The sequence below is a fragment of the Aegilops tauschii genome, chromosome 2 (assembly GCF_002575655.3).
Source record: "Aegilops tauschii subsp. strangulata cultivar AL8/78 chromosome 2, Aet v6.0, whole genome shotgun sequence".
Taxonomy (NCBI): Eukaryota; Viridiplantae; Streptophyta; class Magnoliopsida; order Poales; family Poaceae; genus Aegilops; species Aegilops tauschii.
In genome coordinates this window covers 461,988,040-462,060,128 of record NC_053036.3, presented here as the reverse complement: position 1 = coordinate 462,060,128, position 72,089 = coordinate 461,988,040, and the positions used below count along the sequence as shown (strand labels likewise).

The 72,089-nt window shown below is 45.9% G+C and overlaps 1 protein-coding gene across 3 annotated transcripts; it reads left to right on the top strand.

The window, feature by feature from the left end:
* The first annotated feature begins 17,211 nt into the window (after positions 1-17,211).
* LOC109755729 (uncharacterized) lies at positions 17,212-25,286 on the top strand. 3 transcript variants are annotated; one of them, XM_020314620.4, is made up of 17 exons: positions 17,212-17,733; positions 17,874-17,929; positions 18,491-18,864; positions 18,943-19,071; positions 19,746-19,953; positions 20,043-20,189; positions 20,392-20,466; positions 20,552-20,623; positions 20,748-20,819; positions 21,496-21,567; positions 21,875-21,946; positions 22,674-22,745; positions 23,113-23,184; positions 23,925-24,068; positions 24,466-24,537; positions 24,609-24,755; positions 24,838-25,286. In XM_020314620.4, exons 3-17 carry the CDS (start codon positions 18,661-18,663, stop codon positions 25,020-25,022), a joined length of 1,743 nt encoding a protein of 580 aa, XP_020170209.1. In that variant the 5' UTR covers positions 17,212-17,733; positions 17,874-17,929; positions 18,491-18,660; the 3' UTR covers positions 25,023-25,286. The 3 variants fall into 3 exon arrangements, with proteins under 3 accessions (XP_020170209.1, XP_040255343.1, XP_020170208.1); XM_040399409.3 differs by having other exon boundaries at positions 17,874-18,080; XM_020314619.4 differs by lacking the exon at positions 17,874-17,929 and having other exon boundaries at positions 17,509-17,733.
* The last annotated feature ends 46,803 nt before the right edge of the window (positions 25,287-72,089 follow it).

The following is a 72,089-nucleotide window of genomic DNA, read 5'->3' as shown; positions in this document are numbered from 1 at the left end:
CTTCCGGGTTCCGCCCATGAACCTATGCATAGGAGTTGGCACACGTTTTCGTCTTGACTCTCCGGTAGAAACTTTGGGGCACTCTTTGAGGTTCTATGTGTTGATTGAATAGATGAATCTGAGATTGTGTGATGCATATCGTATAATCATACCCACGGATACTTGAGGTGACATTGGAGTATCTAGGTGACATTAGGGTTTTGGTTGATGTGTGTCTTAAGGTGTTATTTTACTACGAACTCTAGGGCTGTTTGTGACACTTATAGGAATAGCCCAATGGATTGATCGGAAAGAACAACTTTGAGGTGGTTTCGTACCCTACCATAATCTCTTCGTTTGTTCTCCGCTATTAGTAACTTTGGAGTGACTTTTTGTTGCATGTTGAGGGATAGTTATATGATCCAATTATGTTATTATTGTTGAGAGAACTTGCACTAGTGAAAGTATGAACCCTAGGCCTTGTTTCCTAGCATTGCAATACCGTTTACGCTCACTTTTATCGCTTGCTACCTTGCTGTTTTTATATTTTCAGATTACAAAAACCTATATCTATCATCCATATTGCACTTGTATCACCATCTCTTCGCCGAACTAGTGCACCTATACAATTTACCATTGTATTGGGTGTGTTGGGGACACAAGAGACTCTTTGTTATTTGGTTGCAGGGTTGTTTGAGAGAGACCATCTTCATCCTACGCCTCCCACGGATTGATAAACCTTAGGTCATCCACTTGAGGGAAATTTGCTATTGTCCTACAAACCTCTGCACTTGGAGGCCCAACAACGTCTACAAGAAGAAGGTTTCGTAGTAGACATCAAGCTCTTTCTGGCGCCGTTACCGGGGAGGCTAGGTAAGCGGCACTCACACCCCGTCAACTAAGCAGTTTCTGGCGCCATTGCCGGGGAGGTGAGTGCTTGAAGGTATATCTTTAGATCTTGCATTCGAATCTTTTTGTTTCTTGTTTTAGCACTAGTTTAGTTTATAAAAGAAAACTACCAAAAAATGGAATTGAGTTTGTCTCATACGCTTCATCTTTTTAATATCTTTCGTGAGAATGATGGAAAGGAAAATTGTGCCAAAGTGTTACAAGAAGAATGCATTAAAATGTTTGGCACTAAATCTTTGAATGATGAGCATGATTGAAATGTTGTTAGTATGAACTCTTTGAATATCCATGGTACTAATGATGATTGCACTAGTCATGATGAAAATGTCTCCTATAAACATATCAATTTTTGTGGAGTGCATTGGGTTTGCAAGTACACACCAAATAGGGAAGATAGATATTGCAAGAGGCATAAGCATTTAGAAACTAAATTGTTGCAAGAAAGGCTAGATGTTTGTGCTGAAAATTTAAATTTTCTTGGCCATACTTGTGAACTTTGCAATGAACGGGGTCATTTAACTATCCGATGCAAATTGTTTCATGATCTAATCGTGTCCAAAATTTGTGATGACTTGATTTCCCTTGCACATTATAATGAACTTAGTTTGCTTATGGGTTACGAAGAAATGAAACGTATAACTAACTATCTTCCACTATTTGCCCGTGACAAACTTCTTGGTTTTGATCTAGAGGAAATTTATATGTATTGTGCGGTGAATTGCATTGAAAATCCTTATATTGCCAATTACATAAAGAAAAGAAAACAAATAGAAGATGAAGAGAATACTAATGAAAGGGAAGAGACTTCCCAATATCCTCCTATTATTTCTTATGATGAATCAGGTAACGAGGAGGAGCCTTCTATTCAACCAATTTCATTAATAAGGAGCTTCAGAAAGAGTATTGAACCCACACATGATGTGGTGAAGAAGAAGAAAAGGAAAAGGAAGAGAGGTAAAAAGATATCTCTCCCAAATAATGTTGCTCCTATTATTGTTGTGCCTCATGAAAATGAATCAAAAATAATTGTGGAAGATGATGCACTTGATGATGATCTCGTTATGCCTATTGCTTGTCGTGATGATTATGATTGGGAAGATAATGATACTTCTTATGATCTTGAAAATCTTTTTGGCACTTGCTTGGAAGAATATGATAATTGCTATACTATTGGTGTTATCCATACTATTAACGATGAGAGTGATTATGCTTATGATATGAAAAGGCCCAAGCTTGGGGATGCTATGTTTAATGAAGATGATGTTTTTGAGAATATATTTGCTGCAATTAATGTTTGTACCAAGCTTGGGGAGGCTACGTTTAATGAAGATGATATTTTTAGTCTCCCAAGTTTTGATATGCAAATTTATAATGATAATAGCATGCCTCCTACTTATGATGATTATATTGATGAAAGTGGGTTTGGATGAGTGTCAACTTTAGGAGGTAGTGATCCCACTATTTTGGAGGATGTTGAATCTTATAATATTTATGAAAGTGGATTTGGAGAGGTCATGACTTTATTTAGTGATGATTACACTATCTTGGAAGAGGTTTCAATCGATTATGATGAGAACAAAGTTGCTACTTATGATGATTATTGTGATGAAACTTATGCTATAAAAAGTAGTGATGATTATATTTATAAAACTTGTCATGATTATGATTACCCTTTTTCTGAACATTACTCATTTAATGTGGAAACAATTTATAGTATTCGAGTCTCTTATGATACTCCCACTATTCCGAATGAGAAATTTTTTGCTTATGTGGAGAGTAATAAAAATTCTAAGCTTGTAGATCATGAAAAGAATTTTTTAGGTGCTGGTTATATTGTTGAATTCATTCATGATGCTATTGAAAATTATTATGAGGGAGGAATATATGCTTGTAGGAATTGCAATAATATCAAGTTTCCTCTCTATGTGCTTAAAGTTTTGAAGTTATGCTTGTTTTGCCTTCCTATGCTAGTGGATTATTGTTCCCATAAGTTGTTTGCTCACAAAATCCCTATGCATAGTAAGTGAGTTAGACTTAAATATGCTAGTCATATTCTTCATGATGCTCTCTTTATGTTTCAATTCTTATGTCTTATGTGAGCATCATTGAAATCATCATGCCTAGCTACGGGCGTTAAACGTTAGCGTTTGTTGGGAGGCAACCCAATTTTATTTTAGTTTCTTGCTTTTTGGTTATGTTTAGGAATAAATAATCCATCTAGCTTCTTTTTAGATGTGGTATTATGTTTTAATTAGTGTTTGTGCCAAGTAGAACCTTTGGGAAGACTTGGGTGAAGTATTTATGATCATGCTGTAAAAAACAGAAACTTTAGTGCTCACGAGATTAGCTAATTTTTTTTACTGGAGAGTGATATTTAGTTGATTCTTTTTTCAGATGATTACTAGACAAATTTCTCAGGTCCACCAATTTATTTTAGAATTTTTTGAGTTCCAGAAGTGCGCGTTAGTTACAGATTACTACAGACTGTTCTGTTTTTGACAGATTCTGTTTTTCGTGTGTTGTTTGCTTATTTTGATGACTCTATGGCTAGTAAAATAGTTTATAAACCATAGAGAAGTTGGAATACAGTAGGTTTAACACCAATATAAATAAAGAATGAGTTCATTACAGTACCTTGAAGTAGTGTTTTGTTTTCTTTCGCTAACGGAGCTTACGAGTTTTCTGTTAAGTTTTGTGTTGTGAAGTTTTCAAGTTTTGGGTAAAGATTCGATGGACTATGGAATAAGGAGTGGCAAGAGCCTAAGCTTGAGGATTCCCAAGGCACCCCAAGGTAATAATCAAGGATAACCAAGATCCTAAGCTTGGGGATGCCCCGGAAGGCATCCCCTCTTTCGTCTTCGTTCATCGGTAACTTTACTTGGAGCTATATTTTTATTCACCACATAATATGTGTTTTGCTTGGAGCGTCAATTTATTTTGTTAGGATTTTCTTGCTGTTATTTAGAATAATGTTTTGCATCTCTATTTTCAATAAAAATGTCAAGGATAGCCTTTACCATGCTTATTTTGCAAGTATACATGTTGCTGTTTCAAAACAGAAAGTTTACCGTTGTTGCAAAAATTCCCTAGAAAAGTCAGAATGTGATAAAATGTTGAAACATTTTGCATAATAAGATCTGATAAATTTACTACAGTGGGAATTTTATTTAATAATTTTGGAGTTAGGGAAGTATGATGAATCTTGCATTCTTTACAGACTGTACTGTTTTGGCAGATTGCTGTTATGTTTGCATTGTTTGCATATGTTTGCTTGTTTAATGATTCTATTTGAGGATAGGAGTATTAAATATGTAGAGGCATTTAGTATGCAATGTTGAATAATAATTTTAGTGATTTGCTACAGTAGAAAATGATAAGGTTTTTGCATTGGTTTATACTAACTTATCTCACGAGTTCTTGTTGAGTTTGGTGTGGATGAAGCTTTCGAGATTTAGGAAACCGTGATATGAGAGGAATTAAGGAGACACAAAAGCTCAAGCTTGGGGATGCCCAAGGCACCCCAAGATAACATTTCAAGAAGTCTCAAGCATCTAAGCTCGGGGATGCCCCGGTAGGCATCCCACCTTTCTTCTTTAACAATTATCGGTTAGTATCGGTTGAGCCTAAGTTTTTGCTTCTTCACATGATGAGTGCTATCCTTGAAATGTCATTTTATTTTGTTTTGCTTGCTGTTTGAATAAAATACCAAGATCTGAAATTCTTAAATGAGAGAGAGAGTCTTCACATAGCTACATAATTATTTAACTACTCATTGATCTTCACTTATAACTTTTTGGAGTAGTTTGTCATTTACTCGTGTGCTTCACTTATATCCTATGAGTAAATGGATGAATGATTTGAATTTCATAAATCTGAAATTATATATGTTTCATATGCCTTTCCCATGGGGAGTAATGCCTTCACATATAAGAAGTAGAGGTGGTAAATTTATTGAAGGTTAGCAAACGTTGTATTGGTCACTTGAACAATTCATGAAAGAATATTGAAGTAAGAGAGATTTCACATATAAATATACTATCTTGGACATCTTCTATGATTGTGAGCTCCATTAATTATTTTCAAACCTGAGCAAATTAGTTGAAGTTGGACAGGGAAGACAACATAATGAGTTATGCTTGGGTATATTTGTATAGAAGTTATGTTGTTATGGATCCTCTAACATGTGGTGCTTGCTATTTAGAATCCTTTGCTAGCCAAAATATCTATACTAAGCGGGAATACTACTTGTGCATCCAAATTCCTTGAACCAAGTTTCTTCCATGAGTGTCCACCATATCTACCTATATGCGGTATTTACCTGCCGTTCCAAGTAAATTTGCATGTGCCAAACTCTAAACCTTCAAATAATAATCTGTTTTGTATGCCCGAATTGCTCATGTAGCGACTAGGGGCTGTCAGTATCTTCCATGCTAGGTGGGTTATTCTCACGATGAGTGGACTCCGCTCATCATTCACGAGAAAATGGCTGGTAACTGGGATGCCCAGTCCCATGATCAAAAGATCGAAATCAAATAAAAAATAATTGCAAACAAAACTCCCCCAGGATTGATGTTAGTTGGAGGCACCCGTTGTTTCGGGCAAGCCATGGATTGATGATTGTTGGTGGAGGGGAGTAAAAATCTTTACCTTTCTGTTTGGGAACCGCCTATAATGTATGTAGTATGGAAGATATTGGGAACTCTTGGTCGTTATGTTGACAATGAAAGCATACCTCTCAAAATTATTTTCATCTCTGTTTTTGCTCCGAGCTCTGGCACCTCTGCAAATCCCTGCTTCCCTCTGCGAAGGGCCTATCTTTTACTTTTATGCAAGAGTCAGTAGTATTCCTTCTCATTCCAACCCACTCTTTAGTTGGCAAGCATCATGGATGGAAAGATCTAAGCATATATGGCCATTCAAATATATTTGAGCATGAATTATTATTGTTGACATTACCCTTGAGGTAAAAGGTTGGGAGGCAAAATATTAAGCCCCTATCTTTCTCTGTGTTCGATAAATACTATTTGTTCTAAAAATATGCTTTGAGTGGTAGCAATCATGGAAGACTAAATGATAGTTGAGTATGTGAAGTTTGCTGAATCAAAGCTCTAACATAGACTCTTCCTAAAAATAAGATGAATTGCAATTGTTTGATGACTGAGAACATAGTTTGTTAGTTTTCAAGAAAGTTTATGATCTATACTTTAACATGTGAATAGCTTGTTACTTGTTCATGAAAAGTTCTATGAGTTGAACTACTGTTATGACATATAATGATGCTAGAAAAGGTGATTGAAATTATCATTGATCAAACTTATGCACCTGCTAGCATTCACACTTCATAAATTCTTTCTTTTATCATTTACCTACTCGAGGACGAGCAGGAATTAAGCTTGGGGATGCTGATACGTCTCCAACGTATCTATAATTTATGAAGTATTCATGCTATTATATTATCCGTCTTGGATGTTTACGGGCTTTATTATGCACTTTTATATTACTTTTGGGACTAACCTATTGACCCAGAGCCCAGTGCCAGTTTCTGTTTTTCCCCTTATTTCAGTGTTTCGAAGAAAAGGAATATCAAACGGAGTCCAAACGGAATGAAACCTTCGGGAAAGTTATTTTTGGAAATAAAGCAATCCGGGAGACTTGTAGTGCACGTCAGGGGATCAACGAGGAAGGCACGAGGCAGGGGGGCGCCCTCCACCCTCGTGGGCCCCTTGTGGCTCCCTAACGTATTTCTTCCTCCTATATATACCAATATACCCTAAAACCATCGGGGGACAGAATAGATCGGGAGTTCCGCCGCCGCAAGCCTCTGTAGCCACCAAAAACCAATCGGGACCCTGTTCCGGCACCCTGCCGGAGGGGGGAACCCTCACCGGTGGCCATCTTCATCATCCCGACGCTCTCCATGACGAGGAGGGAGTAGTTCACCCTCGGGGCTGAGGGTATGTACCAGTAGCTATGTGTTTGATCTCTCTCTCTCTCTCTCGTGTTCTTGATTTGGCACGATCTTGATGTATCGCGAGCTTTGCTATTGTAGTTGGATCTTATGATGTTTCTCCCCCTCTACTCTCTTGTAATGGATTGAGTTTTCCCTTTGAAGTTATCTTATCGGATTGAGTCTTTAATGATTTGAGAACACTTGATGTATGTCTTGCGTGGGATAACCGTGGTGACAATGGGTTATTCTATTGATCCACTTGATGTATGTTTTGGTGATCAACTTCCGGGTTCCGCCCATGAACCTATGCATAGGGGTTGGCACACGTTTTCGTCTTGACTCTCCGGTAGAAACTTTGGGGCACTCTTTGAGGTTCTATGTGTTGATTGAATAGATGAATCTGAGATTGTGTGATGCATATCGTATAATCATACCCACGGATACTTGAGGTGACATTGGAGTATCTAGGTGACATTAGGGTTTTGGTTGATGTGTGTCTTAAGGTGTTATTTTACTACGAACTCTAGGGCTGTTTGTGACACTTATAGGAATAGCCCAATGGATTGATCGGAAAGAATAACTTTGAGGTGGTTTCGTACCCTACCATAATCTCTTCGTTTGTTCTCCGCTATTAGTAACTTTGGAGTGACTCTTTGTTGCATGTTGAGGGATAGTTATATGATCCAATTATGTTATTATTGTTGAGAGAACTTGCACTAGTGAAAGTATGAACCCTAGGCCTTGTTTCCTAGCATTGCAATACCGTTTACGCTCACTTTTATCGCTTGCTACCTTGCTGTTTTTATATTTTCAGATTACAAAAACCTATATCTACCATCCATATTGCACTTGTATCACCATCTCTTCGCCGAACTAGTGCACCTATACAATTTACCATTGTATTGGGTGTGTTGGGGACACAAGAGACTCTTTGTTATTTGGTTGCAGGGTTGTTTGAGAGAGACCATCTTCATCCTACGCCTCCCACGGATTGATAAACCTTAGGTCATCCACTTGAGGGAAATTTGCTACTGTCCTACAAACCTCTGCACTTGGAGGCCCAACAACTTCTACAAGAAGAAGGTTGCGTAGTAGACATCACTAGGCTTTTCCCTAGTAGTGTTGGTGTTATTTTTGTGCAGATATAAAAGTTCTCGAAATGACCTGGAACTTCACGGAGAGTATTTTTGTAATCAATAAAAAATATTGGCGAAAGAATCAACAGAAGGGGACCCACCGGCTGTCCACAAGGGTGGAGGGCGCGCCCCCTATCTTGTGGGTCACTCGAAGCTCCACCGACCTCAACTCCAACTCCATATATTCACGTTCGAGGAGAGAGAAAATCAAATTGAAGGATTCATCGCGTTTTACGATACGGAGCCACCTCCGCCTCCTGTTCTTCCTTGGGAGGGCAGATCTGGAGTCCGTTTTGGGCTTCGAAGAGGGGAAATCGTCGCCATCGTCATCATCAACCATCCTCCGTCACCAATTTCATGATGCTCACCGCCATGCGTGAGTAATCCCATCGTAGGCTTGCTGGACGGTGATGGGTTGGATGAGATTTACCATGTAATCGAGTTAGTTAGTTTAGGGTTTGATCCCTAGTATCCACTATGTTCTAAGATTGATGTTGCTATGACTTTGCTATGCTTAATGCTTGTCACTAGGGCCCGAGGGCCATGATTTCAGATCTGAACCTATTATGTTTCCATGAATATATTTGTGTTCTTGATGCTATCTTGCAAGTTATAGTCACCTACTACGTGTTATGATCCAGCAACCCCGGAGTGACAATAGTCGGGACACTTCCCGGTGATGACTGTAGTTTGAGGAGTTCATGTATTCACTAAGTGCTAATGCTTTGGTCTGGTTCTCTATTAAAAGGAGGCCTTAATATCCCTTAGTTTCCAATACGACCCCGCTGCCACGGGAGGGTAGGACAAAAGATGTCATGCAAATTCTTTTTCATAAGCACGTATGACTATATTCGGAATACATGCCTACGTTATATTGATGAATTCGAGCTAGTTCTGTGTCACCCTATGTTATAACTGTTACATGATGAATGCCATCCGACATAATTATCCATCATTGATCCATTGCCTACGAGCTCGTTTCATATTGATCTTTGCTAAGTTACTTTTCCATCACCACGGTTACGATTGCTACAAAACTGCTACTATTACTTTTGCTACCGTTACTTGCATACTACTTTGCTGCAGATATTAAGTCTTTCAGGTGTGGTTGAATTGACAACTCAGCTGCTAATACTTGAGAATATTCTTTGGCTTTCCTTGTGTCGAATCAATAAATTTGGGTTGAATACTCTACCCTCGAAAACTGTTGCGATCCCCTATACTTGTGGGTTATCATGGCCCTTCTCTCTTTTCTCTCATTTTTTTGGTGGGCTTCTTTGGCCTCTTTTATTTTTTGTAAAGTCCGGAGACTAATCCCAATTTGTGAGGGCGTCATAGCTTCCTTCATCCTTTCCTCACATGGGACAATGCTCTAATAATGATGATCACCACACTTTTATTTACTTACAACTCAAGAGTTACAACTCGATACTTAGAACAAAATATGACTCTATATGAGTGCCTCCGGCGGTGTATTAGGATGTGTAATGATCTAGCGTAGAAAATGACATCAAAAAATGAACAAACCATGAAAACATCATGCTAGCTATCTTACGATCATGCAAAGCAATATGACAATGATGGTGTGTGTCATAATAAACGGAACGGTGGAAGTTGCATGGCAATATATCTCGAAATGACTATGGAAATGCCATATAGGTAGGTATGGTGGCTGTTTTGAGGAAGGGTAAATGGTGGGTTTAATGCACCGGCGAAAGTTGCGCGGTACTAAATGGTGGGATCTCACGGGTACAGAAAGTTACGGCTGCGGAAAAGTATTTTGGTGGACGCTTCTGGTCGTTTGGGAATATTTCTGAATTTATATGCCAAGAATTAGGGTTGGAGGACTCTCGGGGGCCCCACAAGCCAGTCCCCCCCTAGGGCGCACCCTGAGGGCTTGTGGAGTCCTCGGGACTCTTCTGACTTCCTCCTCAAGTCCTACGTGTGTCTTCTGGTCCAAGAAAAATCATCGTAAAGTTGTATTCCGTTTGGACTCCATTTGATATTTCTTTTCTGTAGAACTCAAAAACAAGGGGAAAACAGAAACTGGTACTGGGCTCTGGGTTAATAAGTTAGTCTTAAAAATAATATAAAATAGCATATTAATGCATATAAAACATCCAAAACAGATAATATAATAGCATGGAACAATCAAAAATTATAGATACGTTGAAGATGTATCAGTGCCCACAACAATGACGTCTGGATGTTTTCTTCTGCCAAGGCTGTTTGGATCAATTGTTGCCTTCTTAGGGAGAGCAAGAGGTTGATCCTTGGCGACGGGATCACCGACGTGATGCCGACGGCTGTGCACCTGCACGGCTTCCTCCTTCAAGGATTCGTTGGGCAGACTGTCTTCTTGCCATTCAAGCCGAAGGTAGTAGTCGTGCGGGAGACGAGGTGCGCATGCATGTAAATGGCATGATGGTTCTTTCCGAAAGCTGCACGGGGGCACAGAGTAAACCTACATGTGGAAAGCACGCAGACTACTACCAGGTGGGGGGGCACGGCCCCCTCAGACTTGTACATAGCTATGTCGTTGTTATTTAGGAATGATGCACACACTTCTTTTCATATCTCACGAGCCGCCGCTGCATGCAGGGGCCACCCTGATGCTGTCCTCTATACAACTTACTATCATGCTTGCGTCTTTGGTATTCTATTGCCCTTGGGCATCATGTTGTAGATCCGAGTTCAGCGTCACCGCTACTTTCCTTATGTCAACTCTCCCGGCTCTTCTGGCCTTATTATCTCGGAGGTTAAAAACTATTCTAAGGCTCGGTGCGCTGTGTTAGTATCTTTCTCGCACCTCGTGGCTCGTACTAACAATTTTTCCTGCCAGCTCGTAGCACCCACAACAATGAGCATTTGGATGTTTTCTTTCGCCATGGTTGTTTGGATCAATTCTTGTCTGCTTAGGGACAGCAAGAGGGTGATCCTCGGCGACGGGATCACCAACGCGATGCCGGCAGCTGTGCACCTGCACGGCTTCGTCCTGCAGCGCTTTCTAGGGCAGGTGCTCTTCTTGCTATTCAAGCCGAAGGAAGACTTAGTGGAGATCTTTACAAATAAATGAGACAACAGCAGTGCTAGAGTTTGTAGTAGTCTGCTAGATGGCAAATGCTAAAAAAGCGGAAATATTCATATGCAAGATTATGATTACAACAAAGTATGGTAATTAGCAAATTATTAACCCCCTTTTGATTGTTGCCCTAGTTCTCCACCATCTCCTCGTCGTCCTCACCGACCTCCGATTCGTCCTCTTCATTGCGCCTGTCCTTGTAGTGGTCGATGAGGGCCTGATTCTAGGCCAACATCTTTTGAGTCAGATCCTTTTTCTCGGCATAGATTTTGCGGAATTCCTCATCATACGTGGCCAGCACGTCATCGGGGAGCTCTGTGATGATCTTGCAGGGATGGGCCATCAATGGTGGATGAGTGCCGGCGGCAACCTCGTCTTGACCACCTTCTTCCTCTTCTCCCTGGCCCCTGTTGGGCGGGCGTCCTCTGCCGTGGGCCTCCTGCCCGACCGGCGACGCGACGCTGCTACCGCCACTGCCAACTCCTTCTTCCTCTTTAGGACTTCACCCCCCTCCGACACGCTCACCGACTTCATCTCCAGGAAGTGGATTTTATTTTCACCCCCATTGCCCGCGATCGAGTCCACCATAACCCAACTCATTTCCAGGTGTGGGCTTGAGCCTTGAAATAAGGCTTCGCTCAGCGTTTCTGCACTTTTGCCACTTTCGTGTGTCGTTGCGCGTGGGCGTGTGATGTGCTCGTGCATTGACTGGATCGGCGTGTCCCTGGCAACAAACGATACCATAGGAACGAACAATAGATAGCTATTCTTAAGAGGGGGCAGGGCAGGGAAGATAGCTACTTTAAAAAATATTCACGAACTAAAAAATTACTCCTACATGCATTTAAAAAATATTCTTGAATTTCTCAAATATGAGTGCATTTAAAATGATTTCAAATAATAAGAATATGTTCAAATCTTAAAAAATATTCATGATTTTTAAAATAGGACTTTTCGTTTTTGCCACTCTAAAATTCAGACATCTCAGATTTGTCACTCTTAACTTTTGATAACATATTACAAATGCCATTCTGAGTGGCAAAAGCAAAAAATTTAGAGGGCAAATTAATTTTTTGTGCCACTCTGACATGGCTAGAGTAGGAAAAAAGAAATGTCAAGGGTTAGAGTGGCATAACAAAAAAAGGCCATAAGCTAGATTGCAAAAAAATATAAAAACATTCTTTTAAAAATGTTCAGGGATATAAAGATGCTAAACAATCTAAAAATGTTATGAATTTTAAAAAAATGTGTTATCCGAAAAATATTCACACTTAAAAGTCTTTAAGTAGTTTTTTAACATGAAATTTGAAAATGTAGAAAGATAAAAAAAAGAAAAGAATCAAAAAGCAGAAAAGGAATAAAACAAAAGAAAGGAAAGGAAAAAAATAAAAACCAGAAGACAAGAAAAAACCCATAAAACCAACAAAATCGGTTAAGGAAATTGTAAGAGAAGAAGAAACTAAAGTAAATAAGTCGGTAGCAGCAACACTTACGCTAATTGGATCGTGCCCAAATGCCACCGCCATGCACGACAAGCCGAACTTCACTCATAACGAGCGACGAATACAGTTTCTTTTTTGCTTCCTCTTTCCCCTTCCTTCAGAAAGAACGAAGCCAAACCGTCGGCTGTAGTCGCCTCGTTTGCCCACTGCCTTCTGTCACTCTCTTCCCGTGACAACCTTTGGTTGTTGGTGGGAGGGAAGTCACTGGATCCCATGTGTGGTTTGTTTAGCAATAGTTTAGGACTAGCTTGCTTATGTTTTTAGCTGGCCATGGTGTCTACCTCGGTGGTGGCTATGGCGGCAGTGAACAAATTTCCTTAGGATTCTTCGTCGATGTGTTGCTCTTTGTCGTCAGCAGTGGATCTGGTAGGTCTGGTGGTCAAGCCTGGTTGGTGCAGCGGTGATAGCAACTTGGTGGAGGCCCTATGTGCTTCAATCCCGTCCCCGAGATGGTGTTTGTTCTGGCACTTTGGTGGGGATTGGAGGCGTCGTTTCGGATGCAGCGGGGTGTTATCTCCTTCGAGAAAGGCGGTGGGGACCTGATCTGAAAGGCAACTGGTTCAACACGAGAAAGGAGGGTGTAGGATGACGGCTTCGAGTCTTCTCTCCTACATTGTTGGATGATGTTGCAGAGCCGTGTATACAAGAGCGTGGGGATGATTCTGGCCGACGAGCCACAAGGTCTCGAGCTACACGGCAGCCTACTTCATCGGCTCACGATGCAACTTTGTCTACTATGGCGCTACTTCTTTCATGTGCAAGTTGGTGTCTCCCCTCTGTCTGGCCAAGCTTTAGCGACGATGGCGTACGGCGGCGAGAGATGGTTGTTTTTCTTTTAGGGTCCCAAGAGTTTCTTTGTATTTTTTTCGTGGGGTTACTCTTGCATAGTGTTGTACCGTCTATGTTTTGGATGCCTCTTGGTCATGGCTACATGTGGGTATGTATTTTTTTGAAAACCCCTATATATGAATTAATTAAACAAAAGGTTATTACAATCATTCATTACAGCATATGGCACACAGGGCGGGACAGAGTTAACAAGCAACGCGTCAGACCTATTATTAAAACCAAACTTAGGAATCTCATGAGCCACCTCATTGGCACGCCGATTTATTTTCGAAAAACTCAAATTTGGAACGTCTTGGCAATACTCGGAGCCGTTTTCTTCAGGTCAACGAGAGGGGATCTGTCAAGCTTCTCATTAATAAAATTTTCCGAGTTAGTAATGGATTCCTTACCCTTTCCGAAAATTAAATTATTTCTAGATGCCAAGCTCGCCAGAAAAGGAATAAGATTTGCTCCAGCAGCTGCAAGCTCAACGAATAGGTTTACCTAAAAAAATAGCGACGAATAGATTTTCCCATTTCCTCTATGACATTTGTGAAAATTCCTATTCGGCGCTTGTTGTGCCAGTTACAATAGTAATCGTACAGGACGCCTGTGTCTCCTGCGCTTCAGTTTTAGGCTGCTCCCAATGAACCGGTGCTTATATGGGGTGCTAAGCATATTAAATAGCTTAGCAACCAAACTCCCCAATGCATAGGTGCTTAGCTTCTTGTAGCTAAGCTCCCTTCATTTAATGATTTAGCTACTAAACTCTCTCATGCATTGGTGAGTTTGCTTTATTTAAATGTTTTGGCTAGGTTTACGCGCTTGGCGTTGGTTCTTCCTGGGGTCACCAAACCCATCTCTCTCCTCTTAATTGCCTTGCCACATCAGATTTTTCGTCTACATGGCATGCTTAGCACCCGTACAAGGTGGAGCATTGGGAGGGGCCTTAAGTGGACCCGCCCATATTAGCATCTCTTCTCGCATCGGTTTAGGTTCCCACCGGTTTCTTTTGGGTTGGGTTCTTTTTGGTTTGTTCTATACTAATTGTTTTTCCAGTTTTTTTGTTCTTTTTTCCCCCTTTTTTTTATCTTTTCTATTCCAAATTCTTTATTTTTTCAAATTTGTGTTTTTTAACTTGTGAACTTTTTTTCTCAAATTCATGAATATTTCTTTTCAAATCCATGACCTTTTTCCAAATTTGTGACTTTTTAATAAAATTTGTGAACCTCTTTATCAATTTGTAAATGTTTTTGATTTTTTTTAAAAAAATTGGCTAACATTTTTCGTGTTTGTGAATTTTTGAATTCGTGTTTTTTTATTTTGCGAATTTTTTCACTTTTATGATTTTTTTTATAAATGCCAACTAGTCAACGGTCAACCATCAATCGATCGAAAGAAGTGCGAGGGAGGGGGCAAACGACCGAGCTTTCCACGTAGACTGAAGCCAATACTTTTTACCGGGCCAAGGCCCACACGAGGGAGCTTGTGCGCCATTGCGCCAACTAGCGCCGAATAAGCGCTCTCAACCCTTGCTATGAGTCTCTCTATTTATCATGTTCGAAGTAAAGTCCACATAATGTGCAAAGCGTTCCTTAGCCGACATTGTCCGGCGTTACGTGGAGGGATCTTCTCAACGTTTACATTTGCTTATTTTTCTTCTTCGGTTTCTAGTTGGTTTTCCTCAACAAAAAAAACTGGTTCCTGTAATTTGTTTAAAGGACTTTATGATTGTGATTCATCTCTCCCTTGTTAATAGCAGTAGCTAGATTGCAATATGTACCTTGTTCTTCAATACAATGATCATATCAGATGCCCTACGTGATTGTGATTCATCAGATGTAATCGTTATGGTGTGTTTGTTGCAGTGTGATGAATTGTCACTTTATGATCAGATTTGCATATGTCTTATTCATTGATTCATATGAGTTCTTTTATGCGACATATATGCTCTTTGATATATCAGTATTGCACTAGCCGTGTTTAGATGAATGATCTTCTAGAGGAAGTTGCGTATTTTAGTTGAGTTTTGCAATTACTCTACCACAGAGATATAATGTGAAAAAAGGTTGTATTGTGTTGTTGCCACCAAGAGGAAGTTATGTAGTTGTCCTTTAAACACAGGGTGAAGACAATATATTATCTTTACCATGTCACTATACTTAGTGCAATACTCTATTTTACTTAATATTCTGAGATGCATACTAGATAGCGTTTTTGCGGTGGGGGTATAAAGTATAGGTGTTGTTGGATTAATGGTGTATAGATGTCCGGGCGTGATGCCTATATCCAGTTATGCCATGTATAATTACAGTCATAAAAACTGTAATTTAATCAATACACAATTGTAATTTGTTCACCATGTCATGTTATCTTGTATGGAGAGATGTCACTAGTGAAACTATGGGTCCCAATCCATTCATCTTTTTTGCTTTCAACCCGGTCAACTTTCTCTTAATCCTGTTTAGAATCTGGATTTTCTTTTCTTTTGTTTCAATCAATACTTTCAAACACAAATTACATTGATCTTTGTAACTAGAAAGGCTAGTAAGACTCACAATCTTACAAGTTTCGTTGGGGGCGATGCAAAGCTCTGCATTTGTCGCCGCTTTCACGCTTCCCTCACGGATGGTGTAGATGTTCTCTTGTGCTTGCACTCCTCCTCATCATGTGTGAAGCTCCTCTCAAACCTATACATGCGCGATGAAGAGTCAAGTAGTATACCATTGTCGAAGATGACAAGACACGTGTAAAAGAGAAGATTCACCTTTATATGTTTGAAGTAGATGTTGCACGTGTCTCTTGACAAAGGAACTCTTACAGGTGATGTCTATAGGAGGCTCCGTATCACAAGGCGTGGATTTTCTGCGGCGAACCTTGCCATAGCCGCCTCATCGTTTTCATCGGCGGAGGCTGCTGCATGACGAGCTGGTCCTTCTTCTCCTCCTTGCGCGACAGAATCCGTATTTGGGAGCGAGGAACTCCACCACCTCCTACCTCGTGACGTCCAAAAAGTTTAGCTCGGATTTCGACTCCAGGTACCTCCAAGCCTCAGTGTCATAAGCGCGCGCCGCGAGCTCTAGTGCCTCGAATATCCCGATCCGGTGCCAATATCCCAATGCACAAGATCTCCGTGGCATAGCGGCCGGACGACCGGAGCTGAATGCCGGGGAAACCCATGCCGCTCCTCAGCTTGGCGTTGCCGCGTGACATCCTCAAATCGGCGGTGGCAGTGGAGCGACGACGGACTAATTCGGTGGTTCAGCGGCCTGCCAGACGCAGAGACTATGGATCTGCGATGGGGCAGTGAAGTGGCTACCGAATGGGGTGGAGCGGTGGCTGATAGGGCGGAAGGGGGCGTTGACGATGGTGCCCATATTCGGCAGCAGCGATGATGTAGGGGAAGCCGCGGCAGGATGAAGTTTGACGTGCGCGGGCTTCGCGCGACCACGATATTTGTTTTGCGGCAACCGACTACTGCCATATATTTACAGCATGCGAGGCCAAAATAGATGCCGTAAAAATTTACAGCACGGTTTAGAGATAGGGCAGCTCCTAGAGCATCGTTTTTGATACGAATGCCTAAAACCGGTTGTTCAGGCGAAAGTCATCTTCATGCTGATATGGTCTGTTGAGATGCTCTAGTGCCCGATGTCACGTGTTTTCTCACCGCAACAAAAAGCAACATCAAACGTGTTCGTTTTGTCCCGTCGCACCAAAAAACTGACACATGCGGCTGCTGACTCGCACGCGATAGCAGTACTTCTGGACGACGAGTGTACCAGCGAGAGGCGATAAATAGCAAAACTGCGGTCGTAAAGCCGCGGGGCCCACGTGCACCCCCGCACAACGAACATCCCTCTTCGGGGTCACAAAACCGGGGTGCCGTGCGCCCGCCCGCCACGGTGGTGCCCCACCCCCTTTGCCCTTATCCCTTCCGCTTCCTGGTGGCCCCCGCCCCCTCGCTCACCACCCACCATCATCCGTTTCCTCCGTGTCACCGGCTGTGGGTCCAGAAGGTCCGCGGCCCCCGCGTGTCAGTGACGCAACCTTCCGTAGCCCCGCGTACCGTTCCAGCGCCCCGCGACACGTGGAGCTCGCACGCTGCTCCCCGGCGCTCGCTATAAGCCATTTTTCCTCCATCCCCACCTTTCCTCCTCCCTCCCCACTCGTGGCCGGACCTGACCTGACCTCGCGTCGTCACTGTCGCTCGCGAGACTTCGCCGGATTGGAATCAGATACGGCACGACGGCGACGATTTCAGCCGCCGGCTCCGTCGAGCTCCGCTAATCCGTGGCTCAGCCCAGCATCAGGTGGCTCCGGTGGCCTGATCCGACGCCCGATCAGGTAATTTCACCTCCTATGCAATAATAACTAACTTTAGGCGCGAGTGCGATTCTCTCGGCTGCTGCTGATTTCGTCCAGCCTCCGACGTGCTCTCCTCCGTCTCTGCTCTGATCCTCTCTTCTTCGGCTATCCCAATCCAGAGATTTGGGCATTTTTGCAGTTCGCTCTGCCTGCCGTCCGCGATTTGCAGAGCTTGGTGCGGACGGAATCTTCGATACTGTTGCATATTTGCAGGGTTCTGTGTTCTGTTCGGCATAATCATCCGCAGGGGCTGGTTGCTCTGTTCGTGGGGCTCAATTGCGTGTAGGATTGGTTGGCGGTGTGTGGTGATTGGACGCCCAGGCTCAGTTGCGTGAGAGATGAACACTTCACTCGAAACCGACCACTTGCATTAGAATCGATTGCGTGGGGGTTTGGTTTTGTCTGACTGCGTCTGCATACAATCTTCATCTTCTGATAGTAATTTCCTTACTGCGGTGCAAGTCAAGTTTATTGATTATATTAGCAATCTTCTGATAGTAACTTCCTTACTGCAGTGCAACTCAAGCTTATTGATTATATTGACAATCTTCTGATAGTAATTTCCTTACTGCGGTGCAAGTCAAGTTTGTTGATTATATTGGCAATCTTCTGATAGCAACTTCCTTACTGCAGTGCAACTCAAGCTTATTGATTATATTGACAATCTTCTGATAGTAATTTCCTTGCTGCAGTGCAAGTCAAGCTTACTGATTATATTAATTTATTGATGATGCAGGATGGCGTTGAAGAAGGCCAAGTCGTAGTCACGCCTGGAATGGATGCTAGGGAATCGAGCCGTGGCCAGGAAGAACACGCACCTCTGAGTCTATCCATGGTCCGTGACACTGTACGTCGATCCATAGACTTGAGGCAGTGATCAGGTTTTGTTCAGTGCAAGAACTCGCCATGGGCAGTGCCTGCTCAAGGAACAGAGGCCAGGTGGTCCATGAGGATCAACTGTACAGCGTCAAGTTCTCCAAGAGCGGCAGCTTCAAGTGGCTGCTCCACACGCTGTCACGCAGCAGCTCTGATGTGCTCCGGAAGGCGCAGGGACCGGGCCCAGGTCGCCGCCCGTCGCTGGTTGAACTTTGCGTGGCCAGAGTCCGTGAGGTAATCCTGTGACCTCATATCTTCAGAGTTTGGCCATGCGATGCCTCTTCTTGGCTGAGTTGATGTGGGTGATTGCAGGACATAAGTAGGTATTCAGATTTCTCCATGCTGCCTAGGGATCTTAGCCAGCAGATATTCAACGAATTGGTGCGGTGTAGCTACATCAATGAGGAGTTGCTGGGAGCTTTTCGCGACTGTGCTTTGCAGGTGAAATTTTGGTGCCTGTTTGGTAAACTGTTTCGAATGAAATAGACAGTGATGTTTTGTCTTAAATACAATTTTTAAGGCGAAACAATGGGAAAATTCCCCACTGAATTTTTTATTAATATGGGTTATGTACAAAAGAATGATGAATAAAATAATAGTACAAGTCTAGCTTATCCCTGTTAACTATGAACAATTACTTGATGTAAAATTAAAGTTCCCGTACCATCAATCAGGCCTTTATATGTAAATGTATTTTATTTTTCTCGACAAACTCTTATGTGTATTATCAGGGAGTGAAGAAAGGCATCTTATCAGACATTCATTGTTGGTTTTTCAAGGTTCACACAGTAATTTAGAATGCAATTCTTTGTCAAGCTTGTCTTGAGCTTGTTCCTAGAAAGTAAAAATTACTTTGGTAAATTTATCCGGTAAGAATGAAAAAGTCCCTATTCCTTAGGGAAGCCCATTTAATAGACCATTTGAGATCACTTGGGTAGCTAGCTACCTTATTCCTAGTCAGATGGCACTTCTTGCTTAAGGTAAATTGCAAGCCAAGCCACCAGTTTGCTTGGTGAGCTAGACCAGAAAAGAAAAACTTGAAGGCTTCTATCGCGCTCTGGGACGAGTTAGCCTTATATGTCAACCAATTAATCTTCCACACTATTCGGTATCAGGATATTTGTCTGGATGAGTACCCTGGAGTGAAGGATGCTTGGATGGAAGTAATCGCTTCTCAAGGGCAGTCCTTGCTATCTGTTGACATCTCTTGCTCTGATGTGACTGATAGTGGATTGAATCTTCTCAAAGATTGCTCAAATATGCAAAGTCTGGCATGCAATTACTGTGATCGAATTTCTGAACATGGACTTAAAACAGTGTCAGGTAAGTGATGACAATAGTCCAGTAGCTGTGCGAGTCTGGGGGGTGAATGTTCATTTTTATGATGTATGATGTGTGTCTTCATTTTGCAGGCCTCTCAAACTTGACATCGCTCAGCCTTAAGAAATGTGCTGCTGTTACAGCTGAAGGAGCAAAAGCCTTTGCCAAGTTAGTTAACTTGGTAAATTTGGACCTTGAGCGATGCCCAAAAATTCATGGTGGCCTTGTTCATTTAAAAGGTGGCCTTTTGTTTCCTGAACCAATTGTTTGTAAAGCATGCCCAATCACCTAATTTATTCCAACTTATACATTTCCATTTCCTGACATGTGATACATACATTTGTTTGTAGTCACTATAAGAACTGGCATGCGGCCGCTCAATAGCAAGTAACTCCGAAAAACTACTTGCCTCTGTTGCAATAACATAACATTCTTTTACAGGCTTGAGAAAACTGGAAACACTGAATATGAGATATTGTAACGGCATCACTGATTCAGATATGAAGTATTTATCAGGTTATAACTCTTCTATGGCTAGTCTAAACCAATCTATGTTTTCATACATATTGATCTACAATGCAATGCCCTTCTCCTTGTGTAGATTTTACGAGCTTGAGAGAGTTGCAACTGTCTTGCTGCAAAATAAGCGATTGTGGTGTTTCTTATCTGAGAGGTAACCCCCAAACACATGCTCTTGAATTGTTTTTTTTTGTTGACTAACTCTTCGTTTTTATTTACATAGTAACCTGAGGGTTTATAAATTTAGCCGTGTTTAAGTTGTTGGTTTGATCTCTTAGGTCTATCCAAACTATCCCACCTAAATCTGGAGGGCTGTGCAGTGACTGCTGCTTGTTTGGAAGCTATATCAGGTTTTACATCCTTTCCTTATACAGCACCCTGCTGTTGATGCTACTTCCGTGAAAGTTTCTTTGGCTTAGTCTTGCACGTTGAAGGGTGCTGACAATTGTGTATAGTTTGATCTATTATGTATGTTGCAGCAGGAGGACGATTGGGCCTTAGAACTCTGTAGAAGTATGTGTGTCATGAACTTATTCACAAGTTACTGCAGCAGTCTTATATTTTTATTCTATCTCTAGAATTCATGCCCCAGAGAGATGCCCTTTTGGTAGAAAGATAACATGATATCTTTATAAGTTTGCTTCAGAAGTTTAAAGAGAATGAGTCAAAGTAACATATTAGTTAGCCAGATAGTTCTTCTGTGCATTTATGGGGACACCGTGCTGTTCTATGTAAAAATGATGAGAGATGTTTTTACCTCTTCTGTTTCCGAGAGTCAGTGTATGGAGTTTAACTCCATTATTTTGAAAGGAAGCTTGTGTTGTTGACCGGAGGAGTTAAATGTTCCTTTTACAAGGACATTGTTAGTTACGAGGCCTGAACTTACTATTTCACTGTTGCATGGTTACTCTGTTGTAATACTCATTTATGTTGTAGCATTCGGTTAGCATTTCATGCATAATTATGCAAATAGTTGCAAGCTCACTATCTGGGTGCCAAACTTCATTAATAGTCATGCTATTTCAGGATTGGCTTCATTGGTTTTGTTAAATCTCAATAGGTGTGGCATATGTGATGAAGGCTGTGAGAAATTGGAAGGTAAATACGGCACCAATTGCTGACCATATGGTGAACACAACTCTTTTTACTTTCTGAGATCATTTGTGTGTGATGGCATGCGTTATGGGATACATGTTTCCTTGTTTGAGATGTAGGTGTCTAGCTCAGTAGTTACATTGATGGATCCGCAATGCATCTCTGTTTCCTTCACCCACATTTTTTTCAAGCATGCATATTTTTACCCTTTTGTGACCTGAATCTGTCCAAGTGTGTTCCTTTGTCCTGCACAGCTACACCCTTTTATAGCTCACTGTCTGGCAGCTCATGGTCTGGTGCTGCCTTGCAGGTCTTGTCAAATTGAAGGTTCTTAATTTAGGGTTCAACCACATTACAGATGCCTGCTTGGTTCATCTACGAGGTGAGTATTAATCACTGTTTAACTTTGTATTAATTTGTTATATAGCAACATTTGAACATGCTAATATCGAAATCCTTGAGACACCCATCTACGCAAGCAACAAGTGTTTCACATCTTTAATGGTTACTTGGTTGATTTGGTCATCCTATATTAAAATGTTTTGAGACACTCCTCTCTTATTTTATCAGTTTTGTACTAAAATTAACAAAGTCATTGTTGTGCATGATTTCATAAAACCAGATTTTTTTTTTGTTTCTCAAACACGCACGTGAATGCACGTCATTTTGTAGTAGAAGAAAGTACCGAGAAGGCGCGGATCTTACAAACCAACTAGAAAACCCAAACGAAAATGAAAGAAACAAGAAACTAAGAACAGCCCCGAAGGAATTTATGCAAATGAAGCAACAGCATAAAACATGATTATTATCCTTCAAGAAAGATGGCTGGTATTTTATCTTTTTGCCTATGCACAAAGATGCTTGTAAGATGAAAGCAGAGGCATGTTTAAGAACATGCAGAGGATCTTGCACTTCTTGCGTGCATGTTATTCATTTTCTAGATCAAAATGGAGTGTCAATTGGGAGCACTTGTCTCTTGTATTAAATCTTGTATAAAAATATATTTAAAAAAATATAACCATGGAGACGGGCATTTGAATCGTGGATCCGGTATGCTAAACAACACAATGTGGGGACAATTTGTATATGATGTTCTTTGCTCCTTCCAGAATTGATCAATTTGGAGTGTTTGAACTTGGACTCATGCAAGATTGGTGATGAGGGGCTATTGCACCTGAAAGGTGAGTTCCTTCAGCATGTCTTAATTTCTCTTTTCTTTTTTTTACAACTGTAGTAGCATGTCTCACTTCATCTCCTATTACATCTTGTTTTATAAAATGTTGAATAGAACAATCATCGAGTTAACCAGCTCGTGCAGTTTACTGTTGTGGAATGGCATACGATTTTTATTTACCAGACTTTTCTGCAGTTAGCAGTATAGCATTGATGGGGCATTCTTGTTTGCGTGCAGAAATTTGTATTGAGCGTTTGTGGTTAGCCTAGTTTAGCGCTTTCTGTCTAGAAAAATCAAATTTTGGCTCTCCTTTTTTTTTGAATAATAGCTGTCCTGTTGTAAAGCACTAATTGATACATTTGGCTGTTCTGTAGGCCTTTTGCAGTTGAGAAGTTTGGAACTTTCGGACACTGCAGTTGGAAGCAATGGACTTCGTCATCTCTCTGGTTTGTTTACGCTTTGCCAAATTCTGTTTCACGAACTGTTGATTCTCCGTCTCCCCCCTCTTTAATTTGCCTTCGTTTTAGTAGTCCAGTTGAAAAGTTAGTTTGTCACATTATTCTTGCTGCTAATTTGTGAGAAAATTGAACTTGCTTCTGCTGTAACCAATGTAAGCTAGGTGATCACCATAACACTGGAATACATGTAATTATGTCTTGTCGGCTTCTGGTCTAATGATTGGTTACTAGATGTAGATTACTTCTAGTAATGTGTTTATAGAAATATTGTTTTCATCTTGGTGGCCAATGCATTATCTTAGATTATATTGTCATTTTCTGGGCTGCCTACCTGTATTGTGGTCAGGTGGCTTGTGTCAAGGCATAAACCACTGGTTCACACAATTCTAGAAATACCACTCAAAGTTTCATGATAGAGGGGCCAATGGTGATAATGTACAGTGGTATGTTTGGCAATTTTCCATATCTGAAACTGATCAGTTATGTCAGGAAATGACTCCATGTTTAATGGTACATTGCATGCACACATTTCATTGACAGTGACCCCTGACTTTTATCTTGCTACATAAACAATGCCTAGCTTAATGTGCTCTCAACAATTGATAGTTGAGACATAATATTCATCTTAATCACAATGCTGAAGTGTTATTATGAGGTTTATGTGTCTGAACTCTTACGGTCGATATTATTTTATTTTTCACTATAGTTATGCAACGGTTCTTTTGCAGGTCTTCGGAATTTGCATAGCATGAATCTCTCTTTTACAGTGATTACGGACATTGGTCTGAAGAAAATTGCTGGCATGAATTCACTGAGGTCACTGAATCTTGATAATCGCCAAATCACAGACAATGGCTTGGCAGCTCTTACAAGTATGTCTCTCATACGCCCAGGTCTTGTGATGATGTATAGCTCAGCCAAATTTTGTCGTTTGTTGCGTTAGTTATTGGGTTTCTAGTTTTAAACCAAGTGTTTACATCTTTAAGCAGTTTCATTGGTAATATAAGGGTTACAGTTGTGTTAATAACTGGATCATGAAGAGTGTCTCTTCGGGGCACTTCCATAACCTTGCCCCTGAGATTCCGTATTTCCACTGTTTACCTATCTAGATGCTAAATTTCTGTCGTTTAGAGAACTTGTGAACTGTAATATGGGCAAGATAGCCCTTTATGACAGTGGTTCGCCCGGTGTTGCAATAATTTGTAGTCTTTCGGATGTGTTTGGACATAACATCAAGTTGGCTAAAGTCTACTTATTTGGTCAATGCAGCTCTCACCGGATTAACGCACCTTGATCTCTTTGGAGCTCGTATAACTGATGCTGGGACAAACTGCCTCAGATGTAAGGGTGCATGATTAAATCAAAAGATCAATTCAATCATACGACACCTAACATGGTTGTCACTATTTCAGGTTTCAAGGGTCTGCGGTCTCTGGAGCTCTGCGGTGGGCTAATCACCGACGCCGGAGTGAAGAACATCAAGGACCTCAAAGACCTGACGTTGCTTAACCTATCCCAAAACGGCAACCTCACAGACAAGACCTTGGAGATAATCTCGGGTACGTGCATCTTTCACATTTCTTTCTTTCATCTCCCCAGAACTTCCGATATGATCATCACAGTTACATATCCTTGTCGCAGGCCTGACCGCTTTGGTCTCGCTGAACCTGTCGAGCTCCCGGGTGTCCAACGCCGGTCTCCACCATCTGAGGCCGCTGCAGAACCTGCGCTCGCTGTCGCTCGACTCGTGCAAGGTGACGGCCTGCGAGATCAAGAAGCTTCAGCTGGCCGCCCTCCCCAACCTGGTAAGCGTGCGGCCGGAGTAGTCCGGTAATCGGCACCTCCGTCCATCTGTAGATAGCCACTACGAGTAGAGCAGCAGAACGTGCCTGCGCGTCTGTACATACATAGTCTTGTGAGTTACGGGAGGGATTGTTGATCTGATGATAGACTGAACTGTTTATGTCGTCTACGGTGTGCCCATTAAAGCTGATGCGAAGAAACAACTGTAAATGCGTCGTGCTTCCTCCGCATTTGGGATGGTATGTAAAATGTAATGGCTCCTGTACATAACAGTTGGTGTTTGCGAAGTTTTGTTGCATGGTGCCACGATCCTGGTTACGATTCTCAGCGTGGATCGTTTCCCTTGGCGTGTGATATGGTGGTGTGATGAGGGGCACCGCTGTGGTACTAAACAACTCACAAACAGCAGCAGCCAACTCTTTCAAAGTGGCAAACTCTCAAATATATTTCATGGTATTAAACAACTCACAAGTAGCGACAACTAAATCATAAGATGAAATCACAAGGATCCTGTATGGATATATATATTTCATGGTACCAAACAACCAACAAGAAGCAACAACTAAATCATAAGATGAAATCATAAGGATCCTATATTAACGACATGCCCTTCAATCCATACACGAGAGCTAAGAACAGGCCTTTCAGTTCAACTAAACTAATGCGCATAGCACAACACATCAACTTCATCAGATGCTCCCTTCGCATGGAACAGCTGAAGAGAACTTAGACTAGAAGCACCTATGAGTTAGATGTGAACACAACTAAAAATGAAGGATTTATACTAGAAGCACCTACAATTTAGATGGGAACACAACTAAAAATGAAGTATAAATTTGTAAGTCTCAACCTGTGTATCAGGAGCAAACTTGTGGAGCCTCGTGTTGTAATTAAATCTTGAACTGCTTGCATAACTTTTGACTCAAGACCTTAAATCACTCACCGTTCGTTGTGCACAAAAGATGACTTGAAATGTCATCTTATACAGCCCGAAATTTCTCCACACACGACAGCGTGTGGCCGACAAAAAATCCAGCGGGCAGAGTGTGGGTTGTGGACGAGATTCCGTAGCTGGGATTCATCGTCGTGCCTGGTCGTCTAAATTCAGTCGTCCCCCTAGCAGTGCTCTAGACCCTTGTAGAATTAATTCAGTTTATATGGAAGGTTGCAGCTTGAAATCTGATGTGTCATTTCTCCCGAAATAGGCATCGGAACCTTTCCAATATAGATAATGGTTTCACATGTGTCTTTCTTTGTCTTCTCCACCGGTTTAACTTATGTATGAGGCTTGACCTCACACGTTGATGCATTGGTCATGGACTAGTCCAGATCATCCTACCTTCCTCAAGCAAAACAATCCTTGGTTTTGAGGTATTTTGTATTGACTTCTTCACATGAGGGAATTGCTCAACCTTGATTGCTTGTTCCACCGTAGGCTCGAGTACATGGTTTACTCCTTGATGTGTAAAGGAATACTTTAGAACTTTCCCGGTGAGTAGCACTGTGATGGAACTACTACAGCCTTCCCAAAAGAAGATGACAGGATCACATTGACATCACATCGCATACCACCTTGTCCACATAACTTCCCGCTGAAAATGCCACCCTCACACAATGTGTAATCTTTACCTTACTAACGCCATTCAATCATTTCACATAACTAGTCAATGTGTACGTGCAATGCACGCAAATTTGAAAGTATATTAAGTGCATGCGGATATTAAGTAAGATATTATTTGCGTGTTATTAGTGATTAGCACTACATTTGGCATGAAATTAACTGCACGCTAAACGTGTTGAACACTCGACATTGAAGCAGTCTAGGTCGTCGGATTGACATGATTTGATGGTCGAGATTAATTGGATCTGCCCCTTTGGGTCTTTTTATATTGGTATAGATATGGCTGGGGTTACCTCCATGTTGATATCCAAGAGCAAGCACAAGATAACTACTAATGATGTTGTTGTAGTTGCCAACATCAATGAGATTATCGCCATCTCCTTCATATGAACTCAGAGGTGCCCCGGTCTCAAAAGTATAATACTTTGCATCTTTCTTCTCAGATTCACATTTATCACTTGAGTCATCGGACATGTGTCCATCCTTTGTGAGCAACACCTTCTTTAAATTAGAACAACCCTTCATGAAATGACCTCTACCCTTGCATGTGAAGTAGCTTCTTCTGCGGTTGTCTTTGCGTGAGGACAAATCTGCAACAATACTTCCATCAGCTTCCCGGTGAGTTGAACTTATCCAAGTGCTTGATGTGTAGGTGTGGCTGCAGGCTTGGCGACGCTTCAGCTATTGACTAGAACAAACAACTTGATGCACAAGTTCTTGCAAGTCTTAATATGGAACCATCTCTATTCTTTCTTGCAAATCTTCATTGGCCATGAAAGAAACTTAAGATTGTGGCCTCCTGTTGCTCATTCACCCATGTACTAATCATTAGAATCTCCGTTTCTTTATAGTACTCATCAACACTACAATTCCTTGTGTGAATCATTGCATTCGATTGTACAAGGTTCTTGTGAAGTGTTCGGGAATAAAGCATCTCCGAATCAGATTCTTCAATTGCGCCCATGCATCTGGATGACCTCCAACACGACATAGTTGGTTCCACCAAATCATATCGTACCTTCTTCTGCTCTGTGTAGTGGTGGCTATCAAAGATCTGACCCACACGGATCTCCCACTCCAAATAGTCATCGGGCTCAGTTTCCCATTGAATGATGGTATGATAAATTTTGAACTTACCAATCTCATCATCTTCATAGTCATGATGAGAATGCCCATGACCTCTTCCTCCCATGTAGAAGCCTTCTTGGGTTTCACCTCGGCGATCGTGATGAGCACGTCGTTGTCGCAACTCGCAGTATTCTTGAGCATCATCGTAGTGGTCACTCCAGCACTCTCCGTGGTGATCCATTGTATGGGGGAATTGTCGTTGTCAACCCCATGCATCAAGTCCATCTCGTGGTGGAGATGGTGGCTCCCAAACAACATCTTGTTGGTCGTGGTGAGCATGTTGTTGTGGTGTAGCGTTGTAGCTATGGGCATCATCGGAGGAGTATACATGCATGTGCTCTCCATTTCCCTCCTCCGGGCGGCGTTGGCGCTGCAGTTCAGGGAGTTGTCGATGTCGATCCCATGTAGAAGCCTATTTCAACAAAGTTTCTTTCTGAGGAAGTTGATTCTCTGGATGAGGTTGGCATCCATGGTCGTGGTGCGCTTCTCCACCTAAAAGTGCATTGTTGCACTAAATAGTTTTTGACATCGATGACAACTTCATTTGTGTTTCTAACCACATGCTCTAGTGTAAACAGCACCATTTAAAATGGAAGTGGAGCATGGATGGTTATTTCCCCTCTTGACGAAAAAAGGAAAAGAGGAGTACCAAGGAAAAGCGGAGTGCCATATTGTTTTATTTTTTCTTGAGTCCTTAGGGCAGCCGCATTATTAAGAGGGGGTGCATCACGAAAACATCTGGGAATCTACTTCACCTCACCCATGATCTGAAAACTCACAGCCAAATGCTTCTGTTCAGGCCGGAACTTCCGGGACGGCCGAAACTTCCGAGGACCAGAACTTCCGGGACGGATCTGGGAAGCTTTCGGGCCACTCAGAGAAACTGCTCTTTTTTTGTGCAAACTCCCTGTGTAGCCCAGAACCTCGTCGGACCCTGACCGGAACTTCCGTCCCTCGGAACTTCTGGGCTGGCCGGAACTTCCTGGCACCGGAGCCTCCGTCCCCTGTTCTACAGCTTTCGGGGTACTCCAGAGAGGATGCAAACTCTCTGTGTGTCCGGAACTTGGACGGAACTTCCAGGGTCCGGAAGTTCCGGACGTCAACGGAACTTCCGGGCTTCGCAGGAATCTGGCCCCAACGGCTGGATTCTGTCCCCACCTATAAATAGTCTTCTTCTTCCCCACGAAGTTAAGGAAATATGCCCTAGCGACAATAATAAAGTTGTTATTTATATTTTCTTATATCATGATAAATGTTTATTATTCATGCTAGAATTGTATTAACCGGAAACTTAGTACATGTGTGAATACATAGACAAAACATAGTGTCCCTAGTATGCCTCTACTTGACTAGCTCGTTAATCAAAGATGGTTATGTTTCCAGGGGTGGAGCCAGGATTTGAGGTTGCGGGGGGGGGGGGGGGGGGGGGCAACTGGCAAGACACAAGAAGCAAAAAATATAGCATTGCAAAGATGATACTAATTTTTCATGGTTCGGTACAGACCATATGGTCAATCAAACAATGCAAAGAAGTTACATCTCTATTAGTTTGAAATTGGCTTTGCGACAACCAAGAAGATCAAATATGTCTATAATTTCATCAGAACTAAACTTTGACGCTATATCCTTCTTGATGTAGATTATCATACAATGTCGAAGAAAATCACCACCCATTGTACTTTGAAGATGAGTCTTGACAAGTTTCGTAGCTGAAAATGCTCTCTCTGCTGTTGCAGTCGACACTGAGAGAGTTATTACTAATCTTAATAACCTGCGGCCATTGGATACATAGATGATTTACCTGTTTTGACCAGACCATGTGCCAAAGCTGCAAGTGATGGTAACATTTTCAGTTCTAGATGGTTGCATGTGTCAAGTTCAAAATGTGGTAGCTGATACTCCAACTGAGCTATTTCTTGAGAAGAAAAAAAATCGGTAGGATATAATTTTTCAACTAGCGTGCATATTCTTGATCTGTCAAATGTGTCACGTCTTGGATCCAATGATGCACAAAGGCTTAAAAGCTCTGTCGCTTGAAGACTGAAACGATCACCTAACTCTGTCAATTGTTGGTCTATGGCAACATTAAATACATCCATTTTGTAGTGATGGAGTGTTGTGGTGTTTCATGCTTGTTTCTGGATTTGGTCACATCAACGTACCTAATAATAATATACATAAGAATTAGTTTCACTAGGTAATAAATATGTAACATAATCTTAAGTACATAGTTGAGAAAAGGTGCATACTTGTGATTAAAATCCGGAATATCAATCTCGTGCTTCAGGCAAAAAGAATTAACCTCTTCAAGAAGAGATTCCCAACCATTTTCTCTTAAGTCAGCAAGTAGCACCTTTGTGTTGGACACACAATCCAAAGCATTCAAAATATCCAAAGATTTAGTCTGCAGTCTTACACACAACACATCAGTGATCCTCGTGATTTTTTCCATTAGGTGCAGAATAAACACAAAATCAAATGAGATGAGAATCCTAAGAGCACCAACAGCATCTCCTCGAGAAAATTGTGAGACCGAACAATCACTTGGTATACTTCTTAAAACAGAAACAGAAGCAGCAAACATCTTTTTTAAGCTTTGGATTGATTTATAGTGGGAGCTCCATCTAGTGTCTCCTGCTCTTTGTAAAGAGCCTAACTGATTTGCCCCTCGGCCTGTATCAAGTTCTCCTAGTTCGATCTCTCATTCAATTTGAGCTCCCAGGTTTGCTAGCAATTCATCATTGCGTTTGGAAGAAGCACTAACAACATTGACTATGAAGTTTGCATGCTGCTACCTCTTGAGCACTGCGTTGGTTTTCCCTTGAAGAGGAAAGGGTGATGCAGTAAAGTAGCGTAAGTATTTCCCTCAGTTTTTGAGAACCAAGGTATCAATCCAGTAGGAGACCACGCACGAGTCCCTCGCACCTACACAAACAAACAAGAACCTCGCAACCAACACGATAAAGGGGCCGTCAATCCCTCAACGGTCACTTACGAGAGTGAGATCTGATAGATATGATAAGATAATATTTTTGGTATTTTTATGATAAAGATGCAAAGTAAAATAAAAGGCAATAAAAATAGCAAGTGTTGGAAGATTTATATGATGGAAAATAGACCCGAGGGCCATAGGTTTCACTAGTGGCTTCTCTCGAGAGCATAAGTATTACGGTGGGTGAAGAAATTACTGTTGAGCAATTGACAGAATTGAGCATAGTTATGAGAATATCTAGGTATGATCATGTATATAGGCATCACGTCCGAGACAAGTAGACCGACTCCTGCCTGCATCTACTACTATTACTCCACACATCGACCGCTATCCAGCATGCATCTAGAGTATTAAGTTCAAAAGAACAGAGTAACGCTTTAAGTAAGATGACGTGATGTAGAGGGATAAACTCATGCAATATGATATAAACCCCATCTTGTTATCCTCGATGGAAACAATACAATACGTGCCTTGCTGCCCCTACTGTCACTGGGAAAGGACACCGCAAGATTGAACCCAAAGCTAAGCACTTCTCCCATTGCAAGAAAGATCAATCTAGTAGGCCAAACCAAACTGATAATTCGAAGAGACTTACAAAGATAACCAATCATACATAAAAGAATTCAGAGGAGATTCAAATATTGTTCATAGATAAACTTGATCATAAACCCACAATTCATCGGTCTCAACAAACACACCGCAAAAGAAGATTACATCGAATAGATCTCCACGAGAATCATGGAGAACATTGTATTGAGATCCAAAGAGAGAGTAGAAGCCATCTAGCTAATAACTATGGACCCGAAGGTCTGAGGTAAACTACTCACACATCATCGGAGAGGCTATGGTGTTGATGTAGAAGCCCTCCGTGATCAATGCCCCCTCCGGCAGGATGCCGGAAAAGGCCCCAAGATGGGATCTCACGGGTACAGAAGGTTGCGGCGGTGGAATTAGGTTTTTCGTGGATGCTTCTGTTGGTTTGGGGGTACATAGGTATATATAGGAGGAAGAAGTACGTCGGTGGAGCAACGTGGGCCCCACGAGGGTGGAGGGCGCGCCCAGGGGTGTAGGCGCGCCCCCTACCTCGTGCCCTCCTGGTTGCTTTCTTGACGTAGGGTCCAAGTCCTCTGGATCACGTTCGTTCCGAAAATCACGTTCCCGAAGATTTCATTCCGTTTGGACTCTGTTTGATATTCTTTTTCTGCGAATCACTGAAATAGGCAAAAAACAGCAATTTGGGCTGGGCCTCCGGTGAATAGGTTAGTTCCAAAAATGATATAAAAGTGTATAACAAAGCCCGTTAAACATCCAAAACAGAATATAATATAGCATGAAGCAATCAAAAATTATAGATACGTTGGAGACGTATCAAGCATCCCCAAGCTTAATTCCTGCTCGTCCTCGAGTAGGTAAATGATAAAAACAGAATTTTTGATGCGGAATGCTACTTGGCATAATTTTCAATGTAATTCTCTTATTTGTGGTATGAATGTTTAGATCCGAAAGATTCAAGACAAAAGTTTAATATTGACATAAAAAATAATAATACTTCAAGCATACTAACTAAGCAATTATGTCTTCTCAAAATAACCTGGCCAAAGAAAGTTATCCCTACAAAATCATATAGTCTGGCTATGCTCTATCTTCACCACACAAAGTATTTAAATCATGCACAACCCTGATGACAAGCCAAGCAATTGTTTCATACTTTTGGTTTTCTCAAACTTTTTCAATCTTCACGCAATACATGAGCGTGAGCCATGGACATAGCACTATATGTGGAATAGAATGGTGGTTGTGGAGAAGACAAAAAGAGGGAGAAGATAGTCTCACATCAACTAGGCGTATGAACGGGCTATGGAGATGCCCATTAATAGATATCAATGTGAGTGAGTAGGGATTGCCATGCAACGGATGCACTAGAGCTATAAGTATATGAAAGCTCAACAAAAGAAACTAAGTGGGTGTGCATCCAACTCGCTTGCTCACGAAGACCTAGGGCATTTTGAGGAAGCCCATCATTGGAATATACAAGCCAAGTTCTATAATGAAAAATTCCCACTAGTATATGAAAGTGATATCATAGGAGACTCTCTATCATGAAGATCATGGTGCTACTTTGAAGCACAAGTGTGGTAAAAGGATAGTAACATTGTCCCTTCTCTATTTTTCTCTTATTATTTTTTATCTGGGCCTTTTCTCTTTTTTTATGGCCTCTTTTTTTTTCTTTTTTATTTAGTCCGGAGTCTCATCCTGACTTATGGGGGAATCATAGTCTCCATCATCCTTTCCTCACTTGGGACAATGCTCTAAAAATGATGATCATCACACTTTTATTTACTTACAACTCAACAATTACAACTCAATGCTTAGAACAAAATATGACTCTATGTGAATGCCTCCGACGGTGTACCGGGATATGCAATGAATCAAGAGTGACATGTATGAAAGAATTATGAACGGTGGCTTTGCCACAAATACGATGTCAACTACATGATCATGCGAGGCAATATGACAATGATGGAGCGTGTCATAGTAAACGGAACGGTGGTAAGTTGCATGGCAATATATCTCGGAATGGCTATGGAAATGCCATGATAGGTAGGTATGGTGGCTGTTTTGAGGAAGGTATATGGTGGGTGTATGATACCGGCAAAAAGTGCGCGGTATTAGAGAGGCTAGCAATGGTGGAAGGAAGAAAAGTGCCTATAATCCATGGACTCAACATTAGTCATAAAGAACTCATATACTTATTGCAAAAATCTACAAGTTATCAAAGCAAAGTATTACGCGCATGCTCCTAGGGGGATAGATTGGTAGGAAAAGACCATCGCTCGTCCCCGACCGCCACTCATAAGGAAGACAATCAATAAATAAATTATGCTCCGACTTCATCACATAACGGTTCACCATACGTGCATGCTACGAGAATCACAAACTTTAACACGAGTATTTCTCAAATCCACAACTACTCAACTAGCATGACTCTAATATCACCATCTTTATATCTCAAAACAATTATCAAGCATCAAACTTCTCATAGTATTCAACACACTCATAAGAAAAAAATTATTAATCTCGAATGCCTATCATAATTAAAGCAAATTACCACGCTGTTTTGTAGGACTCTCAAAATAATCTAAATGAAGCATGAGAGAACAATAGTTTCGATAAAACAAATCCACCACTGTGCTCTAAAAGATATAAGTGAAGCACTAGAGCAAAAACTATATAACTCAAAAGATATAAGTGAAGCACATAGAGTATTCTAACAAATTCCGAATCAAGTGTGTCTCTCTCAAAAGGTGTGTACAGAAAGGATGATTGTGGCAAACTAACAAATAAAGACTCAAATAATACAAGACGCTCCAAGCAAAACACATATCATGTGGTGAATAAAAATATAGCTCCAAGTAAAGTTACCGATGGAAGTAGACGAAAGAGGGGATGCCTTCCGGGGCATCCCCAAGCTTTGGTTTTTTGGTGTCCTTAGATTATATTGGGGTGCCATGGGCATCCCCAAGCTTAGTCTCTTCCCACTCCTTGTGTCGGGTGGTTGGTGCGACATATGCCAAGGGATGGCTTATCATTGTGGGAGCTAATAAAACGTCGCCGGTGCCTGGAAACGGGATGAGGCGAAGACATGCACGCCGGCGAATCTTACCCAGGTTCGGGGCTCTCCGAGGAGATAACACCCCTAGTCCTGCTCTGCGGGGTCTCCGCATGATCACTAGATCGGTAAAGGGTAGCTACAATCGCTCCCAGAGCTGTTGGGATCAAGGGAGAAGAAGAACAAGGCTAGCTCTTGCTTCTCTCTATCTATGGTGTGTGTGCTGTGTGTGGGTGTTAACCTAGAAGCCAACTATGCTCCAAGGCCGAAAACAGAAGCCAACCCTTTGCATGGGTGCTCCGGGGGGTTTATATAGGCCTACCCCCCGGGGGTACAATGGTAATCTGACTGGGATCTGGTCCCAGCCGTCAGTGTCTACGCTCGCCGGCTTCTCCGCCGGCTGCTGGGTCCCGCCGGCTGCTGGTTACTTGGTCGACAGGCTGGTCCCACCGCCTAGGGTTTTGTCGGCGGCTGCTTACTGTAGCCGCGCCTCTGATGATGAGGGCTTTGTCGAGGTGAGCATGGCTACAGTGGGCCGCCTCGGGGGCTATCACCGTAGCCTCACCTCGTCTTGTGTCCTTAATGGGGCTCCTGCTTCGAGGAAGGGAGTAGCCGGCTTCTGGAGGCCGGCTATACTCCTGGCCGACTAGGAAAAGCCGGGCCGCCTTCACGCCTCTCTCTGGCTGAAGGGGCCCGCAGTCCTTGGGCCGTACAGGAGTGGGTCGTGGACGACGTCGAGGCTAGCATGGCTACAGTGCCGAGCCGCACGGGAGACGTCCCTCCCGTACGGCCTCCTGTAGCCGTGCCCGCATCGGGCTTCGGGGGTCGTGGGCCGCACTGTGGCCACACCCCGTCACGTCGCCGTTATGTAGGAGTGGTTGTGGTCTAGGCCGGCTCCTAGGAGTCGGCGTCCTTCTTGGCCGGCTTCTTGGAGTCGGCGAGGCTGGGTCGCCTTCCGGGAGTCAGCTTTAGTGGTAGCCGGCCGGGGAAGGCGGCCCAAATGCTTTGAGTGCTTGAAGGCCCAAAGGCCTGATAAATTTTCTGAAGAGCCAGGGGTAGTCGGTTAGGCTACCCGTGGCCATTTACTTCGACAGTAGTCCCCGAAGCTGATTGGGCTTCGAGGTGGAGTGGGGTTCAAGAAGCTCGATCAGCTTCCTATCGTGACGAGCCGGCAGCTGGGAGCCGGCCTTGGTCAGGCGCGCCGCCTTAGTCGAATTCTTCTGGAGTCGGGGGGCGGGAACCCGCAGGGACGTGCACCGGGCCGCGGGCCGGCCTCGGGCCGTTGGCGTGCCACGTGGCCGGAAAGCCTGCCAGCCCACGCGCGTGACGGGATGTCGCCGCAGGGAGGGGGCCCGCCACGTCCGCGCCCCGGCCCAGGCGCGGATCCTTTGCATCCCGAAACCGCCCGCACGTTCCGTGCGGCAGTTTCGGCTCGCACTTATGCGTAATAAACACGAGACGTGGGGGGAGTGGGCGCAGTTAATCCCACGTCTCCCCCCCCACGTCCGGCCTCTTCGGCCGCGTGAGGCTATAAGTAGGGGGAGGTGGAGGGCGGCAGACCCTCGCACGCTCCTCCTACTTCCTTCGTCTTCTTGCCTTGCTCGTTCTTGCGACAGCGCCTCGCCGCCGCGCTCTTCCTCCGCACGCTCCTCCGCCGCCGTGCTAGCTTCCGCTATGCCTCCCCACGTAGAGCAGCTTGGCGGGGACTGGGATGGCTCCATCGTCCATAACGACCACATCGACTTCCTCCGCGACACCCGGCGTCTGCCCAGCGCGGACAAAGTGGAGGTCCGCCTCGCGCCGGAGAAGGAAATCAGGCCGGCGCCGCGGGATGGCGAGCGGGTGGTCTTCCGCTCGCACTTCCTGCGCGGCTTCGGCCTGCCAGTGAGCGCCTTCTTCCGCTCCTGGCTGGAATTCTATCAGCTCCAGCCGCACCACCTCACCCCCAACGCGGTGGTGCTGCTGTCGGCCTTCGTCATCCTGTGCGAGGGCTATCTTGGCGTCCTCCCCACCCTCGAGCTCTGGGGGGAGTTCTTCCAGTCGAAGCTGGGCACGTGCGTGTGGGGCGTGCCGGCTCAGACCGGCGCCTTCATCGCGTCGCGGAGATCAGGCGCCGACAACCCCTTCCCCATCATCACGCTGATCCAATCGGTGAAGAAGTGGCAGAAGTCATACTTCTACGTGCGGAGCATCGCTCCCCGGGGCGACTACCTCAACCTGCCGGCCTACGTAGCCGGCCCACCGGCGGGGAGGCTGCCCCAGTGGTCCTTCCGGGCGGTGACGCTGTCGCAGGGAGGAAACGCCGCCATCGCCCGCCTGCGGGTGATGGTCCAGTCGGAGGGTCTGACGGGGCCCGACCTCCTGGCCGCGTTCATCACGCGCCGGGTCCTTCCGCTCCAGAGCCGGCCTCATCTGATCTGTCAGATGAGCGGCCAGCTCGATCCGAGCCGGATGTGTACCAAGGAGATGCCGCAGCCCGACGCCGCCGACATGGTGAATTACCTCGCCAACTGCCAGCTTTCCGAAGACTGGCAATTCGGCAAGGAGCCATACAGCCGCGCCAATCCTCCGCCTACGGTACGCTCCCCTCGTCTCTTTTTCTCTCTCTCTCAGCTTTGTCGCCGAGTTCCTCTGGGCCGACTCTAACCCAGTCGGCTTGCTCTTTTGACAGATTCCTCTGCTTCGGCCGGCCGGCGGGGCTGACGTGGAGCGCCGCTTCGTCCCCGACCGGACCGAACACGACCAGGAGGACCCCGACCTGGGGGCGGTCCATATGGAGGACGCCGCCGAGCCGGCCGGCGGCCAAGCCGGCGGCGAAGCAGGCGGCTCCGGGTTCACCGCTACCTTCGACGACTGGCCGGATGAGGACGAAGCCGAAGCCGTCCCGCATCGCCAGCCGGCATCCGGACACGGCGCGGGCTCCTCCGGCGCGCAGCCTGCTCGGGGTAGAGGCCAGAAACGTCGCGCCACCCAGGGCATGTTCGGTAGCCGGACGAAGAAGCCCAGGGGTGGGGCGGCGGCCACCAGGCGGGAAGAGGCGGCCGCGAAGGCGGCTCGCTTCCGCAAAGTGGTGAAGCAGCCGCAGACTGTGTTGGCGTAAGTTCTCTCTTTCTATGTACTGTCCTTCTTTCTTTCCTTTGGTGGTTCTTGAATCTTCGTCTTCTTTTTCAATGGTCAGAGCTCCGCTATCACTTGAGCGGGCGGCCGCCGGCTCCGTCATCGAGTCGCCAGGGGGCTCTGGGAGCACCACCCGCCGCGTAGATCCCCGCGCCGCCCTCCTGGAGGTGACGGAAAGGAACGCGCGGGAGGCGCGGGAGGAGCAGGAAGCGCGGGAGGCGGAGGCACGGAGGGCAGCCGCCGCCCAGGCAGCTCGGGAGGAGGAGGCGGCGAAGGCGCTCGCCGAGGCCGCAGCCAAGGCCCAGGCAGAGGCCGAGGCCGAAGCGGCGGCAGGGGAGGCTTTGATGGTCACCCCTGCGCACCATGGCGCCCGGGGACGTGGATCCCTCGCCAGGGGGAGCCAGCGGTTCCCAGCTGGGGCTGGGAGGAAGCGGCGACGACGTCGTCATCTTGGGGGAGGCGCCGGGGCCGACTCCTCCGACTAGGGCGACCCAAGGCCGCCAGCCTGAGCCTGCGCCCGCACAGTCGGCGGAGGGCGAGCCGGCCGCGGGGGCTGAGGTGGCGGTCCGGGTTCCGCCGAGCCGGCGTGCAGGGAAGGCCGCGTCTGAACCGCAGAAGGCTGCGTCGGAGCCACAGCCGGCCGTGGGCTCCAGCTCGTCGGCCCGAGACGCGGAGGCGGCCAGCGCTACCTCGGGGTGGACGCCGGGCGGAGGGACAGCCGTGGTGAACGTCGCTGCTCAAGACGTCCGGACCGGGCTGCAAAGCCAAGCCGCGGCGCTGAGGCAGTTCACCGACGAATTCCTCGCCACGCGGGCAGCCATCCGGGTTAGTATTCTCATCTTGTTCTTTCTTGATCTTGATTTCTCTCGTGGGGGCGCGTCAGCGCACCCACTGGGTGTAGTCCCCGAGTTCCAAGTCGGCTGCTGAGCAGGCGGCTTGGAACTTCTTGGAGATTTTGTTTTTGCTGCTTTTGTTCTCACTTCGGTCTTCTATCCGTCTTGCAGGACTACCACAACCTCCGAGCGGCCGCCTTCAACTCCCAGGCTCGGGAGCTGACTCAGAAGACCGCCGATCTCACTGAAAGCCGAGGTATGTGACTTGATCTTTATCTCATGTGGGGGCGCGTCAGCGCACCCACTGGGTGTAGTCCCCGAGATTCGGGCCGACTGCTGAGCAGTCGGCTCGGATCTTCCTTGATGATTTCTCATTGTTCTTCTTCTTCTTCTGTCTCTGCAGTGGCCAACGCCAGTCTGAGGGCACAGCTGGGGGAGTCCCAGACTGCTCTTCGTGCCAAGGACGCAGAGCTCGCCGCCTTGGTGCAGGAGCGCGACCGCCTGGTCAAGAAGCTGGCCGACCAGGAGGAAGGCCACAAGGCTGCGCTGAAGGCTGCGCAGGATCGCGAAGCCACCCTCCAGGCCGAGTTCGAGACGGAGGCGGCCGGCTGGGCAGAGGCCAGGCAGACTCTGGTCTCCGGCTATGGCCAGATTGAGGACCTGGTTGACGGTAAGTCGTCTACCCCTTCATCCTTTCTTGCCATCTGCCACTTCGGCTTGTTTTCCTGATTTTGGTGCTCTTCTTTTCTTTTCTTCTTCGCGCAGAGTACTTCCCCGGCTATTCCACTGCCGCCAACCAGGCCATCGAAGCCCGTCGCCAGGCGAAGAGGCAAGCCGGCTTCGAGATCTCGCCAACCGCCGGCCGCTCGCTGGAGGAGCAGCTCCTGGCGATCCAGGCTCGTATCCAGCCGGCTCACAGGCTGCTCCGCCGGCTTCAACGTGCCGGGTCGCAGGTCTTGGCCGCCCTCTGGCCCGGCCAAGTGGTCCCGCGCACTCCCAGTCGGACCGCCGACTGGCTGGAGGTGGCCGTCGGCCGCTTCGAGGCTTGGAAGGCGTCAGCGGCTCGCTCCGGTGCCAGGCGGGCGCTGGAGTTCGTCAAGGCCTGGTATCTCGGCCTGAACCTAGACCAGCTGTCTACTTGGAGGCAACAAGCCGACGCGGCCGGCCATCATTCGGCGGGCTTCAGCGATCGCCGACTACACCGACACCAACGTCTTCGCCCCCGAGGTGGACGACAACGGAGTCGCCCAGCCGGAAGATTGGTTCGGGATGGACCCGGCGTACGGCGAGGACTCGGCGGAGGAGATCGACTCCAGCGACGAGGGCGAAGAGGAGGAGGAGGGTGAAGACGCCGAGCTGGCTGGTGGAGTAGCCGGCCAGCCTGACCGCGCCTCCAGCACTACGTCGCGTGCGAGTGCGTCTCCTGCCGCCGGAGGTGGTCAAGCCGGGACCAGCTAGGCGGCCACTCCTTCAGCTGGCGAGGCCGCCTTCCCCGACCAGCTCGGCCCTCGTGTCACGCCTTAGTCTTCTTTCTTTTATTTTCCTGTCTTGTTACTTTTGAACAATGTTTGGTTAAGTTTGCACAATTCTACCCACTGGGTGTATTCAAACTTAAGTCTGTTGCCGGCCTGTGGGCGGCTTTATGTATATAAGTTATGCAATCGGTCTTTCCTTGCACTTTCGCTTTTTGTCCTTCTGCTTTTTTCCTTTGCCGCCCTCCCTTGGTTGCCGCCTCCCCAGTCAAACAGTTGCTCTGCAATCTGTAGCCGGGGAGTGCCTGGCCGATTGGGGAGGGGGAAGTACTTTTAGCTCTCCCGGACTTAAGCTAAGTTTTTTAGGAAGCCGGCCAGCCGGCTGCTGTGACAGCCGGCAGGTATATATGGAGGCCGTCTTTTTGCTATATAGGTTAGTTGTTCCTTAGCCGTTTTTCGTGTGGGCGTCCTTTCTGTCTTCTCTCTTGCTAGTCGGACAGTCAGTTCTTTGAGCTGCGACTTTCAACAAGAGAGGACTTGGGAGCCGGCGCACTACTTTGCTGACTTCGGGAAGAACTTAGAATATAGCTCAAGGCGGCCAGTCCCCGGGCCGACTAGTCGGACCCGGTGCCGGACAAGAATTCAAAATGTAATAATACATTCATGGATATGACACTCGTCATTCATAGATAAATAAAAGGCAGTCCCCGAGTACTGTTCGGGGGCCTGTTGGTTTGTAACTTAATACAAAAGGGGTAGCGTGATACATACTGCTTTTCAGCTGTAAAATCGTCTTAGGAGGTTTGCGTTCCATGGTCGCTCCGACTCCTTGCCGGAGTCGTCTCTCTTGCGTGCTCTTGGCTTTTGCGCGTCGATCAAGTAGTAGGAGTCGTTGCCGAGTGCCTTGCTGACGACGAAGGGGCCTTCCCAAGGGGCCGAGAGCTTGTGCTGGCTGGCTGTTCGCTGGATCAGCCGGAGCACAAGGTCGCCCTCTTGGAAGGATCTTGGCTTGACCTTGCGGTTGTAGTAGCGGCGTAGGCCTTGCTGGTAGATGGCGGACCGGCTGAGGGCTAACAGCCGGCCTTCTTCCAGTAGGTCGACGCCGTCTTCTCTTGCTTCTTTGGCTTCCTCCTTCGTGTACATGGTGATCCGAGGCGAGTCGAACTCGATGTCTGTTGGGATGACAGCCTCGGCACCGTACACAAGGAAGAATGGAGTGAAGCCGGTTGACTTGTTGGGTGTAGTGCGCAGACTCCAGAGGACAGCCGGCAGCTCTTCGAGCCAGCAGCCGGCCGATCGCTCCAGTGGTACAACCAGTCGGGGCTTGATGCCGGAGAGGATAAGTCCATTTGCTCGCTCGACCTGGCCGTTTGACTGCGGGTGAGCAACGGACGCTAAGTCCAGTCGGATGCCCTGTGTCGCGCAGAAACGTGCCAGTGCGCCTTTGGCGAAGTTCGTGCCGTTGTCGGTGATGATGCTGTGCGGCACGCCGTACCGAGTAGTGATGTCGGTGATGAATGTCACGGCAGTCGGCCCGTTCAGCTTCTTGATTGGCTTTGCTTCAATCCACTTTGTGAACTTGTCCACAGCAACGAGTAGATGTGTCAGGCCACCGCGGGCTGTCTTGAAAGGGCCCTCCATGTCCAGTCCCTAGACGGAAAAAGGCCAGGTGAGGGGAATGGTCTTGAGGGCAGAAGCCGGCAGGTGTTGTTTGGAACTGAAGACTTGACATCCTCTGCAGCTCTTGACTATTTCTTTAGCATCCTCCAAGGCAATCGGCCAGAAGAACCCATGGCGGAAAGCCTTGGCCACGAGGGATCTTGAGGCGGCGTGATGGCCGCATTTGCCTTGGTGGATGTCTTTGAGGATTGCCACTCCTTTTTCTGGCTCGACGCAACGCTGGAAGACTCCAGTGACGCTGCGCTTCACAAGCTCCCTGTTGATTATTGTGTACGCTGCGGCTCGTCGTTGCACTAGTCTTGCTGCGATCTCGTCAGCCGGCAGCTCTCTGCTGACTAGGAACTTGAGGATGGGTTGGGCCCATGAGGGAGCTGTGACTTCTTCTGCTGTTAATGTGGCCACCATGACTCGGGTGGGTGGGTTGGGTGTTGCATTGGAGTCGACCACGCTTCTTGTGTCGTTGCAGTCCCCGGGCCGACTGCTGCAGTCCCCGGGCCGGGTTCTGAAGTCCCTGGGCCGGGTGCGACTACGTCAGTCCCCGGGGCAGTCGTCGAAGTCCCCGTGCCGCCTGCGGGATTTCTTGGGCCGGATCCGGCTGTTTCTGGCGCAGGCGGTACGAAGATGGAATCCGACTCTGGAGACGGCTTGATGGACGGCTTGAGGAGGCACTGGAGGGAGACGCCAGTCGGTATGGCTTGTCGGGTGGAGCCGATCCGTGCTAGGGCATCTGCTTGGTCGTTGTCGGCCCTTGGCACATGAAGGAACTCGCACCCTTCGAAGTATCCGCTCATCTGCTGGACGAGGAAACGGTAGCTTGCCATGTTTGCGTCCTTGGCGTCCCATTCGCCAGATGATTGCTGGACCACCAAGTCTGAGTCGCCGTAGCACAGGATCCGGCGTATGCCGAGTTCTTTGGCTAGCCGGAGCCCATGTACGAGCGCCTCGTACTCGGCCACGTTGTTGGAGGCGGCGAAGTGGATCTGTAGCGTGTACTTGAGCTTGTCGCCTTTGGGAGAGGTGAGGACGATGCCGGCTCCCAAGCCGGTGCGCATCTTGGACCCGTCAAAGTGCATCCGCCAATGGGTAGAGTCGGGAGCCGGCGGTAAGTACTGGGTCTCGGCCCAGTCAACGAGGAAGTCGGCCAATGCTTGCGACTTGATGGCGGTGCGGGGTTGATAGAAAATCGTGTAGGGCGCCAAGGCAATGGCCCATTTGGCCACCCGGCCGGATGCATCCCGGCTGCCTATGATCTCGGCGAGCGGGGCAGTGCACACGACCGTGATGGGGTGCTCTTGGAAGTAGGGCTTCAATTTCATGGCACATCTTCTGGTAGTGCGGGTAGTTTTGCTTTGAGCTGGACAGTACTTCGCTGAGATAGTAGACCGGCCTCTGGACCAGCTGGGCTTGGCCTTCCTCCGGGCGCTGGACCACAACAACAGTGCCGACGACTCGGCTTGTCGCGGCGATGTAGAGGAGCATGGGCTCCTTCTCAGTCGGCGCAGCCAGGACAGGCGGAGTGGTCAACATTTTCTTCAACTCATGGAAGGCTTGGTCGGCTTGATCATTCCACTCAAAGTGAGTGGACTTCTTCATGAGTCGGTACAGGGGGAGGGCCTTCTCTCCTAGTCGGCTGATAAAACGGTTCAGGGAGGCTAAGCAGCCAGTGAACTTCTGCACATCTCGCAGCTTGGTGGGAATCTCCATCCTCTCGATGGCTTTGACCTTGACAGGGTTGCACTCAATGCTGCGTTCGGAGACCAGGAAGCCTAGCAGCTGGCCGGCTGGCACTCCGAACACGCACTTCTCGGGGTTGAGCTTGATCTGGAATCGGCGCAAGTTGGCAAATGTTTCCTTCAGGTCTTCCAGCAAGGTACCGCGCTTCTCTGTCTTCACCACAATGTCGTCTACGTAGACGTGGGCATTTCTGCCGAGTTGTTTCAAGAGACATTTCTGCATGCAACGCTGAAAAGTGGCACCGGCGTTTCTCAAGCCGAATGTCATTGTCAGGTAGCAGAAAGCTCCAAAGGGTGTGATGAAGGCAGTCTTCAGGCGGTCAGCCGGGTCCAACTTGATCTGATGATACCCTGAGTATGCATCCAAAAAACTTAACAGCTCGCATCCGGCTGTGGAGTCTATCACTTGGTCAATTTGTGGCAAAGCAAACGGATCCTTTGGGCAGGCCTTGTTCAAACTTGTGTAGTCTATACACATGCGCCACTTGTTATTCTTCTTCAAAACCAGAACTGGATTGGCAAGCCATTCTGGAAAGAACACTTCCATGATGAAGCCGGCTGCAAGGAGCCGGGCTATCTCTTCTCCCACGATTCTTCGCTTCTCTTCTGATAGTCGGCGGAGGGGTTGCCTGACCGGCTTCGCATCAGCTCGGACATGTAATTTGTGCTCGGCGAAATCCTTCGGGACACCCGGCATGTCCTTTGGGGACCATGCAAAGATGTCTCGATTCTCACGGAGGAAGTCGGCGAGCTCGCCTTCCTATTTACTGTCCAAGTTCGCCCCAATCACGGCGAACCTCTCCGGGTGCTCCGGGTCTAGAGGTATCTTCTTTGTCTCTTTCGCAGGCTGGAAGGAGCCCTGCGCATCACAGTCCTTGGGGTTGGGGGACAAGGCCGGCTGCTTGCTGGCCATGGCCACTACCCGCTCCAACATCTTCTTCTCTTCGGCCACCACGAGGGACTCGGCCAGCCGGCTACTGGCCATGGCGCACTCGGTGGACTTCTTGTAGTCGCCGGCTACCGTGATGATTCCCTTCGAGCTAGGCATCTTCATCTTCAGGTAGGCATAGTGGGGCACAGCCATGAACTTGGCCAAAGCAGGTCGGCCAAGTAGTGCATGATAGGGGCTCTCCAAATCCACCACCTCGAACCATATTGCTTCCCGGCGAAAGTGATCTTTGTCTCCGAAGAGAACATCCATTTTGATCTTGCCGATTGGAGAGCAAGATAGGCCGGGTACGATACCATGGAAGACGGTGCGACTCGGCATGAGCTGCTTTGCTTTGATGTTCAGCTTGTCCATGGTATCGCGGTACAGTATGTTGATACTGCTTCTGCCGTCTATCAGGACACGGGAAAATCTGGCAGCTCGCCTCTCCGTCGCAAGGGTGACGTCCAAGAACATAGCATAGGAGCCAGGCGAAGGCATCACCTCTGGGTGGTCGGCCTGGCTCCAGCTGATGGGCTTTTCCGACCAGTGCATGAACTCGGCGGTGCTAGAGGCGACTGCGTTTACTTCTTGGTGCTGCCGACGTCGGCTGCGCTTGTCGTCGACTTGACTTGTGAAGACGACGTAGGCGTCGTGCGCTTCGGGGAACTCGTCTTGGATGGCGCCGACTGCCGGCCGGGCCGCCGGCTGCTGGGGAGCTGGAGGCGGCGGGCCGGGAGGCGGAGGCGGCACCATCCCTTCGCCCTTGGTGATGCGGGTGAGCCAGTGGCATTTCCGTGTCGTATGGTTGGACGGCTTCGCGCCGCTGTGGAACTTGCAGGAGCATCGAGTGCTTGTTCGTAGGAGAAAGATGGCTGCCAAGGCGGCCGGCCACCCTTCTTCTTGGGAGCGGGCCGCTCTTCGGGCTGCTCGTCTTCAATGGTGGCCACCTGCCGACTGGAGGAAGTCGGCATGGGGCCCTTGCGCTTGTGGTCGTTCTGGTAGGGGCGCCGGTTAGGGTCGCCAGCCGGCGTCTTGGGAGCCGGAGCAACTACTTTCCCCGAGGCGTCCACTCGGAGCTCGGTCTTCATGGAGGAGTCGGCGGTGGCATACTTGTCGGCGGTGATCAGCAACTCATCGAGGGTAGCCGGCTCGTCGCAGAGGAGTCGGTGCTTGAGGAGGGTGCCCTCTCGGCACCCGGCGGTGAAATACTCGATGGCCTGGACCTCGTGCACTCCCTCGCAGGAGTTGCGGAGCTCGGCCCATCGCGTGAGGTAGTCGCGGGTCGACTCGTTGGGCCCTTGGACGCAGAGGGAGAGCTGGCGAGGCTTGGGAGGCCGCTTGTAGGTGCTGGTGAAGTTGCGGACGAAAACTTCGGTGAAGTCCAGCCAACTGTTGATGCTGTAGGGCTTGAGGCTGTTGAGCCATGTGCGCGCCGTGCCTTGCAGCATCAGGGGGACGTACTTCACGGCGATGCGCCGATTGCCGTTGGCGATGCTGACGGCCGTGGAGTAGTCGATGAGCCAATCTTACGGCTTCACTGAGCCGTTGTACTTGGGTGTGTCTCTGGGGAGCGAGAACCCTTTGGGAAAGGGCTCGTCGCGGATGCGGGGGCCAAAGCAGGGCGGGCCGACATCGTCTTCTTCTTCTAACGCCAAGGATCGAGCAAGGCGGTCGATCCTGTGGCGGGCGTCACTCTCGCCGACTCCTTCTCGGCGGCCGAGTCGGTCGCCAAGAGTCGGATGTGTGATGGGCGGCGGAGTGAGGCGTCTTTCTCTTCGAGGCGGGGGAGGAGGCAGGTTTCCTTGGTGTTCAACCGCCCGAGGGCGGCCATCCGCGTCGCGCTCGATAGTGATGCGAGTCCGGCTGCGGCTGGCAGCCGGCTCCTTGTCTTTCTTCTGGCGCGCGCCGCTCGCAGTCGGCGAGCGGGACGTCGCGGCGTGCTCCCGGCGCGGGGGATGACTATCAGCACGGGCGCCGGCTTCGTGCCATTCTGCAGCCGCGTCGATCAGCTGCTGGATCCGTCTTGTCATGTAGGGGAGCTCATCGGCTCCCAGCCCATTGAGCTCCTCTGCAGCCGCCTCAGCGGCTCGCAGATTCTCGAGCGGGGTGGCGTAGACGGGGCGATCTGCGCCCAGCATGCTGGCAACGGCCGTGCCGCGCTTCTGGACGAAGCCGGCTCGGCTCGGGCCGCTAGGCGGCGGCGTACCGAAGGCGGCGCGGTCGACTTCGCGCTGGTGGGCCTCGGTGAGGCGTCTCATCGAGGCTATCTTCTGGCCCTCCGCGATGAGGGAAAGGCGGCCTGCCTCCAGGGTCTCGGCGTCGGCGTCGGCCGGGATGGGGACGGAGAGGTCGTGCATCGCCGCTTGCTGAGCGTCGCGGGCGTTCTCGCCCGAGTTGGAGACGTGGCTGATGACCAGCACTTCGGTGACAGCGCTGCTGCCGCTGTCAGCTCGAGGGAGGGGGTCGTCGAAGACCACCACGTAGGAGGGGTAGGCGTCGAGCGACGCGGTGTCGGAGTCGACGAGCATCGGGTCGGTGGAGCCGACCGACTCCATGTCCGCAGCGGGCTCGCTGGAGACGTGAAGTTGGTCGAGGAGGCTGACGAGGCGGCTCTCGGGGTAGTCGGTGCCTGCGTCGGACGCAGGCTCGTCGAAGATGTGAGTCTCGCCGAGCAGATCGGCGAGGCGGCTCGCTGCGCAGGCATCGTCGACGCCTTGCAGCGCGTCGGGGCAAACGCCATCGGGCGCAGCAGGCTGGCTGCGCTCGCGGGGAAGGAAGAGGGTTCCCGTCCAGAACAGGTCTCCGGACGACGGTGCACCTGGCCCCACGGTGGGCGCCAAATGTCGGGTGGTTGGTGCGACATATGCCAAGGGATGGCTTATCATTGTGGGAGCCAATAAAACGTCGCCGGTGCCTGGAAACGGGATGAGGCGAAGACATGCACGCCGGCGAATCTTACCCAGGTTCGGGGCTCTCCGAGGAGATAACACCCCTAGTCCTGCTCTGCGGGGTCTCCGCATGATCACTAGATCGGTAAAGGGTAGCTACAATCGCTCCCAGAGCTGTTGGGATCAAGGGAGAAGAAGAACAAGGCTAGCTCTTGCTTCTCTCTATCTATGGTGTGTGTGCTGTGTGTGGGTGTTAACCTAGAAGCCAACTATGCTCCAAGGCCGAAAACAGAAGCCAACCCTTTGCATGGGTGCTCCGGGGGGTTTATATAGGCCTACCCCCCGGGGGTACAATGGTAATCCGACTGGGATCTGGTCCTAGCCGTCAGTGTCTACGCTCGCCGGCTTCTCCGCCGGCTGCTGGGTCCCGCCGGCTGCTGGTTACTTGGTCGACAGGCCGGTCCCACCGCCTAGGGTTTTGTCGGCGGCTGCTTACTGTAGCCGCGCCTCTGATGATGAGGGCTTTGTCGAGGTGAGCGTGGCTACAGTGGGCCGCCTCAGGGGCTATCACCGTAGCCTCACCTCGTCTTGTCTCCTTAATGGGGCTCCTGCTTCGAGGAAGGGAGTAGCCGGCTTCTGGAGGCCGGCTATACTCCTGGCCGACTAGGAAAAGCCGGGCCACCTTCACGCCTCTCTCTGGCTGAAGGGGCCCGCAGTCCTTGGGCCGTACAGGAGTGGGTCGTGGACGACGTCGAGGCTAGCATGGCTACAGTGCCGAGCCGCACGGGAGACGTCCCTCCCGTACGGCCTCCTGTAGCCGTGCCCGCATCGGGCTTCGGGGGTCGTGGGCCGCACTGTGGCCACACCCCGTCACGTCGCCGTTATGTAGGAGTGGTTGTGGTCTAGGCCGGCTCCTAGGAGTCGGCGTCCTTCTTGGCCGGCTTCTTGGAGTCGGCGAGGCTGGGTCGCCTTCCGGGAGTCGGCTTTAGTGGTAGCCGGCCGGGGAAGGCGGCCCAAATGCTTGGAGTGCTTGAAGGCCCAAAGGCCTGATAAATTTTCTGAAGAGCCAGGGGTAGTCGGTTAGGCTACCCGTGGCCATTTACTCCGACACCTTGTTCCATAATCCATCAAATCTTTTACCCAAAACTTGAAAACTTCACAACACAAAACTTAACAGAAAATCTCGTAAGCTCCGTTAGCGAAAGAAAACAAAACACCACTTCAAGGTACTGCAATGAACTCATTATTTATTTATATTGGTGTTAAACCTACTGTATTCCAACTTCTCTATGGTTTATAAACTATTTTATTAGCCATAGATTCATCAAAATAAGCAAAGAACACACGAAAAACAGAATCTGTCAAAAACAGAACAGTCTGTAGTAATCTGTAACTAACGCAAATTTCTGGAACTCAAACAATTCAGCCAAAATAGGACGACCTAGAAAATTTGTTTATTGATCAGCAGGAATTGGAATCAATATTTTATCACGTTCTGGTGATTTTTAACAATTGTTTTCGTGAACAGAAAGTTTCTGGAATATTCAGCAAGATCAAATAACTTTCATCCAAGAAGATCCTATAGGTTTAACTTGGCACAAACACTAATTGAAACACAAAAACACATCTAACCAGAGGCTAGATCAAATATTTATTCCTAAACAGAAGCAAAAAGTAAAAAACTAAAAATAAAATTGGGTTGCCTCCCAACAAGCGCTATCGTTTAACGCCCCTAGCTAGGCATAAAAGCAAGGATAGATCTAGGTATTGCCATCTTTGGTTTTAGGGAAGAAAAGAGCAAACTTGTTATCTATGGAATTAATCTTTCTATTTTTATAAAGTATGCGGCTATTAATGGTAGAAGAAAGATTAAGCACGCTGCAGAAATTTGCATCTAGGCTAGCTTTTATTTCTTTGATAGATTCGTTTTGGTAGGAGAGCAAAAGAGATGTGGATTCAACTTTCTCATTCATGGGGTGCCCAAATATAGTTTTCATCTTTTCATAGGTATCTATGGGGTCCCCTTCAAGAAAACCCTCTTCACAAATAGAATCTAAAACTTGTTTGAACGAAGCGGGCAACCCAACATAAAAGCTTTTTAGGTAAACCTCAATTTGATATTGGGGTACATAGCTAGCCCGGATCCTTAACAGCCTATCCCAAGCATCTTTCAAAGATTCATCGAGTAAATAACGAAAAATTCCGGAATCATCTTCATCAAAATTATTAAGACTCTCATTGACAACTCCGGCAGGTTTTTCCATAGCTTTATTTATGAGTTTAGATAGAATAGAAGGATCGTCCAAGCTCGGGAGAGAACCCCTAACTATTTTTGGTTCCGACATGGCGAGGGAAGGGCGAACGAAAAGAGTCAAAAGAGAGGGCGAATAAAACGGCAAGGGTGAAGTGGGGGAGAGGAAAACGAGAGGCAAATGGCAAATAATGTAATGCGAGGGAGATGAGTTTGTGATGGGTACTTGGTATGTCTTGACTTGACTTGACTTGGCATAGATCTCCCCGGCAACAGCGCCAGAAATCCTTCTTGCTACCGCTTGAGCACTGCGTTGGTTTTCCCTTAAAGAGGAAAGGGTGATGCAGTAAAGTAGCGTAAGTATTTCCCCGAGTTTTTGAGAACCAAGGTATCAATCCAGTAGGAGACCACGCACAAGTCCCTCGCACCTACACAAACAAACAAGAACCTCACAACCAACGCGATAAAGGGGTTGTCAATCCCTTAACGGTCACTTACGAGAGTGAGATCTGATAGATATGATAAGATAATATTTTTGGTATTTTTATGATAAAGATGCAAAGTAAAATAAAAGGCAATAAAAATAGCTAAGTGTTGGAAGATTTATATGATGGAAAATAGACCCGGGGGCCATAGGTTTCACTAGTGGCTTCTCTTGAGAGCATAAGTATTACGGTGGGTGAACAAATTACTGTTGAGCAATTGACAGAATTGAGCATAGTTATGAGAATATCTAGGTATGATCATGTATATAGGCATCACGTCCGAGACAAGTAGACCGACTCCTGCTTGCATCTACTACTATTACTCCACACATCGACCGCTATCCAGCATGCATCTAGAGTATTAAGTTCAAAAGAACAGAGTAACGCTTTAAGTAAGATGACATGATGTAGAGGGATAAACTCATGCAATATGATATAAACCCCATCTTGTTATCCTCGATGGAAACAATACAATACGTGCCTTGCTGCCCCTACTGTCACTGGGAAAGGACACCGCAAGATTGAACCCAAAGCTAAGCACTTCTCCCATTGCAAGAAAGATCAATCTAGTAGGCCAAACCAAACTGATAATTCGAAGAGACTTGCAAAGATAACCAATCATACATAAAAGAATTCAGAGGAGATTCAAACATTGTTCATAGATAAACTTGATCATAAACCCACAATTCATCGGTCTCAACAAACACACTGCAAAAGAAGAATACATCGAATAGTTCTCCACGAGAATCGTGGAGAACTTTGTATTGAGATCCAAAGAGAGAGAAGAAGCCATCTAGCTAATAACTATGGACCCGAAGGTCTGAGGTAAACTACTCACACATCATTGGAGAGGCTATGGTGTTGATGTAGAAGCCCTCCGTGATCAATGCCCCCTTCGGTAGGACGCCGGAAAAGGCCCCAAGATGGGATCTCACGGGTACAGAAGGTTTCGGCGGTGGAATTAGGTTTTCGTGGATGCTTCTGTTGGTTTGGGGGTACGTAGGTATATATAGGAGGAAGAAGGACGTCGGTGGAGCAACATGGGCCCCACGAGGGTGGAGGGCGCGCCCCCCTACCTCGTGCCCTCTTGGTTGCTTTCTTGATGTAGGGTCCAAGTCCTCTGGATCACGTTCGTTCCGAAAATCACGTTCCCGAAGGTTTCATTCCGTTTGGACTCCGTTTGATATTCTTTTTGTGCGAATCACTGAAATAGGCAAAAAACAGCAATTTGGGCTGGGCCTCCGGTTAATAGGTTAGTCCCAAAAATGATATAAAAGTGTATAATAAAGCCCGTTAAACATCCAAAATAGAATATAATATAGCATGAAGCAATCAAAAATTATAGATACGTTGGAGACGTATCACATGCTGAAAGAAGTTGTGTACCTCATGCACCTCTCTGGATGCTGCAACAAGAGCTAACTGCAGCTGATGAGCCATACATTGAATGTAGTATGCATACGGACACTCCCGAAGAATAAGAGCCTTCAATCCATTCCACTCTCCCCTCATGTTTCTATCCTCATCATATGCTTGGCCCCTGATATCTTGCACATTCAGGTTATTGAAAGCTAGAACAGCAAGTATCTTGTCTTTGAGAGTTGTTGCAGCAGTATCTGTAACATGCACTACATCAAGAAAGCGCTCTGTAATAATTGATTCTTCATTGGCAAATCTAATAACAACCGCCATCTGCTCTTTTTTGGATTCATACCTAGCTTCATCAACCATTATACAAAACTTGCGATTGCCAATTTCTTCTTTAATTGATTTTTGCACTTTACGGGCAATTATGCTTACAATTTCTTTCTGGACTTCTCCGGAAGTGTACTTTGCATTTCTTGGAGCATTTTCTAACACCACTTCATCGACCTCTTTATTATACGACGCCAACATCTTGAGAATATCAATAAAATTACCTCGGTTTTTAGATCCTGGAGATTCATCATGTCCTCTAAAGGGAAACGCTTGAAATGTTAACCACCTGTAGATGCAACAATTGCTTAGTATAGAATTTACAAGTAACAAGTTGACTTGGAACATAATAGATATAGAAATCATGCTTACCTGATGGCATCAATTGTAGTCTTGAGTCTTAGTCTCGCATCTGCCACTCTTTTCTCACATTGCTTCACCATTACATTGTCTATATGAGACATGCTATTCTTAAGATTTTCAAAACATCTAACAACAAAGTTATGAGCTGAGTTGGGATCACGACCCATGTGAGTTAGAAAAGCACATTATTTCCCATTATTCACCTTTTTCTAGTTTTGAAATCCCTTGACAATGAATGTATCTGAGCCACACCTTCCAATTGGCTTTTTGGAAAAGAGGAAACAAGGCAAGCAGTATGACCTATGTGTGTCAGTTGAATACTCCAACCAAAAATGGTTTGTAAACCAATCTTTTTGGAATCGACGGTGATGGGTACCCGTTCCAACAAATGGGTATTCATCCGGTTCTAGATCGGTTGATATGCGCCCTCGGATATATAAAAACATCGAGCTTCGTCTTGCTTGGCAGGAGGGAGTTGCCAAATTTGAAGACGTTTGCCGGGGTCTCTAATATAATTTGTTGTTACAACTGTTTCTTGCTGTGGAACTTCTACAAATGCTGAAATATTTTGATCAAGAGTGTTACTCTGTCCACTACTTTGTCCTTGTTCGGCTGTGTTGGAATCATCAACACTGGTAGTAGTAGGTTCAGGGTGGGAGCTGGGGCAGGAGCTTGATCCAACCTTCTCAAAAAAAGAAAGCATTGTCTTCCTCTTCATGACTACACAAACACAAAAATACAGATCGGTGACAACAGACAATAAATCCAAACATGCAGACTAAGGCATAGCCTAGTGGTGGGAAGGGGCTGATGCCTTCCCATCCACCCAGGTTCAAGTCATGGTACTTGCAATCTGGGTTTGTTGCACCAATTATACTATAGGGGGTTCCCTTACAGTCTTTCTGTCAAAAAAAAGAACTTCTGCAGTATGGATCAGTTCGCCGGCATATAAATCACATACCATGAATTAAAGAAGACTCACTTGCTGGTTCGGCCGTCTATGCCGCCAGAGCTGGCGCCAGGCCTGGCCGGTGCTGATTGGAGTCGCATGACGGCCGGGAGAGGGAGAGACCGAGAGAATAGATGCGTCTCGTCTGTCGTGCATGCGTGCGTCGATCGATTCCTATTCCATACGATACCTCAGACCTGACTCTTTGTCTTTCGTGTCGGGCTAGTGGGCTAAACACATATGCTACTGGGCTTGAGATCACCGTTGGGGGGGGGGGCTAATTAGTTCTAACTAGTCCTGATCGAACAAAAATTGCGCTATACGACGTTGGTTCGATGCGCATGTTAGGGGGCATGGCCCCCGCTCGCCCCCCCGTAGCTCCGCCCCTGTATGTTTCCTAACCATGGACATGTGTTCTCATTTGATAAACGGGATCACATCATTAGAGAATGATGTGATGGACAAGACCCATCCGTTAGCTTAGCATTACAATCGTTACAGTTTTATTGCTACTGCTTTCTTCATGACTTATACATGTTCCTCTGACTATGAGATTATGCAACTCCCGAATGCCGGAGGAACACCTTGTGTGCTATCAAACGTCATAACATAACTGGGTGATTATAAAGATGCTCTACAGGTGTTTCCGAAGGTGTTTGTTGGGTTGGCATAGATCAAGATTAGGATTTTTCACTCCGTGTATCGGAGAGGTATCTCTGGGCCCTCTCGGTAATGCTCATCACTATAAGCCTTGCAAGCAATGTGACTAATGAGTTAGTTGCAAGATGAAGCATTACGGAACGAGTAAAGGGACTTGCCAGTAATGAGATTGAACTAGGTATGATGATACCGACGACCGAATCTCGGGCAAGTAACATACCGATGACAAAGGGAATGATGTATGTTGTTATGCGGTTTGACCGATAAAGATCTTCGTAGAATATGTAGGAACCAATATGAGCATCCAGGTTCCACTATTGGTTATTGACCGGAGATATGTCTCGGTCATGTCTACATAGTTCTTGAACCCGTAGGGTCCGCACGCTTAACGTTAGATGACGATTTGTATTATGAGTTATGTGATTTGATGACCGAAGTTTGTTTGGAGTCCTGGATGAGATCACGGACATGACGAGGAGTCTCGAAATGGTCAAGAGGTAAATATTGATATATTGGAAGGTTATATTCGGACACCGGAATGGTTCTGGAGTGATTCGGGTATTTTACGGACTACCGGGAGGTTAAATGAACCCCCTAGGGAACTAGTGGGCCTTCATGGGCCGTAGTGGAAAAGGAGAGGAGTTCCACAAGGGTGGCCCCCCATGGCAAGTCCGAATTGGACTAGGGAGGGGGCGGCGCCCCCCCTCTTTCCTTCTCCCTCTCTTCCTCCTTCCCTCTCTCCCCCTCTTGGAAAAGGAAGGGGAGTCCAACTAGGATTGGGAATCCTAGTTGGACCCCCCCTATGGCACGCCCCTCCTAGCCGCCGGCCTCCTCCTCTCCCTCCTTTATATACGTGGTCAGGGGTCACCCCAAAGCACAACAGACAATCTCTTAGCCGTGTGCGGTGCCCCCTCCACAGTTTAACACCTCGGTCATATCGTCGTAGTGCTTAGGCGAAGCCCTGCGCCGGTAACTTCATCATCATCGTCGCCACGCCGTCGTGCTGACGGAACTCTCCCTCGTCCTCAACTGGATCAAGAGCACGAGGGACGTCATCATGCTGAACGTGGGCTGAACACGGAGGTGTCGTACGTTCGGTATTTGGATCGGTTGGATCGTGAAGACGTTCGACTACATCAACCGCGTTACTAAAGGCTTCCGCTTTTGGTCTACGAGGGTACGTGGACACACTCTCCCGTCTCGTTGCTATGCATCTCCTAGATAGATCTTACGTGATCGTAGGATTTTTTTTGAATTACTACATCCCCAACAATGGCATCCGAGCCAGGTCTATGCATAGATGATATATGCACGAGTAGAACACAAAGAGCTGTGGGTGATAATAGTCACACTTCTTACCACCAACATCTTACTTTGATTCCGTGGTATTGTTGGATGAAGCAGCCCGGACCGACATTACATGACCGCGTTCATGAGACTGGTTCTACCAACGTGCTTCGCACACAGGTGGCTAGCAGGTGTCAGTTTCTCCAACTTTAGTTGAATCGAGTTTGACTACGGCCGATCCTTGTTGAAGGTTAAAACAACACACTTGACGAAAAAATCGTTGTGGTTTTGATGCGTAGGTAAGAACGGTTCTTGCTAGAAGCCCGTAGCAGCCACGTAAAACTTGCAACAACAAAGTAGAGGACGTCTAACTTGTTTTTGCGGGGCTTGTTGTGATGTGATATGGTCAAGACATGATGTGATATAAACTGTTGTATGAGATGATCATGTTTTGTAACAGAGTTATCGGCAACTGGCAGGAGCCATATGGTTGTCGCTTTATTGTATGCATTGCAATCGCCATTTAATTGTTTTACTTTATCACTAAGCGGTAGCGATAGTCGTAGAAGCAATAGTTGGCGAGACGACAACGATGCTACGATGGAGATCAAGGTGTCGCGCCGGTGACGATGGTGATCATGATGGTGCTTCGGAGATGGAGATCACAAGCACAAGATGATGATGGCCATATCATATCACTTATATTGATTGCATGTGATGTTTATCTTTTATGCATCTTATCTTGCTTTGATTGACGGTAGCATTATAAGATGATCTCTCACTAAATTTCAAGATAAAAGTGTTCTCCCTGAGTATGCACCGTTGCCAAAGTTCGTCGTGCCCAGACACCACGTGATGATCGGGTGTGATAAGCTCTACGTCCATCTACAACGGGTGCAAGCCAGTTTTGCACACGCAGAATACTCAGGTTAAACTTGACGAGCCTAGCATATGCAGATATGGCCTCGGAACACTGAGACCGAAAGGTCGAGCGTGAATCATATAGTAGATATGATCAACATAGTGATGTTCACCATTGAAAGCTACTCCATTTCACGTGATGATCGGTTATGGTTTAGTTGATATGGATCACGTGATCACTTAGAGGACTAGAGGGATATCTATCTAAGTGGGAGTTCTTAAGTAATATGATTAATTGAACTTAAATTTATCATGAACTTAGTCCTGATAGTATTTTGCAAATTATGTTGTAGATCAATAGCTCGCGTTGTTGCTTCCCTGTGTTTATTTTTGATATGTTCCTAGAGAAAAATTATGTTGAAAGATGTTAGTAGCAAAGATGCGGATTGGATCCGTGATCTGAGGATTATCCTCATTGCCGCACAGAAGAATTATGTCCTTGATGCACCGTTAGGTGACAGACCTATTACAGGAGCAGATGCAGACGTTATGAACGTTTGGCTAGCTCAGTATGATGACTACTTGATAGTTTAGTGCACCATGCTTAACGGCTTAGAATCGGGACTTCAAAGAAGTTTTGAACGTCATGGACCATATGGGATGTTCCAGGAGTTGAAGTTAATATTTCAAGAAAATACCCGAGTTGAGAGATATGAAGTCTCCAACAAGTTCAATAGCTAAAAGATGGAGGAGAATAGCTCAAGCAGTGAGCATGTGCTCAGATTGTCTGGGTACTACAATCGCTTGAATCAAGTGGGAGTTAATCTTCCAGATAAAATAGTGATTGACAGAATTCTCTAGTCACCATCACCAAGTTAGTAGAACTTTGTGATGAACTATAGTATGCAAGGGATGACGAAAGTAATTCCCGAGATCTTCGTGATGCTAAAATCGACGAAGGTAGAAATCAAGAAAAACATCAAGTGTTGATGGTTGACGAGACCACTAGTTTCAAGAAAAGGGCAAAGGGAAGAAGGGGAACTTCAAGAAGAATGGCAAGCAAGTTGCTGCTCAAGTGAAGAAGCCTAAGTCTGGTCCTAAGCCTGAGACTAAGTGCTTCTACTGCAAAGGGATTGGTCACTGGAAGCGGAACTACCCCAACTATTTGGTGGATAAGAAGGATGGCAAAGTGAACAAAGGTATATTGGATATACATGTTATTGATGTGTACTTTACTAGTGTTTATAGAAACCCCTCGGTATTTGATACTGGTTCAGTTGCTAAGAGTAGTAACTCGAAACGGGAGTTGCAGAATAAACATAGACTAGTAAAAGGCGAGGTGATGATGTGTGTTGGAAGTAGTTCCAAGATTGATATGATCATCATCGCACACTCCCTATACTTTCGGGATTAGTGTTGAAACTAAATAAGTGTTATTTGGTGTTTGCGTTGAGCATGAATATGATTTGATCATGTTTGTTGCAATACGGTTATTCATTTAAATTAGAGAATAATTGTTGTTCTGTTTACATGAATAAAACCTTCTATGGTCATACACCCAATAAAATGGTTTGTTGGATCTCGATCGTAGTGATACACATATTCATAATAATGAAGCCAAAAGATGCAAAGTTAATAATTATAGTGCAACTTATTTGTGGCACTGCCGTTTAGGTCATATTGGTGTAAAGCGCATGAAGAAACTCCATACTGATGGGATTTTGGAATCACTTGATTATGAATCACTTGATGCTTGAGAACCGTGCCTCATGGGCAAGATGACTAAAACGCCGTTCTCCGGAACTATGGAGAGAGCAAAAGATTTGTTGGAAATCATACATACAGATGTATGTGGTCCGATGAATATTGAGGCTCGTAGCAGGTATCATTATTTTCTGACCTTCACAGATGATTTGAGCAGATATGGGTATATCTACTTAATGAAACAGAAGTCTGAAACATTTGAAAAGTTCATATAATTTCAGAGTGAAGCGGAAAATCATCGTAACAAGAAAATAAAGTTTCTACGATCTGATCATGGAGAAGAGTATTTGAGTTACGAGTTTGGCCTTGAGTTAAAAAATGTGAAATAGTTTCACTACTCACGCCACCTGGAACACCACGGTGTAATGGTGTGTCCGAACATCGTAACTGTACTTTATTAGATATGGTGCGATATATGATGTCTCTTACCGATCTACCACTATCGTTTTGGGGTTATGCATTAGAGACAGCTGCATTCACGTTAAATAGGGTACCATCTAAATCCGTTGAGACGACATCTTATGAACTGTGGTTTGGCAAGAAACCAAAGTTGTCGTTTCTTAAAGTTTGGGGTAGCGATGCTTATGTGAAAAGGTTTCATCTCGATAAGCTCAAACCCAAATCGGAGAAATGTGTCTTCATAGGATACCCAAAGGAGACAGTTGGGTACACCTTCTATCACAGATCCGAAGGCAAGACATTCGTTGCTAAGAATGGATCCTTTCTAGAGAAGGAGTTTCTCTCGAAAGAAGTGAGTGGGAGGAAAGTAGAACTTGATGAGGTAACTGTACCTCATCGCTTATTGGAAAGTAGTTCATCACAGAAAAGCGGTTCCTGTGACACCTACACCAATTAGTGAGGAAGTTAATGATGATGATCATGAAACTTCAGATCAAGTTGTTACTGAACCTCGTAGGTCAACCAGAGTAAGATCCGCACCAGAGTGGTACGGTAATCCTGTTCTGGAGGTTATGTTACTAGACCATGACGAACCTACGAACTATGAAGAAGTGATGGTGAGCCCAGATTCCGCAAAATGGCTTGAGGCCATGAAATCTAAGATGGGATCCATGTATGAGAACAAAGTATGGACTTTGATTGACTTGCCCAATGATCGGCGAGCCATAAAAAATAAATGGATCTTCAAGAGGAAGACGGACGCTGATAGTAGTGTTACTATCTACAAAGCTAGACTTGTCGGAAAAAGGTTTTTGACAAAGTTCAAAGTGTTGAATACGATGAGATTTTCTCACTCGCAGCGATGCTTAAGTCTGTCCGAATCATGTTAGCAATTGCCGCATTTTATGAAATCTAGCAAATGGATAAACAAAACTGCATTCCTTAATGGATTCATTAAAGAAGAGTTGTATATGATGCAACCAGAAGGTATTGTCAATCCTAAAGGTGCTAACAAAATATGCAAACTCCAGCGATCCATCTATGGACTGGTGCAAGCATCTCGGAGTTGGAATATACGCTTTGATAAGTTGATCAAAGCATATAGTTTTATACAGACTTGCGGTGAAGCCTGTATTTACAAGAAAGTGAGTGGGAGCACTACAACATTTCTGATAAGTATATGTGAATGACATATTGTTGATCGGAAATAATGTAGAATTATTCTGCAAAGCATAAAGGAGTGTTTGAAAGGAGATTTTCAAAGAAAGACCTCGGTGAAGCTGCTTACATATTGAGCATCAAGATCTATAGAGATAGATCAAGACGCTTGATAAGTTTTTTCAATGAGTACATACCTTAACAAGATTTTGAAGTAGTTCAAAATGGAACAGTCAAAGAAAGAGTTTCTTGCCTGTGTTACAAGGTGTGAAATTGAGTAAGACTCAAAGCCCGACCACGACAGAATATAGAAAAAGAATGAAAGTCATTCCCTATGCCTCGGCCATAAGTTCTATAAAGTATGCCATGCTGTGTACCAGATTTATTGTATACCCTACACTGATTTTGGCAAGGGAGTACAATAGTGATCTAGGAGTAGATCACTGGACAGCGGTCAAAATTATCCTTACTGGAATAAGGATATGTTTCTCGATTATGGAAGTGACAAAAGGTTCGTCGTAAAGGGTTACGTCGATGCAAGTTTTGACACTAATCTAGATGACTCTAAGTCTCGGTCTAGATACATATTGAAAGAGGGAGCAATTAGCTAGAGTAGCTCCGGGCAGAGCATTGTAGACATAGAAATTTGCAAAATACTTACGGATCTGAATGTGACAAACCCGTTGACTAAAATTATCTCACAAGCAAAACATGATCACACCTTAGTACTCTTTGGGTGTTAATCACATAAGCGATGTGAACTAGATTACTGCCTCTAGTAAACCCTTTGGGTGTTGGTCACATGACGATGTGAACTATGGGTCTTAATCACATGGTGATGTGAACTATTGATGTTAAATCACATGGCGATGTGAACTAGATTATTGACTCTAGTGCAAGTGGGAGACTGAAGGAAATATGCCCTAGAGGCAATAATAAAGTTATTATTTATTTCCTTATATCATGATAAATGTTTATTATTCATGCTAGAATTGTATTAACTGGAAACTTGATACATGTGTGAATACATAGACAAACAGAGTGTCACTAGTATGCCTCTACTTGACTAGCTTGTTGATCAAAGATGGTTATGTTTCCTAGCCATAGACATGAGTTGTCATTTGATTAACGGGATCACATCATTAGGAGAATGATGTGATTGACTTGACCCATTCCCTTAGCTTAGCACTCGATCGTTTTAGTATGTTGCTATTGCTTTTCTTCATGACTTATACATGTTCCTATGACTATGAGATTATGCAACTCCCGTTTACCGGAGGAACACTTTGTGTGCTACCAAACGTCACAACGTAACTGGGCGATTATAAAGGTGCTCTACAGGTGTCTCCGAAGGTACTTGTTGGGTTGGCGTATTTCGAGATTAGGATTTGTCACTCCGATTGTCGGAGAGGTATCTCTGGGCCCTCTCGGTAATGCACATCACTTAAGCCTTGCAAGCATTGCAACAAATGAGTTTGTTACGAGATGATGTATTACGGAACGAGTAAAGAGACTTGCCGGAAACGAGATTGAACTAGGTATTGAGATACCGACGATCGAATCTCGGGCATGTAACATACCGATGACAAAGGGAACAACGTATGTTGTTATGCGGTCTGACCGATAAAGATCTTCGTAGAATATGTGGGAGCCAATATGAGCATCCAGGTTCCGCTATTGGTTACTGACCGGAGACGTGTCTCGGTCATGTCTACATAGTTCTCGAACCCGTAGGGTCCGCACGCTTAAAGTTAGATGACGGTTATATTATGAGTTTTTGTGTTTTGATGTACCGAAGGAGTTCGGATTCCCGGATGAGATCAGGGACTTGACGAGGAGTCTCGAAATGGTCGAGACGTAAAGATCGATATATTGGACGACTATATTCGGACTTCGGAAAGGTTCCGAGTGATTCGGGTATTTTTTGGAGTATCGGAGAGTTACGGGAATTCGTATTGGGCCTTAATGGGCCATACAGGAAAGGAGAGAAAGGCCCCAAAGGGTGGCCGCACCCCTCCCCATGGACTAGTCCGAATTGGACTAGGGAGGGGGGGCGCCCCCTTCCTTCTTTCTCCTTCTCCCTTCCCTTTTCCTACTCCAACAAGGAAAGGAGGAGTCCTACTCCCGGTGGGAGTAGGACTCCCCCCTTGGCGCGCCCTCCTCCTAGGCCGGCCGCCTCCCCCCTTGCTCCTTTATATACGGGGGCAGGGGGCACCCCATAGACACAACAATTGATTTGATCTCTTAGCCGTGTGCGGTGCCCCCCTCCACCATATTACACCTCGATAATATTGTAGCGGTGCTTAGGCGAAGCCCTGCGTCGGTAGAACATCATCATCGTCACCACGCCGTCGTGCTGACGAAACTCTCCCTCAACACTCGGCTGGATCGGAGTTCGAGGGACGTCATCGAGCTGAACGTGTGCTGAACTCGGAGGTGCCGTACGTTCGGTACTTGATCGGTCGGATCGTGAAGACGTACGACTACATCAACCGTGTTGTGTTAACGCTTCCGCTTTCGGTCTACGAGGGTACGTGGACAACACTCTCCCCTCTCATTGCTATGCATCACCATGATCTTGCGTGTGCGTAGGATTTTTTTTGAAATTACTACATTCCCCAACACTGGCAGCCCCCCGATGCCCATCTTCTGGTATATGGTGTCTTTTGCCCTGGAAAAAATCGTAAGGAAGCTTTCGGGACGAAGCGCCACCGTCTAGAGGCAGAACCTAGGTGGAACCAGTTGATAACCCACAAGTGTAGGGGATCAATTGTAGCCTCTTTCGATAAGTAAGAGTGTCGAACCCAACGAGGAGCTAAAGGTGGAACAAATATTCCCTCAAGTTCTATCGACCACCGATACAACTCTACGCACGCTTGACGTTCGCTTTACCTAGAACAAGTATGAAACTAGAAGTACTTTGTAGGTGTGATAGGATAGGTTTGCAAGAATATAAAGAGCACATAAATAAAAGCTAGGGGCTGTTTAGATGAAGAAGCAGTAAAGTAAATATAGCGAGTGTGAAAAAGTGGTGGTAGGAGTTGTGAAATTGTCCCTAAGCAATTGAGTACGTTACTAGACCGATAGCAAGTTTTATGTGGGAGAGGCATAAGCTAACATACTTTCTCTTCTTGGATCATATGCACTTATGATTGGAACTCTAGCAAGCATCCGCAACTACTAAAGATCATTAAGGTAAAACCCAACCATAGCATTAAAGCATCAAGTCCCCTTTATCCCATACGCCACAACCCCCTTACTCGGGTTTATGCTTCTGTCACTCAAGCAACCCACTATAAGCGAATCATGAATGTATTGCAACACCCTACAGTGGGAATCCCTCACGCTTGCGCGACACGGAGGGCACAATAGGACAGCAACATAACCACAAGAAAATTAAACCAATCATAGCAATTCATCAATCACCGATAGGACAACGAAAATCCACTCAGACATCATAGGATGGCAACACATCATTGGATAATAATATGAAGCATAAAGCACCATGTTCAAGTAGAGGGTACAGTGGGTTGCGGGAGAGTGGACCACTGAATATAGATGGGGGAAGGTGATGGAGATGTTGGTGAAGATGGCGGAGGTGTTGGTGTAGATCGTGGTGATGATGACGGCCCCCGGCGGCGTTCCGGCGCCACCGGAAGCAAGGGTCGGGAGAGAGCCCCCCTTCTTCTTCTTCTTCTTCCTTGACCTTCTCCCTAGATGGGAGAAGGGTTTCCCCTCTGATCCATGGTATCCATGGCGTGGGAGGGGCGAGAGCCCCTCCGAGATTGGATCTGTCTCTCTGTCTCTCTCTGTTTCTGCGTTCTCGGATTCTGAACTTTCACCGTTTCTTATATATCCGGAGATCCGTAACTCCGATTGGATTGAAACCTTCGCCAAGATTTTTCTCCGAAAATTAGCTTTCTTGTGGCCAAAGAAGTGCAGCAACCACCTTACGGGGTGCCCACGAGGGTCAAGGGCGCGGCCCCCTACCTCGTGGCCCCCTCGGGCACCGTCTCACGTTGATTGTTCTTCCCAAAAATCACAAATATTCCAAAAATATTCTCCGTCCGTTTTTATCCCGTGTGGACTCCGTTTGATATGGGGTTTCTGCGAAACATAAAACATGCAACAAACAGGAACTGGCACTGGGCACTGGATCAATATGTTAGTCCCAAAAATAGTATAAAAAGTTGCCAAAAGTATATGAAAGTTGAATAATATTGGCATGGAACAATCAAAATTATAGATACGACGGAGACGTATCAGCATCCCCAAGCTTAATTCCTGCTCGTCCTCGAGTAGGTAAATGATAAAAAAGATAATTTTTGATGTGGAATGCTACCTAGCATAATCTTGATCATGTGATCTAATCATGGCATGAATATTAAGACACGAGTGATTCAAGGCAATAGTCTATCATTTGACATAAAAACAATAATACTTCAAGCATACTAATAAAGCAATCATGTATTTTCAAAATAACATGGCCAAAGAAAGTTATCCCTACAAAATCATATAGTCTGGCTATGCTCCATCTTCACCACACAAAATATTCAAATCATGTACAACCCCGATGACAAGCCAAGCAATTGTTTCATACTTTTGACGTTCTCAAACCTTTTCAACTTTCATGCAATACATGAGCGTGAGCCATGGACATATCACTATAGGTGGAATAGAATATGATGATGGAGGTTGTGTGGAGAAGACAAAAAGGGAGAAAGTCTCACATCGACGCGGCTAATCAACGGGCTATGGAGATGCCCATCAATTGATGTCAATGCGAGGAGTAGTGATTGCCATGCAACGGATGCACTAAGAGCTATAAGTGTATGAAAGCTTAAACTGAAAACTAAGTGGGTGTGCATCCAACTTGCTTGCTCATGAAGACCTAGGGCATTTTAGGAAGCCCATCATTGGAATATACAAGCCAAGTTATATAATGAAAAATTCCCACTAGTATATGAAAGTGAAAGCATAGGAGACTCTCTCTATGAAGAACATGGTGCTACTTTGAAGCACAAGTGTGGTAAAAGGATAGTAACATTGCCCCTTCTCTCTTTTTCTCTCATTTTTTTTATTTTTTATTTTTTTGTGGGCTTCTTTGGCCTCTTTTATTTTGATAACCTCACATGGGACAATGTTCTAATAATGATGATCATCACACTTTTATTTACTTACAACTCGATATTACAACTCGATACTAGAACAAAGATATGACTCTATATGAATGCCTCCGGCGGTGTACCGGGATGTGCAATGATCTAGCGTAGCAATGACATCAAAAAAGGACAAGCCATGAAAACATCATGCTAGATATCTTACGATCATGCAAAGCAATATGACAATAAATGCTCAAGTCATGTATATGATGATGATGAAAGTTGCATGGCAATATATCTCGGAATGGCTATGGAAATGCCATGATAGGTAGGTATAGTGGCTGTTTTGAGGAAGATATAAGGAGGCTTATTTGTGACAGAGCGTATCATATCACGGGGTTTGGATGCACCGGCGAAGTTTGCACCAACTCTCGAGGTGAGAAAGGGCAATGCACGGTACCGAAGAGGCTAGCAATGATGGAAGGGTGAGAGTGCGTATAATCGGACTCAAACATTAGTCATAAAGAACTCACATACTTATTGCAAAAATCTATTAGTCATCGAAACAAACTACTACGCGCATGCTCCTAGGGGATAGATTGGTAGGAAAAGACCATCGCTCGTCCCCGACCGCCACTCATAAGGAAGACAATCAATAAATAAATCATGCTCCGACTTCGTCACATAACGGTTCACCATACGTGCATGCTTCGGGAATCACAAACCTCAACACAAGTATTTCTACTAATCCACAACTACCCACTAGCATGACTCTAATATCACCACCTTTATATCGCAAAACTATTGCAAGGAATCAAACATATCATATTCAGCGATCTACAAGTTTTATGTAGGATTTTATGACTAACCATGTGAATGACTAGTTCCTGTCATCTCTCTAAATAGATATAAGTGAAGCAAGAGAGTTTAATTCTTTCACAAAAAGATATGCCCACGCTCTAACAAATATAAGTGAAGCAAAAGAGCATTCTACAAATGGCGGTTTTCTATGTGAATAGAAACAGGCAATCCAAACTTCAAATGATATAAGTGAAGCACATGAAGCATTCTATAAAGCCATACTCAAAGGATATAAGTGAAGTGCAATGAGAATTCTATAAATCAACCATGGACTATCTCATACCAGCATGGTACATAAAATAAAAGTGAAAACTAAATACAAAAGACGCTCCAAGAGTCGCACATATCACATAAACGAAATGAATCCGAAAACATACCGATACTTGTTGAAGAAAGAGGGGATGCGTTCCGGGGCATCCCCAAGCTTAGACGCTTGAGCCTCCTTGAATATTTACTTGGGGTGCCTTGGGCATCCCCAAGCTTGAGCTCTTGCCTCTCTTCCTTTTCCTCATATCGAGGCTTCCTCGATCAAACACTTCATCCACACAAAACTTCAACAGAAAACTCGGTAAGATCCGTTAGTATAATAGCAAATCACTACTCTAAGTACTATTGCAAACCAATTGATATTTTGTTTTTGCATTAAGCTACTATAATATAACTTTTCCATGGCTTAATCCACTGATAGAAATTGATAGCTTCATCAAAACAAGCAAACTATGCATCAAAAACAGAATCTGTCAAAAACAGAACAGTATGTAGCAATCTGAACATTCACCATACTTCTGGTACCCCAAAATTCTACAAACATTAGGAGAAATAAACAATTTGTATAGAAAGATAGTGCAAAAAGAATCAGAACGGTTTGACGTTCCAGTAAAAAAGTAAAATCGCGCACTACAGCCAAAGTTTCTGTCCTGCACCGCACAAACCAACAAGCCTTGTAAACATCCTAAAGGCAAACCTTGGCACATTATTTTTATAATACAATGGAATTGTACAAGGGGATAATTATTTTTGTTGAAAAGTTTCTGTAATTAAGATTCACAAAGTTTCCGTGAGCATGAACAAAGTTCAAGGCTAGCTCCCACTTTAACAATGCTTGTCTCTCTCACTTTCACTTTCCTTTTTGAAAAGTTTTGGGTTCCCCTCTTTATTTTATTTGTTTTTAGACCATATAAAAGCACTCAACAGAAATAAATGACTCTCTAAAACTTCCGGGTTGTCTCCCTGGCAGCGCTTTCTTTAAAGCCATTAAGCTAGGCATAAAGTGCTCAAGTAATGGATCCACCCGGATCCCAAGGTATATCAAAGCCAATTTTAATTAACAATGATTTGTGATTTAGTAGTGAGCACAAAGTAACATATATCATGTAATGACGAAGTCTAACTCTCTTCCTATGCATCGGCATGTCATAAAAGAACAATTCATGCACACCAAGTAAAGGCCAATGCATAGTATAAGCAGGTTCTTGCAATTTTATCATATTGGAAACTAGAGAGGTGGAGATATAGTTCCTATCTCATAATAATTGCAAGAAGGAGCAGCAAGCACATGCATATTATATCTATCAAAATCATCATGTGTAGTAGTAAAATGCAACCCATCAATATAATCCTTAATAAGGGCAAACTTCTCCGATATAGTGTAGTCGGGAGAATTCAAAAAGATAATAGGACTATCATGCGTGGGTGCAATAGCAACAATTTCATGTTTAACATAAGGAACTATAGCAAGTTCATCTCCATAAGCATAATTCATATTGGCATCTTGGCCACAAGCATAGCAAGCATCATCAAAAGGGATATTTCAAAAGAATTAACGGGATCATGATAATCATCATAGCAATCATCCTTAGGTAAGCACGAAGGGGAATTAAACAATGTATGAGTTGAAGAATTACTCTCATTAGAAGGTGGGCACGGGTAGCTAATCCGCTCTTCCTCCTTTTGTTCTTCGCTCTCCTCATCATCTTTTTCATCCAATGAGCTCACAGTTTCATCAATTTCTTCTTCCATAGACTCCTACAAAATATTTAGTCTCTTCTTGGATAGCGGAGACTCTCTTAATAAAATCATCAATATCGGAATTGAATTCATAATTCTCATAGCAAAATTTAAGTATAGCAAAATTTTCAGGTCTATAAACTGAATCATCAAAATCTTCAAACTCTTTAAACAAAGATTCAATTTCATAAGCACCCATAAAAGCAACGAACTCTTCTATTCGTTCCACATCATAGTAATCATATATACCATTAGCATAAGAAGCTAAGGTTTCATTATCATTAAATTTGCATGAAAAGGGAAGGTGGGGAGCCTTCATCCTAGAGCAACAAGTATAATCATGTCTCAAGCATACTTGCCGAGCATACCAACGCAACATATAAATTTGATCCCATAATAGTTTCCCTTTTTGAGTCAAGCGATAATCCCTAAAGTATTCACGTTGATCCAACGTGTCTCCCATTACCTAATTGAATGGGGCTTTCTCAGGATTATCAAAGTAGTACATAATATCTTTCACATAACCAGCATCGAGGGTTTTAGGAGGTTCCCCATCTCCATGAGTAACAAGTGCACCTATTTTTTTGGTATTTCATGTTCCATATCCATAATAAAGATAGAGAACCACTAAGAACAGCAAATAAAAATTACTTAGTGATAAAGCAAACAAGCACACACGAGAATTGTAACACCCACGATGCAGCTATATCTCCCACGTGTCGAGGCACGACTTAGAGGCATAACCGCATTGTAGGTATTATCTCAAGAAGGGTCATCTTCACACAATCCCATGTAATGAACAAGAATGGGATAAAGAGAGTTGGCTTACAATCGCCACTTCACACAATACATAAATTAATTCATACATCATCCAAAATCCACACATAGACCGACTACGGTCAAATCCAAATGAAAAGAAGATAACCCCAAATGCTAGATCCCCGATTGTCCCAACTGGGCTCCACTACTGATCATCAGGAAACGAAACATAGTAACGACCAAGGTCCTCGTCGAACTCCCACTTGAGCTCGGTTGCGTCGCCTGCACTGGTATCGTCGGCACCTGCAACTGTTTTGGTAGAATCTGTGAGTCACGAGGACCCAGCAATCTCACACCCGCGAGATCAAGACTATTTAAGCTTATAGGAAGGATGGGGTAATGAGGTGGAGCTGCAGCAAGCACTAAGCATATATGGTGGCTAACATACGCAAATAAGAGCGAGAAGAGGAGCAACGCAACGGTCGCAAAGCTAGAAATGATCAAGAAGTGATCCTGTAACTACTTACGTTCATGCATAACCCAAACCGTGTTCACTTTCCGGACTCCGCCGAAAAGAGACCATCACGGCTACACATGCGGTTGATGTATTTTAATTAAGTCAAGTGTCAAGTTCTCTACAACCGGACATTAACAAATTCCCATCTGCCACATAACCGCGGGCACGGCTTTCGAAAGATAATACCCTGCAGGGGTGTCCCAACTTAGCCCATTATAAGCTCTCACGGTCAACGAAGGATATTCCTTCTCCCGGGAAGACCCGATCAGTCTCGGAATCCCGGTTTACAAGACATTTCGACAATGGTAAAACAAGACCAGCAAAGCCGCCCGATGTGCCGACAAATCCCGATAGGAGCTGCACATATCTCGTTCTCAGGGCACACCGGATGAGCAAGACGTCGGGTTGGCATAGACCCTGGTTGCCCAGGGGGCGCCGGACATCGCTCGGTTTGGACCAGCACTCGAAGGAGCACTGGCCCGGGGGGGGGGGTAAATAAAGATGACCCTTGAGTCTGCAGAACCCAAGGGAAAAAGGCTTAGGTAGGCAAATGGTAAAACCAAGGTTGGGCCTTGCTGGAGGAGTTTTATTCAAAGCGAACTGTCAAGGGGGTCCCATAAATCACCCAACCGCGTAAGGAATGCAAAATCAAGGAACATAACACCGGTATGACGGAAACTAGGGCGGCAAGAGTGGAACAAAACACCAAGCATAAGGCCGAGCCTTCCACCCTTTACCAAATATATAGATGCATTAATTAAATAAGAGATATTGTGATATGCCAACATATCCATGTTCCAAAATGGAACCAACTTCAACTTCACCTGCAACTAGCAACGCTATAAGAAGGGCTGAGCAAAAGCGGTAACTTAGCCAAACAACGGTTTGCTAGGAAAGGATGGTTAGAGGCTTGACATGGCAATATGGGAGGCGTGATATAGCAAGTGGTAGGTAGCGCAGCATAGCAATAGAACAAACAACTAGCAAGCAAAGATAGAAGTGATTTCGAGGGTATGGTCATCTTGCCTGAGATCCTGCAAGGAAGAAGAACGAGTCCATGAAGAAGACAAACGGACGTAGTCGAACGAATCCTCACAACTCCGGAACGAAACCAGCTAACGAGAGAAGCAAACCGGAAAGAAGCAAACAACATGGTAAACAACCATCACAGAAACATGGCATGATGCACAATCAAGTATGATGCATGTCCGGTTTAATGATTCATGGCATGGCAAATGCAGCAAACAACACTACAAATTAAGTGGAGCTCAATATGCAATGAGTTGCATATACACGAAACACCACATTCGAGTAATTTAGTTCGCTCTCGCTAAGGTACACAACAATATTAAATGTTTTTAAACATGGCAAGAGGTGAAGCATATGAAAACTACCTATCTAGGCAAGTTTAAATGAGGCCGGAACAACAAACAATAATTCCGGAAAATCCCCATGTGCATATTTTGGTTATGGTACTGTTCTGCCCTAAACTATATTTTTAATGTTGTTAAATGGAAAATAAAGTACACCAAGTTAATCTATGCATTTTTCTACCCCATTTTCATATAAAGTTATTTAAAATGGAGCTACGGTTATTTAGTTATGAAATAAATCATTTTAACATGGCATTATGCAAATTAATTCAAACCGCACATTTAAACATTTTATACATGGATGAAAGTCACATATTATGAAATTAGATAAAATTCTAAGCATTTTTCATATTTAAAATCATTTTAAACTGATGCACCATTTGTGAGTTATAAATGCATGATCTAGAGGGACTTTTCTGCAATACAGCGTTCTCTGGAAATTAGACAAATTCGCAGCAGAAAAAAAAACAAATATGGGCCGAAACTGCTGGCCCAACAGTGCATGGGGGGGCGCTGGATCTGATGCTCACCATGGGCTTGGCCCGTTTGGTGGAGGACGAAGCAGCATGCCGGCGTGGCATGCGGCTGGGCCTTGACGAGGCTGTGACAGGCGCGGTCGACGACGGGGTCAACGCGGGCGAGGCGCTCGCTTGGCCGGACCGAGTAGGCAAAGCAGAGGTTTGCGGGCGTGGGGACGTGGCTGGCGACGCGGTCAACGGGCACGGGCGACACCTCACGGGACTTGGCGCGGTCGCGGACGAGGGCCCTTTTCCGGCCGGATCACGCCGGATCCCGCGGGAACGGAGCGAGGGCGAACGGGATCCACGAACGAGGAGTCGAGGCAGGCTGCTGTTAACTGAAGAAAAGACAGTGTTCAGAGAGCTTGGAGAGCGACGGGAAAAGGTAGAGGACGGGGGAGAAGAAAGAAGGGGAACAGGGCAGCACTGCTGGGGTGCTCACTGATGATGAGGCATCCGGCGAAGCGGTGGCGACGAGGGGCTGAAGCTGGCGGTCAAACGGGGCAGCGCACGAAGCAGAGGAGGTGCAGACAGACAGCGGCGCAGCTGCACAGGGCTCCGGCGACGCGGAGGCTTGGCGCGTGGATCAACAAGGGCAGCAGCGATGGCGATGGAAACGTGCATCTCGTCCTCCCCGATCGATGCAAAGGAAGCGCGCGGTGGCGGCGGCGCCGGGAACTTGATGGGGCGGTAGAGGCGCAGGACGCAGGGGGTGCAGCTTGGCGCGGGACTTGGCGAGGCGGAGGGCGTTCTCCGGATCCGTTGCGGCGCTAGGCGCAGGACGACGAAGGATGCCGACGAGCTTGCTCCGGGATGAGGCGGCCATGGCGGGGCATGCTCCTGTTCTCCCTGAAGAAAGAGAGAGAGAGACCGCAGGGTGAGGGAGAGAGAATAACCAGGGGAAGAAGGAAAAGAGAAGGACAGGCAGGGTGCGGCGCGGGGACGGCCTGGTCCTGGTCGGTGCTGCTTCCGATCCATCCTGGGACGAGGCACGGGAGGAGGGAACGAGGCACAGAGGGCATCGGGCTCCAGATCGATGCGAGGAAGGGCAACCTTGGAGGAAGAAGGTTGCGAGGAGGCGTGGGCGCGGAGGAGCTCCACTCCTCTGGATCGAATAGGTAGGAGGAGGCGCTCGATGGCTTGACTGGGCGAGGGGATTGAGGGAGATTGAGTGAGGGGATCCCGATGTGGAAGATGAGACACGGGGTGGTGGCGACAAAGAAAGGATGGATGGGACATCTCCCTAAAATTTAGGGTTTGGTCTGATTTGGTTAGGGGCTGCCCACTATATATAGTAGGTGGCTAATATGAGAGGGGATTAGCCCCTAGATTTTTATCGGACGACTTCGGGTGGTCTAAACAAAGAACATATGATGTTTAGAATAACTCGGGATTGTTCCGGACCCACTGGTCATGACCGTGCGGTTCAAGGAAGTTTTTGGACAAGGCAGCAAAGAGTGTGGGTTGTGCGGAGAGGTTATGCGGCCAGACAAGAGGGAAGCAAAACCCGGTCGATCTAAGAAAGGACACCGAGATGAAGGAGAAGCGGCACTATGAATGGATGCAAGTTTTGAAAACAAATGCGGATGCAAAGCACATGATGTGATGATGAATAAAACAAACAAATAATTAACACAGCTGACACGCAAAACATGGAAGGCGACTGGAGCGTCGGTCTCGGGGCGTTACAACACTCCACCACTACGAGAGGATCTCGTCCCGAGATCTAAGGATGGTGCCGGAGAGAAACGGAAGAGGAAGAGGTAAGACAAAGTTGCTTCTTTGACAAACGAGTGAAACCACGAACCTTGAGAGGTTGAACAAATTGAAAGAAAGAATACAACAAAGACGAACAAAGTTGAAAACACTCTGTTAGAAAAGAGGAATAAGGAACACTCGAGAACCTTGTAGGTTGAAAGACATGAAATAAGAGCTTAATAACCAAAAGAATATGACCCCACCGGTACAATGAGATAGCCAAGGAACAAGAATGACAGAATTTGGACAGCACTCCGGTAGAAAAGAGAAGAAAACTTGATAAGATGAAAAGATATTGAAGAGATGATCCAACACTCC

Bases quoted from the DNA above. Each gene is read 5' to 3' on its own strand.
- LOC109755729 (XM_020314620.4), top strand. From the start codon at position 18,661: ATGGGCAGTGCCTGCTCAAGGAACAGAGGCCAGGTGGTCCATGAGGAT. The intron at 20,820-21,495 runs GTTTTACATCCT...ATGCTATTTCAG, and splicing joins TTGTTTGGAAGCTATATCAG to GATTGGCTTCATTGGTTTTG. The intron at 22,746-23,112 runs GTGAGTTCCTTC...GCTGTTCTGTAG, and splicing joins GGGGCTATTGCACCTGAAAG to GCCTTTTGCAGTTGAGAAGT.